Here is a 72,089-nt window from a genome sequence, read left to right on the forward strand (position 1 = left end):
GTGTGCTCTGTATCTGGATTGATATAAAATTGCGGGTAGGATTGGGAGAGGGACCTATTATTCCCTCCCCCACTCTAGTACGAGCCATACCTATAGGTGAAGCTCCTGGGCTCATTACTGAAAAATAAAAGCTCTGCAGAGAGGGTCAGAGCCTGGGAATAGTTTTAAAAGCCTCATCCAAGGAACACTGTACCCATGGTTTATAATAGGTGAGGAAACCTGCTGTTTAGTTAGTACCCAGATAGGCAAGGTGTTTGTTTTGGTTATAGGCTGCAAATCTTGTATGCTGGATAAGCACATTTTTTGACTGCAATAAAGCCAAGCGTGGATTCTGTACTTGAACGGTACTGACATTTTCATTGCCAACTGCAACCCCCCCCTCCGTAGGCACAGATCCCGACAATATATATATAAACCTATTGTAATTTTGCCACTATAATTATTTATTCAGTCATATTGTGTCTTGTTGTACAGTGTATATATACTATATTTTAAAACCAATTTCCCAAAAAAAGTCTAAGAAATAGGTTTCATAAAAAAAAAGTGATACAGTTTTAAGTTTGTAAATGCCAGACTAAGAAAACAGTATACAGTAATAATGCTGTCCATTTACAAAGAAAATAAGTCTATTGTATATTCTCAAATTCAATTACATTTTATTTATTTCTCTAGTGGATGACTCTTTGATGAACAGTCTAATAAAATCATATTGTAGCAATAAAATAAAAAGCTCTAGAATGTATTCACTGCATAACAGCTCTATTGTATTCAAGACAGAAACTAAACTTTCTACAACTAATTAGAAAAATAATAAGAATAGATGACAACTTTTAAGTAAATAAGTTGCATATAAATTTGCAATTTACAGAGATGAGCAAACATTTGAAAATTCAGCTTGTCTATGTTTTATATTCTGTGTCACTATAGAGTGCCTGTATAATGCATCGTATTCTCCCCTAGACACAATATTCTGATGCAGACACCATATTCTAGGGAACAATATCACATGTGATGGAGTTTGCCCTCATTATTTTGATCTAATATTTATACAGAAACCATAAAAAAACAAACAAACACCTCAGAGGTATAGAATAGTCTTAGAAGTCTATGGGCATCATATTACACATGTATACCCCATGGATCCATTTATGCTGCCATGTAGCAATTTAATACAACAAAGCTTTATTAAATCTAAAGCTGGCCATACATTTTAGATAGCTGTCGACCAAACGCTCGTTCGGCTGACAGCTATCCCTCTTGACTCCCCCCATACACATGTATGCTTGACTCGGTTTATCTAATAACAAACAAAAGGATCGAGCATGTTTGAAATTCAACATGCCCGACTCTTCTCTCCCCCGACATCTGACATCGGGGGTGAGTAGGGAAACCACCATACAGATTAGATGGTTGACGGGCCACACCTAAATCGGCGGGTTCTGCTGACATACCTCTAATGTTTTTTGGCCAGCTTTACATAGTGCACAATTTGGATGTTAAAGTGTCACCTACCCAAAACGATGTACCTCCTAGTGGGCACTCAAACAGTATTTTTTTTTTTTGTTAGATCTTCTCATGTGCTTAATGCATTTTCTAGTGCTTTCTTTTCAATATTGATTTATTTTTCATGTTGCTCTAACTAATTTTTCAAAATGGCTTCTCAGTAAAAAACAAAAACGAATTTAGAGCTTAGTGGACTTTTTGGGATCTCTTTCCCTTATGTGATTACTATCTTCTAGCAGCAAAATGCATGGTGGCACATACTACACTCTCCAACTGCCCCTGCTGTGTGGTCAGGGCTAGATTATAAGCAATAAATTAAATATGAATTATCCCAGTAGGCTGTTGAGATTGAAGCTATTTGTGAAAGTGAGTAAAATGTGTTTAAATGATTCCATTTTGCATGAAGAATCAATTTTATATTTTGAAGGATTATCTGTTGCTCTGTAAGATAAAACTTATGCTGGCATTGTCTGAGAACTCAGATGGTTTACCATTCCTAGCTCATGTTTCCCATTCCTTGTTATGAAAAATGGGCTTGGGACGTCATACTGTCTGAGAACTCATATGTTTACCATTCCTTGTTATGAGAAATTGGCCTGATGTCGCATACTGTCTGAAATAATTTGTTTACCATTCTTTGTTCTATGAGAAATAGACTTGGTGACGTTGCAGCTGTAAGATTGTTATTAAAATCTGTGTCTTATTCATGATTTTCCATCTTACTTGTGATTTGCCACGCTCGACCAACTCCCCATTGTACGTGATTGGCTGAGCTCAAGCCAACTCCCCATTTGTGAGATACAATTGTAGCTGCATACTAACAATAAAGCAGAGAATGATTTTTGTGTATACAAAGCATGTCTGTGTGTCTCTTACTTCTCTCCGATATATCGATATAACTAATGGATTTTAATCTGGACAAGTAACTGAATGGTGTCTGTTGACACACCCATCTAAAACCTTCAGTCTAATACATTTTGCACATGATTGCTTCAACAGTTTTTGGTGCCGAAACCCAGGAGATTAATCGCCTGATAGCTGTCACTGGGAGGTCGCTCATTGATGCATTAGTGAAACAATAAAACCGCTGTAAGTAAGAAACTTAGTTTACACAAACCGTTTCACTGACGTATTGTTGAGACCTTGTATAGCTGTTGTGATGAGACAATCTCCCGGACGCAGTCACTTGTTCAGAGGTATGTTGAAAACTACTGTGTGATGAATGATTGCAGATGTGTAAGTCTATCTCGAGTTAATATTGTAAATGTGGTGTAAATGAGTTAACGGTATGAAGGAAGTTAATGGTATGAATAGCATGAGTGGATATTGTCGACAGTGTAAATGTTCTGTTAAAGTTAAAAATAAGGGTGATGAGAAATATAAGATTGTGACAGTGAATGAGGTTTCAGTTCTATTGTACTGAGCGGACGGTTGAGAGGAGTTTTAACATACATATAAAGGTTTTTTAAGTCATCCACGGATTACAGATTGAGCAGTTTTGGAAAAAAAAAAATACTGATAAAGAAATCTAATTTCAGAGGCCCGGTAGTGTGTCCATTGAGTGTGATCCCACATACTGTGCTGGAAGGTGAAGAAGATAAAGGTTTAGTAGAATAAACCTGCAATGAATTGGTGGCTGTTGGATTTGGATATAGGCCTTTTGTTGGTGACTTCATTGATTATTTGACTGTTGTGTAATATTGTTAAGGAACAAAGGAAAGGTTACCCTGTTGCTCGCTTGTTCTGAGGGAGCTGAGTGCCAGGTACATCAAGTCCAGCTCAGCGGCTGAGAGTCACAGACCACTGACTTAGAGTCACAGATCACTGACTTAGAGAGTCACAGACCACTGACTTATGGCGGTATGGAAAGTGTCCGTAGGTGACACTGGTATCCATAGGTGACAGAGCTGAGAGTTACAGACCACTGACCCATCATCTGAGAGTCAGACCACTGACCCAGTAGATGAGAGTCACAGACCACTGACCCAGCAGCTGAGAGTCACAAACCACTGACCCAGCATCGGTACTACAGGTGTCTGTAGGTGAGACAGGTGTCCATAGGTGACACAGGTGTTCGTAGGTGACAGAGAGGTTGGATATTCGTGAGTAATATCCTGTAGGTAGTACCACAAGGACTTCCTGAAAATGGGGAACTCAGAGGGCAGAGTGACAGAGGGAGCCTCCGTGGTATACAGCCAAAGAAATCGTAAGAAACAGGGCTGGCAAGGACGCTACAACAAACCATCATACAGTGGAAAGATGCCTAAAAAAGATGGCATGATGAAAGATGCTTGTTTATACGTTGTTGAATGGTTTGTGGAGGTGAACAAGAGATGGTTGAATGACCATGAGTTAACTGAAAAAAACAGAGATGTGGCTTAAAATGGCAAAGCAAGTGATTACTAGTGGCTACTAGTAAGTTGGTATACATGCATAGAGTTTGACAGGAAGAGTGACTGTGCCAGTGATGATGAAGACTAATACAGCTAGGTACATTGCAGTGAGTAATGTGTATTATGACAAGGGGGTGTGATGTGGACATGTGTGCAGTGTGTGTCAAAAATTAGTCTGAGGAGTAGACTGGTGCAAATGAGAATGGACTGACAAATGTGGGAAATCTCTTCCCAATATTAGAGAAACAAAAAGAAAGAAAACAAAGAAAAAGGATAGAAAGTTTACATATTGAGCAGGTATTGCATGGCTGACGAACTGAGAGACCAGGTGGCCACAGTATAAGATTGACTTTAGATCTATATTGCATGCTCTCTCACCTCTAACAGCTGTACTGAAAATATTTTGTGTATCTACTGAACTAATTGAATTTTTAGTTGTTTTACAGTGTGTTTTAAGCGCTTGAACACTGAATTTAAGTACAAGGTTTTGTAAACAGGCTGGCTTTTTGGTGTGCTTTATGTATGGGGTTTAAATGACTAAGGTTTGCTGTGTGCAGTCAGGTTTTAGAATTGTAAATCCAGCAGAGTCTTAGTTGCTTTCAGTATTTTGTCTTACTGAGACTCATAGTTCTACAAGAATGTGTCTGGGAGAAGTTTGGTTGTGAGAAAGAGGCAGCTGGTTGCAGTGTGTGGTAGTGTCAGAGGGATTGTGAAATGTTTTTCCTCAGTAACATACTATGCAGAAAGGAGCTCTCTCACACTGATAGTGAAATATTACACCAAGCTCAGACCAAGTCTGCATAACAGATAGATTGGGCCTGATGGGAATGTAGCGCCAGGGATGAGGTGTATTCACCAGTGGTGGCGCTATACTAGACTCACTAAGTATGAAGTCTCACTCCTTGATTTTTCACATGTTATTATCTAACTTTCTAGTGTCTTGAACCCAGCTACATTGCGAAAGAGACTGAAAATACAGATATTGAAAATTCTGACCCACCCCATGTTTGCTTATAGATTAATAAAGAGTGAGACATTGGGTCTTTAAAACATAAAAGAATTACAGTTGTTATTTGCTTTTACACATGCAGGTCAGCAATATTGCAGCCAGCAGCGCCGCCCAATTCAGTACGGCCCTTGCTGCATGTTACCTTGAGTCTCCTGTTGTTTGTAGCAGCAAACGGCTGCAAGGCATCTGAAGATAAGATGCCATTTTGTCAGGAGAAAGTCACTTTTCTAGACCATTGCATATCCCAGGGGGCCAAAGATTTGTCCCCAGATTGAGTGGAAGCAATACAGGACACTCCTGTTACAGCCATTCCCAGTCAGCTCCATGCTTTTCTAGGACTGGTGGGATACTGTAGGGAGTGGATACCAGGGGTGTCTAGCTTCCTACAGCCCCTGACACAAGGTCCAGATCAAATACCTGTCTGCAGCCCGCCTCACTAAGTATGAGGTGGTCTTGCTCACCACACCCAACCTCACTATACTGGGATGCTCAGTTTTGAACCCTGCTACATTACTTCAACAGGGTCCAAAAGAGGGGAGTAGTAACGAGACTGATGAGTTACATCTCAGTGACACACTGCACAATTGTGTTGAATTAATGAACTCAGAGTTAGGAGGTCTACAAAATGTGTATGAGACACCCATAATAACCCAGATAGTTCCAGATTCCACCGTGAAGGCACCTACAAGACAGGATATGCGATAGTAACGATGCACGAGGTAATCATCCAGAGACCACTCCCACCTTCTTGTTTTGCTCAAGAAGCGGAGCTGGAAGGACTCACTGAGGCTTGTAACCTGGCAAAAGGTAAGACGGCCAATATTTACACTGACTCTAGGTACGCTTTTGGCATCACCCACGATTAAGGGGCAATCTGGCGTAGTAGGAACTTTGTTGGATCATCGGGTAAGGCCAAAGTATTTACCTCTCCAAGGTATGTACAGCCAGGTATCAGCAAATTGACTTGCCCCTGGATTCAATAATGCCGCCACTAGGTTTATAGAAGCCTGCATGATATGCGCACGGCATGACATACAGTAGATAAAACAGCAAAGGTAAAAGTGGAAAGTGCACCCCGGCCAGATTACCCATTTCAGCAACTGCAGTTTGACTACATTCAGCTTCCAAAGGTAGGCGTATATGAATACGCACTTGTGTGTGTTCATGATAGGGAAAACAGTAATAATCCTATTGTTGGGGATAGTGCACTATTCTGCACTATTAGATAGATGACTCTTTACAGACTCAGATGGGAAGGAGGGGATTATGACTGGAACATTGTTAGTTTTATTCCGGATTTTAGTAAATAAATTATTTTTTTAGTTTTTGGTATTAATCAGGCATTTATAGGACCTAATTAGGGGGGGGGGGAATTCTCAAATGTTCTGGATTATCAGAAGAGTATTTAATATACTGCTCAATGTGATTGTTTAAAGTTGTCATTTTTTTAATGTTTTCCTTCAATTGAACTACCTGATTAAGATCAATTAATGATTATGCGGCAAAAAGATTGTTCTCCACAGGAAGTGTCCTACTGGGAGCAGAATGCGTGAAAACCAGATTTTAATGGAATGTGGACAGATAAGGAAGGTAAACCAGTAGCACCCAAGGCGCTTTTGATGACAGTCCTGGCAGACCGATGCCAACCTTACCAACACACCTATCTGCCACAAAGAGACCTTTCAAGGTAATACAGATTGTTTTAATTAAAAAAAATTGGCTTGGGACACTTTTCAGATAAATAAATATATAATATCTGGGAATATTTCTGTGGGTAGGAGCTGTCACGGGTAACCAGCTGAGATCAAGGTACAAATCCCACTTAAAAGTGTTGCAAAATAAAATGTACCCAGTAGCTGAAGTTTTACTAGATACCCTGACCAGTGAGACAGAGATACGTTTATGATAAACATTTTTATAAAGGTGTTTGGCTTAGTCCAAGGGCTTGCCGCTTTTATCACATGCACTTAGAACCACTCTTAGAGAGCATGTTGATGTCGTTGTTATCACGAGATAAGCATTTATTTTAACAATTGACAAAGGTTGGACCCCCATCAAGTGACAACAATCTTAAACCAATGACAGTGTCACAATTCCAAGAAGCCTGACAGACAAGCAACTTGCCACAAGAAGAGGACTTAGGGTTTGTGGCAGTCATAATAAAACTCCACTAATCCGCCTACGAGGGAACTCAATCCAGGCTCATGGTATAAAGTACAGCCCGGTGACACTAATAAACTCCACTGTCTGACAGATGGAAAGTACCGTACCAAGTCCTGTTGACATCAACCACCGTCAAGGTAAAGAAAAGGCCAAAGACCTGAGTGAACAAGTCAGCAGCATCTAAGTGTTCATAGCGGGAGACAAGTAAGTGACCAGGAGGTGAGCCGTACAGTCTGACTCCACAACTTTGTGGGTTACCCTGAGGGTGACAGTCAGTGAAGTGCAGAAAACAGAAGAGGATGACAATGTACAGGACTTGTCAATGCACTAATGGGACCCAAACCTGGGGGCAAATACTGAGATTATATTGTTTATATTGTTTGAGGTTTATAATCATAACGTATGGAAATATGCCACAGTACTGCAAACTACAAAGTTTTAAAAGTGTTTTGGACAGGGAAGATCGTCCACAGCCACGCTGCAGACATCTCCTAAGCAGCAATTTTATGCTCCCAACACTGAACATGCTTCTGGCAGGGATATTCACCTTCAAAGTCAACAAGGTGAGCTCTGTAAACGTTCTTCCTCTTCTACTGCATCTGATCTCCCTAAGCATGTAAATGAATTCTCTTATGGCCACTCTCCTAGGAGTGATGCATCACTTCAAAGCACTTTCCCTCCTGATCAGCCTATCACTATATCTGACATGAGATCTCTGCTGACTGATCTCAAAGAATCTATACATAGCGAAATTCGCACAGAAATAGCTACACTCAGGTCAGACATTATTTCTATTGGTGAACGCACAGCGCACCTTGAAAATAAAATGGAGGATGTCGCTACAGCACATAACAGCTTGGTAGATGCACACAATGCAGCTGAAGATGATTTATCACTCGTTAAATTAAAACTGGCAGATTTGGAAGACAGGTCAAGGAGAAATAATGTCCGCTTCAGGAATAACCCTGAATCAATTTCAGATACCAATCTGAAAGAATTCCTGACAGATTTATTTGCCGCCATTGTACCTAATACTCCTGAAAGAGACTTCCTGATTGATAGGGCCCATAGGGTTCCTAAACCCAAACACCTCTCTGCCTCAGTTCCAAGAGATGTTCTGGCTCGACTACATTTTTTTCATTTTAAAGATGTCCTCCTTAAAGCTGCAGCTTCCAACAAAGACCTCCCAGAGCGATTTCAACCAATTGCTTTATTTGCAGATCTCTCAATAGCCACACTGGCAAGAAGAAGGGAATTTGCCAAATCCACTCAAATATTGCGGGAGCATAACATCCCCTACAAATGGGGTTTCCCTGTCAAGCTGGCAATTAGGAGAGATGGCAAAACTCATGTCATTTCCTCACCCAAAGAAGTGGAATCTCTTTTGTTATTGTGGAACCTCACCTGCAACCGAGATGGCACAACTTCATCTCCTCCTAGGAAAAAAGGGACAATACCGCCTGAATGGCAACAAATAGATGAAAACAAGTCTCCTTCATCTTCTGCAACTTGAACGCTATGCCGAAGTCCCCACCTTTTTACACTCTTTCTGATGGGGGCGATTGTGTCTTCTAATAATTCTGAAGTTTCTCAATAACCCGCAGGATCACCTTTCACCTTTCACCACTACCTTCCTAGTACTCCTCGACCCTCGAAGTCAACAGGTCATATTAAATGACCAGACAGGTTCACTTGGAATCAGAACTGTTCTATTGTAAAGTTTCAATACTTTGTTTTTGTTTATGTTCTAATTTTCTATTACATTGCAGGTTACTGACTCGTGACTCACCTAAATGCATCAACATGTCCTATATATGGTCAGTAATACTTTATAGATCAACTTGTTTATATCTAATTATCTCATGGCGTCTCATCCTAAGCTCTAATACTTATACCTCATGGTTTTTAAAGTATGTACTTTAAATATCAAGGGCCTTAACAGCCCTTTCAAGAGATCTCTGTTTTGGAAGGAATGTCAGAAACAACAATGTGACATCATATGTGCGCAGGAAACTCATATAAATGATAGTGATTCCTTTTGAATTCAGAATACAAACTTCCCAAACATTTTCTTTTCCTTTGCATTAAACAAAAAGAGAGGAGTTTTGATAGCAATCAAAAACTCCATTGCTTTCCAACTTATATCTACTGTTCAAGATCCAGATGGCAGATATTTAATAGTCAAATGCCTCCTAAATGACACACCATTCACCATAGCAACATTATATGCACCTAATAACCATCAACATAAATTCTTAAAAAAAATAATTTCTTTAGTTCAAACAGTCAAACAAGGATCTCTACTCATGTGCGGAGATTTTAATACAGTAATACACCCTACTTTGGATAGATATCCCTCTAATCCTAAAGACAAAAATTATAGCTTGAGAAACTTAATGCATAAAGAGGAACTGTATGATGTATGTAGAGTCACCCATGCCTCAGAGAAGGATTTTACGTTTTTCTCCCACCCACACAAATAGTATTCAAGAATTGATCTAATTTTAGTAGATAAATGGCTGCTGCAAAAAAATTCCAATACTAATATCGACATAATTACATGGTCAGATCATGCTCCAGTATCTACACTTATTACAGAAGCCTACAATTCACACCAGTCTTCCCCGTGGAGACTCAATAACTCTTTGCTCAACAACTCTTCCCATGCCTCCAAAATAGAATCTCTTATGCTAGATTATTTCTCAATTAATAACACTGAAGATGTCACCAAAACAACATTGTAGTGCGCTCATAAAGCGGTGATCAGGGGTCATTTTATTAAAATGGCTTCTTTAGAAAAAAGAAATAGAATCTCCCAGATAAAAGCACTTACAGATAACATAACAAATTTGGAAGATAGAAACAAAAATAACATATCAAGCCGCATATCGAAGACTATAAAATCTCTCAGATATCAGCTATATTTAATTATGCAAAACAACTATGAATTACATCTTCGCAAATCGAAAGTCACACATTATTGGCAAGGTAACAAAGCCTCAAAACTTTTAGCAAACAAATTGAAAACAAAAGCAGCTAAGACAAGAATCCCATATCTATTAGACAGTAATAACCACAAAATCCTAAACCCTCAGGCAATCGCCAATGAATTTGCCACATATTACACCTCCTTATACAATCTTAAAGAAGACTTTCAAACAACTCAACCATTTCAAGAGTGCATACAGAATTTCTTGAAAAGCATAAACCTGCCAACCCTTTCCTCTGAACAGTTGGAAATCCTCAACAGAGATCTCTCTATAAATGAAATCTTGGAAGTTATAAGCACTTTAAAAATCAACAAGTCTCCGGGTCCAGGTGGTTTCTCAAAAGAATATTTCAAAATATTCTCAAATACATTAAACTCACATCTCCTACAATGTTTTCAGACTATCATTTCAACAGGAAAAATTCCAGAAGAAATGTTACATGCCTTAGTTATTACCCCTCCAAGCAATACTGAACATAATTCAAAACTTTAGTGATGCCTCCTATTATAAAATTAACCTATCCAAAAGTCACATTTTAGACCTAGGCCTTCCAAAATCACATTGTACCACGCTCACCCGCAAATTTCAGTTCAAATGGGTGACTGACGAACTAACATACTTAGGTACCAAGCTGACATACCCCCCTTCTAAACTATTTACATCAAATTACTTACCCCTTCTTAAAAAAATCAAGACAGATCTGGCTAACCTTCGTACTCATGGTATATCGTGGTTAGGAAAGATAGCGGCAGTAAAGATGATCGTCCTACCAAAAAATCCTGTACCTGTTTCGCAACATTCCAATTTTTGTTCCTATTTCATATCTAAAGAGTCTTCAAAAACTAATCCTACAGTTCCTTTGGAACAAAAAGAAAGCACGTATAAAAGCAGATATCCTGTATTTACCTGCTAGGCTAGGGGGACTGAATTGCCCGTCTATCTTACAATACTATAAAGCCACTATATTGGATCAGATTCGTCCTCTATGGTCTAAAGATTTGTCTAAACGCTGGGTACAAATTGAACTTCAGTCTATGAAGATAAACCATTTTAAACACTTTTTCGTGGCTATATCACATATTGGCCACTCACACCATTTACTCTCTACCATACGAGCCATATCAGCTCTGTGGCCGGTCATTTCTGACAAAAAAACAATTGATTCATTTAGATCCTTATGAACATTTAGAACCCCTAGAAATAGCCATTCCTAACTTATCTCTAAATAATTGGAAAAATAATAATCTTACTAAAATACACCAATTGTGGCATATGGTTCCTTTGTCACTTTTGCTCACATAGCTTCTAACTATAACATTCCTAAGCTTGATTTCTTCAAGTTTTTACAAATACGACATATTCTATCGTCCTTCCCTCCTTCCCCATGTCATACAAAGGTACTATTACCTTTAGAAATCTGGTTGAGCTCAGTCCCTCTTTCCAATAAGGGTATCTCCAAATGCTAAAAACTCAATATAAACCCAAGCTCGGACCCACTCCTCACTATCAAGTCTCACTGGGAAACTGAATTATCACGACCAATTTCAAATGACCAATGGGAATAAGCTCAAATTTTTGGTCCCCAAACACTTTAAATGCATTGATCACATTGAAAATGCGAAAAAAATATTCTATAGATGGCATTACAGCATGCTAAGATTATCACAATTCTTTTCTGATGTTTCACCTACATGTTGGACTTGTGGTTCGCAAGAGGGGTCTTTCTTCCACATGTGGTGGAATTGTAAAAAAGCTCAATCATTATGGAATATAGTATTCAAACTTCTCTCTGACCTATTTGGGTTACATATAGACCCAGATCCAGGGCTAGCTCTGATATCGATTGACCTTGCTACTTACCCAAGAGAATTCCAGACAGTCATGGAACATGTTCTCATTGCTGCAAGACAAATTATTTCCTCCACGTGGAAAGAGAACCCCTCCATATCTGTATCTCACCTGATAAAAAGAATCAATGATAACTGTATGTCCGCTTCCGCTTTTCACAAAACAGATGTTTTTCTCAATAATTGGAACATATGGCTCTCAAGTGTTCATAACTGCTCAATGTTACCATATAACATATCTCTATCCCCGTAAACAATCACGCAGTCTGACCTAGTCTCCAAACTTTCATTCAAGTTCAATCTTTTGACCTTATACAATATGACAGCGAGTTGTCACGAGTAACTGTAATTTCTTTTTTTTCTTTTGTACCTGCTTTAGTTTTCTTGTTTATTTTTTTTTTATTTTTTTATATTTCTTTTGTTTTGATTCATGGATACTGTTCTAACTGTACTATGTACCGCAACTGATATCTTAAACTTATCAAATGTACAGTAAGATTCTAATGTGTACAAAAGTGTACAAAAGTGTACAAATGTGTATAAATGCTTGATGTTGAAAACAATAAAAATATAATGTTTAAAAAATAAAAAATAAGAGTGTTTTATTATGTGGAATTATGAAGTGAAGGTCACTAGTTGTTGCCACTCATAAGTAAGACGTACACGGCAGCAATGTGTACCTTGAAGTCATGTTATGTGACATTACTACTGGATATCTTTAGTTTGAAAAAAATGCTGCCCACGACCTGTTATATCCATAATGGTAAAAGTTCTGTTAATAAAATCCCAGAATATTAGTAACTAACCAACATACAATAGTACTAGATTATTTGATAGCCTCCCAAGGGGGCATGCGCCAAGTAGTTGGACCAGTATGTTGCCATTGTATAGACCCTTCTGGCATTATGCAGGTCAAGCATGATATAGATCAAACTAAGAAAATAAAGAAAGAGCTCAGGAAAGCCAATTCCAAAGATGATTTAAACCTGGAGTGGCCAGATTGGTTGTCATGGCTAAACCCCTCTAACTGGTTTAAGGGTATTGGGGGATGGATAATGGGTTTGCTCCAGAGTGTCCTGCAGGTTGTTTTATTATGTATCGCTCTATATTTGCTTCTGTGCCTCATATTCTCGGGCCTGACACAACTTTTTCAATGATTCGCAGCGAAGGCTAAAATGATTACCCACCATCCTAGATCCTTTGATTGGGCATACCCCATGAATTAAATGAGTATGGGAGGAATTTTGTTGACATGCTTCAGGGATGAGGTGAAAAGGTTAGGAAAGTCCTCAAGGGGGGAATAAGCCCTCCTTTAAGTACCTGGCTTGGATACAAATTGTCCTCAAATTAACAAATGGTGGGAAATGTGAAAGTGAGTAAAATGTGTTTATGTGACTCCATTTTGTATGAAGAATTCATTTTACATAATAAAATACGTCTCATAGGTCAAAATCACTGGTTAGGTGCAGCCAAACAAAATGTCGAGGCACCTCCAAGGTATATGCACAACATAGGAAAACTGGGGCGTTATTGCACTTGGTTATACTGGTTATTCACTTGGTCACTTGGTATACTTGGTTATTCACTTCCATGGGTAAGATTGTTTGTATGGAGTTCTTTGACATTCCAGGCAGGCTTTGATTTACATCATAGGGCATGTTAGGATACTTCCCTTTTGACCTATGTACGGTGAACTATGTAGCAATGTTTGGCATGATACTTCCCTGCAGTGTCTTTTATGTCCCAAATTTTTGATATTTGGGCTTTACCCATTACTGAACTTCACTTTTGTTGACCATATTTTTATAGCACAGGCGAGACACTGCGGTGATATATCACTGACCTACGGTTTCCGCTACCGCCTGGCGCCTGGTGCACACACGTTCATAGTGTGTGTTTTATACATCATACCCGTGGTGATATCAATATCTTTTGAGTGGTCCACACATATACTGTATTTTAGATCCTCGCTATTGTTTCTATCGTTCTTTTCTTTGTATGATATTGTAATAAATAAAATTTTGTACTTGTTTCTATTACTTATGGCATTGTGACTCCTTGTTCTCAATTTTTCCATTTTATATATTGAAGGATCATCTGTTTCTCTGTAAAAACGTATGCTGGGATTTCCTGAGAACTCACGTTTACTATTCCTAGCTCCTGTTTACCATTCTTTGTTATGAGAAATGGGCCTGACATCTCATACTGTCTGAGAACTCATTTGTTTACCATTCTTTGTTATGAGAAATAGACCTGGTGAAGTTGCCGCTGTAAGATCGTTATGAGAAGCTGTGTCTTATTCATGATTTCCCATAAGAACCTCATCTTACACGTGATTGACTGTGCTAGAGCCAACTTCCCATTTGTGAGTGATTGGCTGAGCTCAAGCCAACTCGCCATTTGTGAGATTCAATTGTAACTGCATAATAACAATAAAGCAGAAAAGGATTTTTGAGTATAGAAAGCATGTCTGCGTGTTTCTTACGTCTCTCTAAATATCTATATATCCAATGGATTTGGATCTGGATAAGTAACTGAAGGGTGTTTGTTGACACATCCATCTAAAACCTTCAGTCAAATATATTTTGCACAGGATTGCGTCAACACTAATCTAACTATTTACAATTTGTTAACAGGCAACTAATACCCTTTATCCATCCTACAAAGGCAGTTGGACACTACTCCGGTAGTATTTGTGGTAGCATCGTATACTACTCTTTTGGCCAGTCTAGACATGGAGTCTTTATACAGTAATATCTGTCACAATTTATGTTTGGAAGCAGTGCTATATTTTTAACACAATAATATATATATATATATATATATATATATATATATATATATATATATATATATATACTGGCCACATTCTGACTGATATATATCTAAGACTGACAGCAACTGGGGGCTATCCACAAATCACCTTAAAAGTTATATATGTTAGACTCAGGGCAAGTGATTGCAAAGATCTTCTATGCACTGAGTACGCTTATTGACAAACTGAAACAGTTGTTAGGTGATTTGGCACAATTAATGCATATTAATCAGAAATTAATTGTATATTAAGAAGACATTGGCCCATCTTTAGGACAAATCTTGTCTTAACCCCTTCCTGCTTCGGCCACTTTGGGCCTTCCTGACAGAGCCTTATTTTTCAAATCTGACATATCTCACTTTATGTGGTAATAACTTTGGAATGCTTTACCTATCCAAGTAATTCTGAGATTGTTTTCTTGTGACACAATGGACTTTATCTTACTGGTAAAATTTGGTCGATACATTCCATATTTAATTGTGAAAAACACCAAAATGTATCAAAAAATTACAAAAATGTGTATTTTTAGCAATTTAAATGTATCTGCTTGTAAGACAAATAGTTATACCACACAAAATAGTTGTTAATTATCATTTTGCATATGTCTACTTTAGATTGGCATCGTTTTTTGAACAACCTTTTATTTTTCTGGAGGTTACAAGGTTTAGAAATTTCTCATATTTTAAAGAAAATGTCAAAAGCCTGTTTTTTCAGGGACCATAAATCGCCCCATTTTAAAAACTGCACCCCTCAAAGTATTCAAAAGAGCATTTGGAAAGTGTCTTAACCCTTTAAGCGTTTCACAGGAATGAAAGCAAAGCGGAGGTGAAATTTAGAAATGTCATTTTTTTTTTACAGAAATTCATTTTAATCCATTTTTTTCTGTAACACAGAAGGCTTTACCAGAGAAATACAACTAAAAATGTATTAACCAGATTCTGCAGTTTTTATGAATATCCCACATGTGGCCCTAGTGTAGTAATTGGCTAACGCACAGGCCTCAGAAGCAAAGGAGCACCTAGAAGATTTTGGGGCCTTCTTTTTATCGGATTATATTTTAGGCACAATGTCAGGTTTGAGGAGGTCTTGTGGTACCAAAACAAAGGAAACACCTACAAAAATATCCCTTTTTGGAAACTACACCCTGCAAGGAATTTATCTAACTGTGTAGTGAGCATTTTGACCCCACAGGTGTTTCATAGATTTTATTAGAATTGTGCTGTGAAAATAAGATAAAAATGCTTCCAATAAAACGTATAATTTTTTAATTTCCACAAGACCTAAAGAATTAAAAGCACCCCTACATTTGTAAAATAATTTTTCCCAAGTACGGCGATACCCCATATGTGGTCATAAATGGCTTTTTGGACACAAGGCAGGCTCAGAAGCAAAGGAGCACCATTTGGCTTTTGGAGCTCAAAGTTTTGCTGGAATGGTTTATGTTGGCCATGTCACATTTGCAAAGCCCCTGAGGGGCCAAAACACTGGAACCCCCCCCCACACACGTGACCCCATTCCGGAAACTACTCCGCTCAAGGAAATTATCTGGGGGCATAGTGAGCTATTTTACCCCACAGTTTTTTTTTGCAGAAATTATTGGAAGTAGACTGTGAAAATACAAATCTAATTATTTTCCAATAAAATGTAGGTTTAACAATTTTTTTTAATTTCCACAAGAACTGAAGGAGAAAAAGCACCCCAACATTTGTAAAGCAATTTCTCCCCATATGCGGTCATAAACTGCTGTTTGGACACACGGTAGGGCTCAAAAGGGAAGGAGCTTCATTTGGCTTTTGGAATGGTTTCTGGGCACCATGTAGCATATACTGAGCCCCTGTAGTACTAGTACAGTGAAAAGACCACAAAAGTGACTTCATTTTGGAAAACGACACCCCTTGAGAAGTCATCTAGGGGTATAGTGAGAATTTTGACCCCAAAGATTTTTTTTCCTGAATTAAAATTAAGCCGTGAAAATAAAAAAATATATATTTTTTTCCAATAAGATGTAGTTTTAGATCAACATTTTTCATTTCCACAAGGGATAAAGAAGCAAAAGCACCCCTAGATTTGTAAAGCAATTTATCCCGAGTAGGTGGAGTATACCCCATATGTGGTTTAGACATATGGGAGGGTTCTGAAGAAAAGTAGTGGTATTTGACTTCTGGAGCGTAGATTTTGAAGTAATGATATGCGGACACCATTTCGGATTTGCAAAACCCCTGGTGTACCAAAAGAAAAGTGACCCCATTTTAGAAGCTACACCCATTTATCAAGGGGTGTAGTGAGCATTTAGACCCCACAGGTGTTTTTCAGAAATTAATAAGCAGTGGATTATGCAAAGTGAGAATTGCTATTTTTCCACTGATCTGCCATTTCACTGCTCAATATGTTGTGCCCAGTTTGTGCCACTGGAGAATCTCACCCCATAAATTGTTAAGCGGGTTCTCCCGGGTATGGCGATGCCATATATATGTATGAAAACTGCTGTTTGGGCACAATGTAGGGCAGGAGTCTCAAGCACGTGGCCCGCGGGCCGCACGTGGCCCCTGGGGCTGTCATCTGCGGCCCACGGGACACAGAGCTGCTAGTATCGGCACTGCTCCGAGTACTCTGGAATTCCCTGACATCGTTGTCCACATATGAACAGCGATGTCTGGGGCTTCCCCAGAGCCAGAGTCCCGTGCAGAGCGCTAGTACAGGCTATTCTCCTGGACTCTGTGGAATTCCCTGACATCGCTGTTCATATATGGACAGTGTGTCAGGGTCTTCCCCAGAGCGGAGTCCCGGGCAGAGCGCTAGTATCGGTTCTGCTCCAGGACTCTGTCGAATTCCCTGACATCGGTTTCCATGTTTGGACACACGATGTCTGGGGCTTCCCCAGAGCCAGAGTCCCATGCAGAGCGGTAGTATAGGCTCTGCTCCGGGACTCTGTGGAATTCCCTGACATCGCTGTCCATATATGGACAGTGTGTCAGGGTCTTCCCCAGAGTGGCGGAGTCCCGGGCAGAGCACTAGTATAGGCTCTGCTCCGGGTACTCTGTGGAATTCCCTGACATCGCTGTCCATATATGGACAGTGTGTCAGGGTCTTCCCCAGAGCCGGATTCCCATGCAGAGCGCTAGTACAGGCTCTGCTCAGGGACTCTGTGAAATTCCCTGACATCGCTGTCCATATATGGACAGTGTGTCAGGGTCTTCCCCAGAGCGGAGTCCTCGGCAGAGCGCTAGTATCGGCTCTGCTCCGGGACTCTGTCGAATTCCCTGACATCGGTGTCCATATTTGGACACACGATGTCTGGGGCTTCCCCAGAGCCGGAGTCCAGTGCAGAGCAGTAGTATAGGCTCTGTTCCAGGACTCTGTGGAATTCCCTGACATCGCTGTCCATATATGGACAGTGTGGCAGGGTCTTCCCCAGAGCGGAGACCCGGGCAGAGTGCTAGTATCGGCTCTGCTCCAGGACTCTGTGGAATTCCCTGACATCGGTGTCCATACAGCGACAATGATGTCAGGGGCATCCCCAGAGCAGGAGTCCCAGTGATGTCAGGAGCACAGCTGGTGTCCCAGGAAGAACCTACTAGCGCTCTGCCCGGGACTCCAGCTCTGGGGTTGCCCCTGACATATCTATCCATATATAAACAGTGATGTCAGGAGCAGAGCTGAAATCCCAGGCAGAGTGCTAGAAGCGGCTCTGCTCCAGGACTCCAGCTCTGGGCAAGCCCCTGACATCACTGTGGCAGCATCTGCGGAGGGCACTATGGCAGCATCTGTGAACGGCACTGTGGCAGCACCTACAGAGGGCACTGTGACAGCATCTACAGAGGGCACTGTGGCAGCATCTACAGAGGGCACTGTGGCAGTATGTACAGAGGACACTGTGGCATTATATAGAGGTGTGTTGCATTATCTACAGAGTTGTAATGACGGGGTAAGGAGACAGACAGGTGAGCCCTAATCTACCCACCAATCAGTCCCTGCCTACTTGCACGACCCATCCTAGGCGACGGCGTACAATTGGGAGACGGTCCCTACGCTCAATATGTGCACGAGAGACAAGGGAAATGGGGCAGTTGCCCACGGCAACACCGTGAGCAACAAGAGTAGTGAACGAGCCGAGTCAAACCAGAGCAGGAGCGTAGTCAGTAAAGCAGGGTCAAAATGAAGCTGAGGACAAAATTAACAGCTGGAACAGCAGAGCCAGGAAACAGGAGAGAATCACAGGCAAAGACAAGAAGCAAATGAAGGTATACATAGACCGAGGGCAGGAGCTAGAACCGTCTGGCCAGGCTGTGATAGGTTCTCCCACTCCTCAGCCTACCAGCCTGAGTGGTAGCAGATTGAGTCAGTCTATCAGACCTAGGAGCAGATGCAGACTGATTAACCATGGGCGTCGATACAAAAGCTGTATCTGGCAGATTCTTTACAGTACCCCCCTTTTATGAGGGCCCACTGGACCCTTCCTAGGTGGACCTGGCTTATTGGGGAACCGAAGATGGAACCTCCTGAGCAATACCCCAGCGTGAACATCCCGAGTGGGTACCCAAGTCCTCTCCTCAGGCCCGTAGCTGCTCCAATGGACCAGGTACTAGAGGGAACCTTGGACCATCCTGCTGTCCACAATCTTGGCCACCTCGAATTCTACCCCTTCAGGGGTGAGAACAGGGACCGGAGGTTTCCTTGAGGTAACCAAGGATGGGGAGCAGCGTTTCAGGAGGAAGGCATGAAACACGTCGTGTATTTGAAAAGACGGGGGTAACTCCAGCCGGAAGGAGACAGGGTTAAGGACCTCAATGACCTTGCAAGGCCCTATAAACCGGGGAGCAAATTTTTTTGACGGAACCTTAATGCGCAAATTTTTTGAAGACAGCCACACCAGATCCTCGACCACAAACAAGGGGTTAGCAGAACGCCTACTATCTGCTTGAGTCTTTTGTATGCTCTGGGACGGCTCTAAGTTCTTCTGAACCTGGGCCCAGACTGTGCACAGTTCCCGATGAACGACATCTACCTCAGGACTGTTGGAACCACCAGGTGAAACGAAGGAGAACCGTGGATTAAACCCAAAATTACAGAAAAAGGGGGAGACCCCTGACGAGTTACTGACCCGGTTATTAAGGGAAAATTCGGCGAGGGGAATGAAGGAGACTCAATCATATTGACAGTCAGAGATAAAACACCTTAAATATTGTTCTAGAGACTGATTAGTCCTCTCAGTTTGGCCATTAGTTTCAGGATGGAAGGCCGAGGAGAAAAACAGATCAATCTCCAACTTTTTACAGAAAGCTCTCCAAAACAATGAAACAAATTGTACCCCTCTGTCAGAAACAATATTGACAGGAACCCCATGGAGACGCAGGATGTGTTTGACAAACAAGGTAGCTAACGTCTTGGCATTGGGTAGTTTCTTGAGGGGCACAAAGTGGCACATCTTACTAAAGCGGTCTACTACAATCCACACCACCGAGATGGAGGCAGATCGGTGAAAAAATCCATGGAGATATGGGTCCAAGGTCTCTGGGGAATGGGCAAAGACCATAGTAAGCCCGCTGGTCGGGACCTGGGAGTCTTGGACCTAGCACAAATTTCACAAGCGGCGACGTAGGCCTTAACGTCTTTAGGCAACCAACAGTTTCTAGCAATGAGGTGCTTGGTACCCAGGATGCCAGGATGGCCAGATAGTTCAGAGTCATTATTTTCCCTGAGTACCCTTAGCCGGAATTGAAGGGGAACAAACAGCTTGTTCTCAGGAAGGTTCTCGGGAGCTGAACCTTGATCAACCGCAATTTCAGAGACTAAGTCAGAATTAACAGAGGATATTATTATACCTGGGGCAAAAACACAAGCAGGATCTTCCTCCGAAGAAGGGCTGGCAATGAAGCTACGCAACAGTGCATCAGCTTTAATATTTTTAGACCCAGCCCTATAGGTGACCACAAGGTTGAATGTAGTAAAAAACAACGCCCATCGAGCTTGTCTCGGGTTTAGCCTCCGGGAAAATTCTAGGAAGACCAGATTCTTGTGGTCGGTAAGGACCGTTACCTGGTGCCTAGCACCCTCCAAGAAGTGGCGCCACTCTTCAAATGCCCATTTAATGGCTAAGAGTTCGTGGTTGCCCACGTCATAGTTACTCTCAGTGGGCGAGAACTTCCTGGAGAAGTAGGCACAGGGACGGAGATTGGTGAGGGACCTGGTACCCTGGGACAAGACAGCACCCACTCCCACTTCGGAGGCGTCAACCTCCACGATGAATGGCTCCATTTGGTTAAGCTGAATCAGCACTGAGGCAGAGATAAAGCACTTCTTAAGGATCTCAAAAGCCTGGACCGCCTCCGGAGGCCAGTGGAGGAGATCAGCACCTTTGAGAGTAAGATCCGTAAGAGACTTAGCGATGACCGAGAAGTTAGCAATAAATCTCCTGTAATAATTAGCAAACCCCAGGAAGCACTGTAACGCCTTCAGGGAGGCAGGTTGGACCCATTCAGCCACAGCCTGAACCTTGGCAGGATCCATGTGGAATTCATTAGGAGTGAGGATTTGACCCAAAAATTGTATCTCCTGCACCCCAAACACACATTTTTCGGATTTAGCAAAGAGTTTGTTTTCCCAAAGGGCCTGGAGCACCTTCCTGACATGCTCAATGTGGGAGGACCAGTCCTTGGAAAACACAAGTATGTCATCAAGGTACACTACATGAAATACCCCCAGGTAGTCTCTCAAAATCTCATTTATGAAATTCTGGAAGACCGCGGGAGCATTACACAACCCAAAGGGCATGACGAGGTATTCGAAATGACCTTCGGGCATGTTAAATGCAGTCTTGCATTCATCCCCTTCTCTGACTCGGATAAGGTTATAAGCCCCCCGAAGATCAAACTTAGAGAACCATTGGGCCCCTTGAACCTGATTGAAGAGATCAGGAATCAAAGGAAGGGGATACTGGTTCCTTATAGTGACCTTATTCAAGTTTCGGTAATCGATGCACGGCCTAAGACCACCATCCTTCTTCCCTACGAAGAAGAAGCCAGCACCTACCGGAGAAGTAGAGGGGCGAATGTAACCCTTGGCCAGGCTTTCCTGCATATATTCTCTCATGGCCTCACGTTCGGGACAAGAGAGATTAAATATCCTACCCTTAGGGAGCTTAGCTCCTGGTACCAAATCGATTGCGCAATCGTATTCTCTATGAGGAGGTAATGCTTCGGAGGCCTTTTTAGAAAAAACATCAGCGAAGTCCTGAATAAACTCAGGTAGAGTGTTCATCTCCTCAGGGAGAGAAATAACATTAACAGAAAAACAGGACGTTGTGCATTCATTACCCCATTTAGTAAGATCCCCAGAACTCCAGTTAAACGTGGGATTATGCATCTGCAACCAGGGAAGGCCTAAAACCAAATCGAACGATAATCCCTGCATCACCAGTACAGAACACTGCTCCAAATGAATAGAGCCAACAATGAGTTCAAAAACAGGGGTATGCTGTGTAAAATAACCATTAGCAAGTGGAGTGGAGTCGATACCCACTACCGGGACAGGTTTAGGCAAATCAATCAATGGCATAGCTAGAGACATAGCAAAGTCCACAGACATAATATTAGCAGAAGACCCTGAATCCACGAAGGCACTGCCGGTGGCAGACCTACCCTCAAAAGAGAAAGGAAAGCAAGATCTTATTAGGTTTCATATTACGGGAAATACCTGTGCGCCCAAGCGACCTCCCCGATGGTTAGTTAGGCGCAGAAGTTTTCTGGCTGCTTATTCTTACGCCTAGGACAGTTGTTCACCTGATGCTTGTAATTCCCACAGTAGAAGCAGAGACCATTCTTCCTGCGGAACTCTCTACGTTGTTGGGGAGACACGGAGGCCCCGAGTTGCATTGGTTCATCCGAGTTTTCCGTGGAAGAACAAAGCAACGGAACCTCGGGAGCCATCATGGGGGAGCCAGAGGAGAAGGCACAAAAACGTTCAAGTCGTCATTCCCTGAGACGTCGGTCAAGACGTACCGCTAAAGCCATAACCTGATCTAGAGAGTCAGAAGAGGGATAGCTAACTAACAGGTCTTTCAATGCGTGCGACAGACCCAATCTTAACTGGCACCTCAAGGCAGGGTCATTTCAGCGAGAAGCTACACACCACTTCCTAAAGTCAGAACAGTACTCTTCAACGGGTCTCTTACCCTGACGTAAGGTCACCAGCTTACTCTCGGCAAAGGCAGTCTTGTCAGTCTCGTCATAGATGAGCCCGAGAGCGGAAATAAAAAAGGTCAACAGAGGAAAGTTCAGGGGCGTCAGGAGCCAAGGAGAAGGCCAATTCTTGGGGGCCGTCCTGGAGCCGGGAGAAAATTATACCCACTCGCTGGCTCTCAGAACCTGAGGAGTGGGGCCTTAGACGGAAATAGAGTCTACAACTCTCCCGAAAGGAGAAAAGTCTTCCGGTCCCCTGAGAACCGGTCAGGCAACTTGAGATGGGGTTCAAGAGGTGAGGTGGAGGGCACTAGCTGGTTAGCATCATGCTGGTCGCACCTCTGAGCCAGGACTTGGACCTGTAGGGAGAGACCCTGCATTTGCTGAGCCAGGGTCTCAAGTAGTAGGAACCAGGGTAGAAAAGGTATATGGGCCTGTGATTATGTAATGGCGGGGTAAGGAGACAGACAGGTAAGCCCTAATCTACCCGCCACTCAGTCCCTGCCTACTTGCACGACCCGTCCTAGGCGACGGCGTACAACTGGGCGACGGTCCCTACGCTCAATATGTGCACGAGAGACAAACAGACAAGGGTACACAGAAGCTAAGAGAAATGGGGCAGTTGCCCACGGCAACACCGTGAGCAACAAGAGTAGTGAACGAGCCGAGTCAAACCAGGAGTGTACCAAACGCAGAGCAGGAGGGTAGTCAGTAAAGCAAGGGTCAAAATGAAGCGGAGGACAAAAGTAATAGCTGGAACAGCAGAGCCAGGAAACAGGAGAAAATCACAGCCAAAGACAAGAAGCAAATGAAGGTATACATAGACCGAGGGCGGGAGCTAGAACCGTCTGGCCAGGCTGTGATAGGTTCTCCCACTCCTCAGTCTACCAGCCTGAGTGGTAGCAGATCGAGTCAGTCTATCAGACCTAGGAGCAGATGCAGACTGATTAACCACGGTCGTCGATACAGAAGCTGTGTCTGGCAAATCCTTTACAGAGGGCACTGTGGCATTATCTAGTGGTGTGTTGCATTATCTACAGAGGGCACTGTGGCATTATCTACAGAGGGCACTGCGGCAGCATCTATAGAGGACTCTTTTTCAGCATCTCTAGAGGACACTGTGGCAGCCTCCACAGAGGGCACTGCGGCCGCATCCACAGAGGGCACTGCGGCAGCATCCACAGAGGGCACTGCGGCAGCATCCACCTAGGGCACTGCGGCAGAATTCACCGAGGGCACTGCGGCAGCATCCACCGAGGGCACTGCGGCAGCATCAACCGAGGGCACTGTGGCACTATCTAAAAAGGGGCTGCCCAATTTTGACATGTGTGTCTGCCAAACGATGCTAACTGAGCAGCCGGGCTGCATTTAGCGAAACACTTAAACTGGAAAACTGGATTAGTGAAATAAGCACTTGGAGAAATATCTCAAATTTTAAACCTAACGCTATTATTATAGTAATGTAGTATTAGTATTATAGTAATATAGTGTTATAGTAGATCAAATAATTAATTGATTAACAATAATTTTGTATTGTATCAAATTTGAAAGTTAGGGTATGTGCACACACACTAATTACGTCCGTAATTGACGGACGTATTTCGGCCGCAAGTCCCGGACCGAACACAGTGCAGGGAGCCGGGCTCCTAGCATCATACTTATGTACGATGCTAGGAGTCCCTGCCTCGCTGCAGGACCACTGTCACGTACTGAAAACATGATTACAGTACGGGACAGTTGTCCTGCAGTGAGGCAGAGACTCCTAGCATCGTACATAAGTATGATGCTAGGAGCCCGGCTCCCTGCACTGTGTTCGGTCCGGGACTTGCGGCCGAAATACGTCCGTCAATTACGGACGTAATTAGTGTGTGTGCACATACCCTAATGCGGCCAGTGAACTTCCTATTTTTTTCTATATGTGGCCAACTTACCCGGCTGAGTTTGAGACCCCTGAGCAAGAGGATATTGGGGCCTTATTTTTATTAGAATATATTTTAGGTACCATGTCAGGTTTGAAGAGGTCTTGTTGGGCCAAAACAAAGAAAACACCCCAAAAAAGACCAAATTTGGCAAACTACACCCCTCAAGGAATTTATCAAGGGGTATAGTGGGCATTTTGACCCCACAGGCGTTTTGCTGAATTTAGTGTAATTATGCTCTGAAAATGAAAATCTTAGTTTTTTTCTAATAAAATGTCATTTTAGCTCAGATTTTTCCATTTTCACAATAGATAAAGGAGAAAGAACCCCAACATTTGTAAAGCAAACTCTTCTGAGTATAGCAATGCCCCATATGTGGTAATCAACTGCAGTTTGGACCCATGGCAGGGCTCAGAAGCAAGGAGCACCATTTGGGTTTTGGAGCACAAATTTTGCTTGATTGTTTTTTGGGTGCCATGTTTCATTTGCAAAGCCCATGAGAGGCAAAACAGTAGAAACCCCCCAAAATGACCCCATTTTGGAAACTACACCCCTCAAGGAATCTTTCTAGAGTATATAGTAAGCATTTAGACCCCACAGGTATTTTGCAGAATTTATTGGAATTAGGCCATGAAAATGAAAATCTACATTTTGTTCCAATAAATTGTAGAATGTCTTCATTTTCATAAGGGATACTGGAGAAAAAGCAACCCAACAGTTGTAAAGCAATTTCTCCCGGTTACGGCAATACACCACATGTGGTCATAAACTGCTATTTGGACACCCAGCAAAGCTCTAAAGGGAAGGAGCGCTATTTGGCATGCAGATTTTGCTGTATTGGTTTTTGGCCACAATGTCCCCAAGGCAAAACCCCTGAGGTACCAGAGTACAGTGGAAGCCCCAAGAAGTGACCCCATTTTGGAAACTGCACCCCTCAAGGCATTTATCATTTGCCTGTACATATGACAGGGCTTAGAAGTGAAGAGCACCATGCGCATTTGAGGTCTATTTTGGTGATTTTCACAGCATTGGCCCACAATTGCAGGGCACGGAAGTCAAATAGTAAAACAAACCACCAAGTAGTGACCCCCATATTGGAAACCACACCTTAGGGTATTTTAAGGGGTGTAGTGAGCATTTTGACCCCAAAGGTGATTCTACATTAGAAATTAGTGCCCAGCGGATGGTGCAAAGTGAAAATTGCAATTTTCCGCTGATATGCCTATATAGTGCACAATATGTTGTGTCCAGTTTGTGCTACTGAAGACAAATACCTCAAACTGTTAAGCCAGTTCTCCCGGGTATGGCAATGCCATATATGTGGACGTAAACTGCTGTTTGGGCATGCTGCAGGGTTCAAAAGAATTTGGCTTTTGGAGCGGAGATTTTGCTTGGCAGTTGTTCCGTTTCGAGTTTTGCTGGTATTTCAGTTTATAATGTGGGGGCATATGTAATCTGTGCGGGGTACATCAGGGCATAGTAAGAGGGTATAATAATACAGTAAATAAATAATAACCCGCATATGTGTGGCCAGTGTCGCACTGATAAATGGTGCCCAATCTTACACGCTTTTGGAACACTGCATATTTTTCGTCGCCATATTCTGAGAGCCAGAACTTTTTTATTTTTTCTCCACTGGAGCTGTGTGAGGGATTATTTGTTGCGGGACAATCTGTAGTTTTCATTGGTACCGTTTTGGGGTACACGCAATTTTTTGATCACTTTTTATTCAATTTTTTGGGCAAGCAAGGTGACCAAAACCAGCAATTCTGATAATGTTTTTTTACAGTGTTCACCATGCACTATAAATTACATTTTACTTTATTCTGCGTGTCGATCCGATTACGGCGATACTATATGTATATAGTTTTTTTTTATGTTCTACAGCGTTTGTGCAAAAAAAAAATCCCTTTTTTTGAAAAATAATTAATTTTTTGTGTCCCCATATTCTGAGAGCCATAACTTTTTTATTTTTGCGTTAACAAAGCTTTGTAAGGACTTGTTTTTTGCGGGACGGGATGTAGTTTTTATTGGTACTATTTTGGGGTACGTGCAACTATTTGATGACTTTTTATTCTATACTTTAGAAGGGATGGTGACCAAAAAAATTGCGATTCTGGCTTTGTTTTTTATTTTTGTTTTTTGCAGTGTTCACCGTGTGTGAAAATAACATTATAGTTTTATAGTTTGGGTTGTTACGAACGCGGTGATACCAAATAAATGTTTAACTTTGAACTTTTTTATAACTTTTGTAAAACTTTTTTGTCCCACTGGGGGACTTGAAGACCTGCACCTCTCATCTTTATTCTAATACATGTCACTACTCACGTAATGCAATGCACTATTCACTGACAGCAAGCCTCTTAGTATCAGCCTCCGGACGGGGCCTAATAGGCTTCCGTACGTGGCAGACCAGGAAGCCACTGTTGGCTTCCGGTAGGCATAGTAATGATCGGCATCCATGCGACTACATCGCAGCGATGCCGGTCTCCTGGAAACAACTAAGATGCCGCAATTGCTTTTGATCGTGGCATCTAAGGTGTTAATGGCAGGGAGTGAAACTAGCTCCGTTGCCTGCTGTTACATCAGCTGTAACATACAGCTGACATCCTCCGTTTCTGAGCCCGCCGCCATCTTTCATCTTTGTACTTGGCATACAGGGGGCCATTGTTAGGCCTCCTATTACCAACAGCCGATTGGCTAGCATGGCTACCCGGCTCTTTTAGCCGGGTAGCCATGCTGCAATACTGTGATTGGTCAGTCACTACTGACTAACCAATCACAGCGATCGCTGGTGGCGCGGCGCCGCGATTGTTCCCCCGACGAGTCACAGTGACTATCGGCTGTCTATGACAGCCGATGTCACTGTTCTGTCACCATGCGTTTTGACATGTTGACAGAAAAGCACCATAGCGTAACAGTACTTCATGGTGCCTTTTTGCAGGGCAAACCATGACGTACAGTTGCGTCAAGGTGCGTTAAGGGGTTAAAATATCTATGGCGGTGAATGAGCTAACATGTATTGTGTCTTAAAACCCAGTGCTCCAGAGTGTTATATTAATATCTATGTGATTCACTCAATACTTTCCAGTTAGTATTGCATTTACCCAGGGGTGGGCTTCACATTTTTAACAACAGGTTCTCTGTTTTGCCCACGTAGACATCCGGGCAGAGTGGTGTTGCAGTGTTTTATGGTGTTATGCGCCATGGAAAATTATTCTAATAATCAAATAAAACAATTACAATACTCCAAATACTCCCTATATTAACCCCTTCCCGACATCCGGCGTACATGTATGGCGCTGTCGGGAGGTGCTTCCCGCAAAGCGCAGTACAGTTACGCCGATGATGGTGCGGGCACAGAAGCAGAGCCGGCACCATGACCGCGGGGTGACAGCTGTATTATACAGCTGGCACCCTCCTGTAACTGCCAGGACCGGAGCTATTCTCCGATCCGGCTGATTAACCCCTCAGATGCTGCGCTCAATAGAAAATGGCGTCCGAGTCTGCCTTGTACGGGAGCCGATGAGGACCCGCCTGCGGCGCGTCCTCATAGGCTTGCTGTCAGTGAATAACTGACAGCGCTAATACACTGCACTACGTATGTAGTGCAGTGTATTAGAGTAGCGATCGGGGCATCAGGCCCTCGTGTCCCCTAGTGGGACAAGTCAAAAAAGTTAATAAAAATGTGGTAAAACAATAAAAACACACACATTTCAAATAAAAATAAAGCTAAACTGACTTTTTTCCCATAGTAAGTCTTTTATTATGGGAAAAACCGTAAAAACTATACATAATTGGTATCGCCGCGTCCGTAACGACCCAAACTACAAAACAATTATGTAATTTATCCCGCACGGTGAACGCCGTAAAAAAAAACATGAAAAACAACGCCAGAATCTTTTGTTTTTAGGTCACATTTCCTTCCAAAAAACGCTATAAAAAGTGATCAAAAAGTCACATTTATTCCAAAATAGTACTAATAAAAACGACAATCCGTCCCGCAAAAAATAATCCCTGACACCGCTTTGTGCACGCAAAAATAAAAAAGTTATGGGTCTTAGAATATGGCGACACAGAAAACAAATGATTTTATAAAAAAAGTGATTTTATTGTGCAAAAGCCGCAATACATTAAAAAAACTATATAAATTTGGTATCGCCGTAATCGTATCGACCCGCAGAATAAAGCTAACATGTAATTTAGGGCGCACTGTAGATGCCGAAAAAAAAAACAATAAAAAACTATTCCAGAATTGCTTGTTTTTGGTAATTTCCTTTACCAAAAAATGAAATAAAAAGTGATCAAAAAGTCGTATGTGTTCTAAAATGGTACCAATAAAATCTACAGCCCATCTCGCAAAAAACAAGCCCGCACACCGCTCAATCAACTGAAAAATAAAAAAGTTACGCCACTAGTAATGCGGTGATGAAAAAACATCTCAATGCGCAGGCCGGAGGGGAACATTCCTTCAGTTTCAGGGCCCTAGTATTTAGGAACTAGGAAAGGGAAGGCACATAGCACATCCGCTGGAAGCGAGGGCGCCCGTATTATACCAGCGCAAAACTTTCCCAGCAATATTTCCCAAACTACGAAGGAGAAAAAGTCCCCAAAAGGTGCAGAGCGTTACAAAAGGGGGATAAGAAAGAAAACCGTTTATCAGTGTGGCACCGACCTGTGCATAACGGATCGCTTCACATCGTAACACACATGGATAATTGTATTATTTACCCCATTATTATACCCTCTTATTATGCCCTGATGTACTCCGCACAGATTACATATACCCTGATGTACTCCGCACAGATTACATATGCCACCACATTATAAACGGAAATACCAGCAAAACCCCAAACAGAACTACTACCAAGCAAAATCCATGCTCAAAATGGCGGTCTTTTCCTTCTTAGCCCTACAGTGTGCCCAAACAGCAATTTATGTCCACAAGTATGGCATTACCATACCCGGGAGAACCCGCATAACAATTTATGGGGTAAGATTCTCTAGGGGCACAACATCTTGTGCGGTGAATGGGCAGATCAGTGGAAAAATTGCAATTTTCACTTTGCACCATCCACTGCGTATTAATTTCTGAAAAACACCTGTGGAGTCTAAATTCTCACTACACCCCTTGATAAATGCCTTTAGGGGTGTAGTTTCTAAAACGGGGTCACTTTTGTTTGGTACATCAGTGGTTTTGCAAATGCAACATGGCGTCCACAAACCATTCCAGCAAAATCTACGCTCCAAAAGATAAATACCGCTCCTTTTCTTCTGAATGCTCCCATATACGTAAACAGCTGATTATAACCACATATGGGGTGTTACCATACTCGGGAGAAATTACTTTACAAATTTTGGGGTGCTTTTTCTTCTCTATTCCTTGTAAAAATGAAAAATGATGATCTAGAACTACATCTTGTTGGAAAAAAAATTTTTTTTCATTTTCATGGCTTAATTCGAATTAATTCAGCAAAAAAACTTTGGGATCAAAATTTTCATTATAGATAATTCCTCAGGGGGTGCAGTTTCCCAAATGGAGTCACTTTTGGGGTGTTTCCACTGTACTAGTACTACAGGGGCTCAGCAAATGTGACATGGCGCCCAGAAACCATTCCAAAATCCAAATGTTGCTAGTTCCATTCTGAGCCCTACTGTGTGTCCAAACAGATGTTTGTGACCACATGTGGGGTATTGTTTTACCCGGGAGAAGTTGCTTTACAAATTTTATGGTGCTTTTTCTCCTTCAGTCCTTGTGGAAATGAAAATAAAATACCTAAACCTACATTTTCTTTGAAAAAATTTAGATTTTTATTTTTACGGCCTACTTCCAATAAGTTCTGTAAAACACCTGTGGGGTCAAACTGCTCACTATACCCCTAGATAATTTCCTCATGGGGTGTAGTTTCCAAAATGGGGTCACTTGTTGGGGGTTTCCACTGTTTTGTCCCCTCGGGGGCTTTGCAAATGTGACATGGCCTCCGCAAACCATTCCTGCTAAATTTGAGCTCCAAGAGCCAAATGGCGCTCTTTCCATTCTAAGCCCTGCCGTGTGTCCAAACAACCGTTTATTACTACATGTGGGGTATTGTTTTACACGGGAGAAATTGCTCTACAAATGTTGTGGTGCTTTTTCTACTTTAGTTCTTTTGGAAAAGAAAAAAAAATAACTAAACCTACATTTTATTTGAAAAAATGTAGATTTTCATTTTCATGGCCTAGTTCCAAAATTTTTTGCAAAATAACTGGCTGGTAAAAATGCTTGCTACACCCCTAAATAAATTCCTCGAGGGGTGTAGTTTCCCAAATGGGGTCCATTTTGGGGGGTTTCCACTGTTTTAGTTCCACAAGACCTGTTCAAAGCTGACATGGTGCCTAAAATATATTCTAATAAAAAGGAGGCCCAAAATCCACCAGGTGCTCCTTTGCTTCTGAGGCCGGTGCTTCAGTCCATTAGCACACTAGAGCCACATGTGGGATATTTCCTAAAACTGCAGAACTGGGCAATAAATATTGAGTTGCATTTCTTGGGTAAAACCTTCTGTGGTACAAAAAAAATGGATTAAAAATGAATTTCTGGAAAAAAATAATGAACTTTGTAAATTTCACCTCTACTTTGCCTTAATTCCTGCGCAATGTCTAAAGGGTTAAGTAACTTTCTAAATGCTGTTTTGAATACTTTGAGGGGTGCAGTTTTTAAAATAGGGTGACTTATTGGCGGTTTCTAATATCTAAGGACCTCAAAGCCACTTCACAACTGAACTGGCCCCTGTAAAAATAGCATTTTTAAATTTTCTTGAAAATGTGAGAAATTGCTGCTAAAGTTCTAAGCCTTGTAACGTCCTAGAAAAATAAAATGATGTTCAAAAAACGATGCCAATCTAAAGTAGACATATGAGGGATGTTAGTTAGCAACATTTTTGTGTGGTAAAAGTGCCTGTCTTACAAGCAGATACATTTAAATTAAGAAAAATGCTAATTTTTGCAATTTTTCGCTAAACTTTGGTGTTTTTCACAATTAAATACTGAATGTATCGGGCAAATTTTGCCAGTGACATAAAGTCCAATGTGTCACGAGAAAACAATCTCAGAATCGCTTGGATAGGTAAAAGCATTCCGGAGTTATTACCACATAAAGTGAAACATGTCAGATTAGAAAAATGAGGCTCTGTCAGGAAGGTCAAAAGTGGCCAAAGAGGGAAGGGGTTATAGTGGACTCTACGTAAAGAAATTTGCTGTCCAGAATGTTTAACTGGATTTTGACACTATGTATATATCTACATAAGCACACATACCTACCGACACTCATTATATTAAACTCACCCATTACATATAAACCTATTTACATCACATTCAATATCCTAAGCTTGCTCAGCCCATTCACTTAGACTGTACACTGTGAGAAGGATGGAGGACAGTGTGGCGTGTGCAGTAAGCCACGACAAATCTCCCAGCTAATGCACAGATATAGTGCCATAACCAAGCTTAGTACATAAATATAACACCAGAACCAAGTTCAGTACATGAATACAGCACCAGAACCAAGCTCAATACTTAAATACAACACCATTACATAGCTCAATACATAAATACAACACCAGAACTGTCACGTAGGGTGCATGGACCCACTGGGCCGTACCGCCTTAACTGTATTGCAGCTGGCCAACAGGACACAGGTCAAAGTCTATAGTTCGTATAGGTGTACCTGTGGTAGCTTCAGACAGTAACGAGGCAGGCTCAGAAGGGACTTTGGCAGCAGGCGGACCCCAGGCGTGGTGTAACAGGACAGGCGTGGTACACAGCACAGCACGACTCCAACCCAATATGGCACTTGACCAGGATAGCACCGGATACAGGTTAAAGGTAGCAGGAACGGGAAGCACTGGGAACTGGAGACCATTTGCAGAGACAAACTATGGTAACGACAACAACGCTCAGGCAATGTAGGAAGGGGCTGGGCCCTTCTTATAGTCCAGGGTGCTCATGGGCTAATTTGGCACTTTAACTCACGTGCACACGCTGGCCCTCCAAGATTGAGCACGAGCGTACCCTATCAGACCCGGCCGAGTGAAGCGGAAGTAAACACTGGCATCTCCTGAGGAGGAGATGCAGGCCAGCGCTCACTGATCCATGGCTGCGGCCATCAGGAGGTGAGTAAACCTGACGGCCCGCGGCCATTGGCATTACAGGAACAAAGCTCAGTACATATTTACAACACCAGAACAAAGCTCAGTACATATATACAGCACCTGAACCACGCTCACTAAATATATAAGGTACCAGAACCAAGTTCAGTCTTAAATACAGCACCAGAACAAAGCTCAGTACATAAATACAACACCAGAAGCAAGCTTAGTACATATATACAGCACCAGAACAAAGCTCAGTACATAAATACAGCACCAGAACAAGTAGCAAGCTCAGTACATATATACAACACAAGAACAAAGCTCAGTACATAAATACAGCACCGGAACAAAGCTCAATACATATATATAGCACCAGAACAATGCTCAGTACATATATACAGCACCAGAACTAAGCTAAGTACATATATTCAGTACATATATACAACACCAAAACCAAGCTCAGTACATATATACAGCACCAGAACCAAGCTCAGTCCATATATACAGCACCAGACCAAAGCTCAACACATACATATATACAGCACCAAAGAGAGGCTCAGTACATATATACAACTCCAGAACCAAGCTCAGTACATGTATATATGTACTGAGCTTGGTTGTTATGATGTATATATTTTCAAAGCTTTGTCTTGGTGCTGTATATATGTACTGAGCTTTGTTATGTTGCTGTATTTATGTACTGAGCTTCTCATTGGTGCTGTATATATGTATTGAGCTTGGTTGTTATGATGTATATAACTCCAGAACCAAGCTAAGTACTTATATACAGCACCAGATCCAAGATCAGTACATATATATATATATATATATATATATATAGATAGATAGATATATATATATAGCACAAGCGCACATACAGCTCAGTACTGAGATAATTTGCAAATTCAATGTAACCCCTGCCATATAAGTTTGTACGGCATAAAACGACAGCTCACAGTATAGCCTGAACAATGGTAAGGATATACTGGGAGTTGTTGTTTCACAAAAGTGAACGATATACCCATCATCTCGCTGCAGATCATACAGTGACAACAGTACTGATCAGTCAAAGGCAGAATAAACATTTACATTTAGTGACTCACAGGTGATGTCTTCTCAGATTGGAGTTGTTCTTTTTCTCTTTTCTTTTCCATCCGGTACAGACCTCTATTATGATTTCTCCCGGCCACGACCCATTTCTGCAGAGTTTGCCACTTAGATGTTTTCTGAAGATTACTTCTCCAACATTTCCGCACCTATAAATGAAGATAAAATTCTCAGTGTGCAACACGCTACGCCCCTAAATATAATAGTATGCTCTGTGCCCCTGAATATAATAGTGCTACACACTGTGCCCCTGAATATATTAGCACCTTATACTGTGCCCATGAATAAAATTGTGTCAAACAGTGTAAAGTAATGCACCACACACAGTGCCCCCTGTAGATCATGCGCCTCATAGAGCCCCCTGTAGATATTGCCTCTCACAGAACCTTCTTTAGATAGTGCCCCTCATAGAGTCCCCTGTAGACATTGCCCCTCATAGAGCCCTCTGTAGATAGTGCTCCCCTAGAGTTCCCTGTAGATAGTGCCCCCATAGAGTCCCCCCTGCAGATAGTGCACCCTGTAGTCTACAGGCTGTAAATACTGCCCCCTGTAGAAAGTGCTCCCTGTAGATAGGGCCCCCTGTAGATAGTGCCCCCTGTAGATAGGGCCCTTTATAGAGTCCCCTTTAGATGTAGTGCCCCCTGTAGATTGTGCCCCCTGTAGAGTCCCCTTAAGAATGTGCCCCCTGTAGATAGTGCCCCATATAGAGAGGGCCCCCTATAGAGTCCCCTTTAGATGTAGTGCTTCCTTTAGATTGTACCCCTTGTAGAGTCCCCTTAAGAATGTGCCTTCTGTAGATAGGGCCCCCCTATAGAGTCCCCTTTAGATGTAGTGCCCCCTGTAGATGTAGTGCCCCCTGTAGATAGTACCCATGTAGATAGGGCCCCCTATGGAGTCCCTTGTAGATATAGTGCCCCCTGTAGTTAGGGCCCTCCATAGAGTCCCCTATAGATAGTGCCCCCTGTAGACAGTGTCCCCTATAGAGTCCCCTGTCGATTAAGTGCCCCCTGTAGATAGGCGCTCCTAGAGAGTCCCCTGTAGATTTAGTGCCCCTTGTAGGGTCCCCTTTAGATTTAGTGCCCCCTGTAGATAGTACCCTTTGTAGATATGGCCCCCTATAGAGTCCCCTGTAGATTTGTTCCCCCTGTAGATTTAGTGCCCCCAATGCTGCCCAGTGTAAAAGGGGAAAAAATGGGTCTCGCAAGGGCAGCGCTAGGCAAATCAATTGTATCTGCATCCTAAGTACGTGGATACAATTGAGTGCAGGGGACCAGTTCCAGGTTCTGGCTTCATCCCGGTTCTGTGAACTGGCTGTAACTTTAACAACCGGTTCGGGAGAACCGGGGCGAACCGGCCGAATCCCACCCCTGCATTAACCTGATTCTCCGTCTTTAAAAAATCTTGACGGCTGCAGCTAGTCCTGATTATGTATCCACTATCATATAAGATTTTTAGGTAGCCACACTATGTATCAATATTGATCTTAGCAACACTGTTTTTCACCTTTCTAAAATTCATAACATAGCCTCCCCAACATGTTTCACCACACCAGTATCATCATGTGAAACAACGCTGTTTTTTCTTTGTGTGTTACATCTTCATTTATAATATGGATATTATGCTTGCTTCTATTTTGAGAAAATTAGGCATCTTTGACCTGTTGGGACAATGAACATAGTAATCAGCGATGTGCTAGGTATATTCATTTTTTTTGTACGTCTATATGCAAGCTCAGTACGTTGGAGACTTTTCTGGGACACCCCACACGCATATATACTGTAGATATGTGGAAATTGATGGTTGAGTCCACGCCGAGAGCTTTCATACTGTAACGTCTATGGCCAGGGGTCGTCGTTCAGACTTACCCCTTGATTGCTGCGGCCAGTGACATCTCTCTTCACGGTGTCAGCTCCCTCCAGGGAGACGTCGGCACTCACTTCCGGGTCCTCGGACTCATTCCCACAGGGCACGTGTGCACGGCATTAAAGGGCCAGTACGCATCCAGCTGTCACCCATCATTATTAGCCCAAATGGCTTCCCACTGGTTCCTTGCCTGAGCGTTGTTGTATACCTAAGTTTGTCTTGCAAATAGTCTCCCAGTGTTTTCCAGTTCCCAGTATTACCCGTTCCTGCCGCCTGTACCCTGTATCCCGTGCTATCGTATCTACAGTGAAAGTCAAGTCGAGTCTTCCGCTGCATCCACGGTGCTACCTGCTGAGAAAGTCAAGTCGTGCCTTCCGCTGCATCCACGGTGCTACCTGCTGTGAAAGTCAAGTCCTGCTTCCGCTACTGTCTATATTGCCTCAGGTATCCGTTCCAAACTATAGACATTGTTTTGTACCTTGTTGGCCAGCTGCTACCCCGCTACGCGGTACGGCCCACTTGGTCCACACTCCGCGTCGTGACAGTACGCTCAGGCCATGGACCCCACTGGCCAAATCAAGAGCCTGTCATCCTCCCAAGCCATGCAGGCGGGTCTGCAGGATCTGCAAGTACAACAGGATCAACTCTTTTTGGCAGTAGACTCCATGGCACAGCATCTAGGTGTGCTAGTTACTTCCGTCACCACTCCTATTCAAGCTCTTCCGATCGACCCTCCTGCTACACCTCCTGGCAGCCCCAGTTCGGACCCTCGGTTCTCACTGACATTGCCAACTCGGTTCCATGGAGACGCAAGTTCGTGCAGGAGGGTCCGGAATCTATGCCAAAACCACTTCACTTTCTTTCGGACGGAGCCAGGATCGCCTTCATTATATCTCTACTCGCCGGCAAGGCCCTAGAATGGGCAAATCCAATCTGGGAACGAAAGGGACCCGAGACCTGAGACTTCCAGGGGTTTGTGCGGTTGTTCCGTTCCGTATTTGAGGAGCCTGGACGAGCCTTGTCGGCAGCCACTGCTATCTTGAACCTGCGTCAGGAGGACGCCTCCGTGGGTGAATACACCATCCACCATCCAGTTCTGGACTCTGGCAGGAGAATTGTCCTGGAACAATGAGTCCTTGGTAGCATCCTTCTGGCACAGATCAAGGACAAACTGGCTGCTCGAGATCTCCCAGCTGCCCTGGATGACCTGATTCTACTGGCTACCCGTGTGGACATAAGGCTCAGAGAGAGATCTCAAGAGATTCTGCAGGAGAAACGGCTTCCGAGACTGGCGCACAACTTCCAGCAACCCCTCTTGCCTTGTTCTTCTGCTGCGCCCGAGGTTCCGATGCAGATGGATCGGCTTAAACTGTCCGTTCAAGAAAAATAGCACAGGCGCACCTCTGGACTCTGTCTATATTGCGGCCTCGCTGGCCATGTCGTGCGTCTGTGTCCCCAGAGGCCTAAGAAACCCCAATGCCTGGGATTAGTTGGAGAGACAACCCTGCGCGCTACTGCAATTAAAAGAGAACTCTCGTCCAAACTGTTTATTCCTGTGACCATCATCGCTGGCGAGAGACCCCATTCAGTCTCTGCTTACCTGGACTCTGGCTCCGCAGCCAATTTCATCTGCCAAGACCTTGTGGATCTTCTTCAATTGCCTACTGTTTTGCTGGAGAGACCGTTGATCGTTGCCTCGGTAGATGGACTGCCTTTGCCTGACCCAGTATTGTCTGTGACCAAGCCATTAAGGCTTCAAGTGGGAGCTCTTCATTCTGAGTTCATCTCCCTGTATGTCCTGTCCAAGGCCGTCAACCCCATGCTGCTGGGTTTGCCTTGGCTCCGTCTTCACGCCCCAGTCCTGGATTGGAACTCCGGAGAGTTTCTCCAGTGGGGTCCCAAATATCTTGACCGCTGTCTGGGGCATGTCCATCCATCCAGCCTTCTTTACATCAGTCATTGGCAGGGCTGCCTCCTTGTTACTCTCAGTACGCTGATGTCTTCAACAAAAAGGAGGCTGAGACATTGCCACCACATCGAGAATACGATTGTCCTATCGACTTGGTTCCTGACTCGTCCCCGCCTCGCGGTAGAGTATACCCTCTCTCCTTGCCAGAGACCCAGTCTATGTCGGCCTACATTAAAAATAATCTGGAGAGGGGCTTCATACAAAAGTCTTCATCCCCGGCCGGAGCCGGGTTTTTCTTTGTCAAAAAGAAGGATGGATCCCTCCGACCCTGCATTGACTACCGAGGCCTCAACCAGATCACGGTGAAGAACAGGTACCCTTTGCCGTTGATTTCGGAACTCTTTGACCGTATACAGGGGGGCGAAAAAAAATTCCAAGCTCGACCTGCGGGGGGCTTACAATCTAATCCGGAACCGTCAGGGTGAAGAGTGGAAGACTGCATTTAACACACGGGATGGACACTACGAATATTTGGTCATGCCCTTCGGCCTGTGTACTGCTCCCGCAGTATTTCAAGACATTTTTGAATGACAATTTTCGTGATCTCCTCTATGTCTGTGTTGAGGTGTATCTCGATGATATCTTGATTTTTTCCCCAGATCTTGTGATTCATCAGGGCCATGTCTGCTAGGTGTTGCTTCGATTAAGGGAGAATCATCTTTACACCAAGTTGGAGAAGTGCGTGTTCCAAGAGAAGTATCTACCCTTCCTGGGCTATATCATCTCTGATCATGGTCTCAAGATGGACCCTGAAAAGGTCAAGGCTGTCCCGGAGTGGCCACGTCCCCAAGGCTTAAGGGCCATACAACGCTTCCTGGGATTCGCCAACTTCTACAGACTGTTCATTCCCAACTTCTCTTCTTCTTTGACAGCCCCCATCTCCACCCTCACTAAAAAGGGTATGAATGCCAAGGTATGGACTCCAGAGGCGGAAGTCGCATTTAAAACCTTAACCCCTTAACGACCGCCCACCGTCTTTTGACGTCAGGCGGTGTAGGTACTCAGTCTACAGCGACGCCTTTTGGCGTCGCTGTAGTAGAGGGGGTTTAACGGCACCCTGGTGACATCTGCACTAAAAACCGGCTGTAAGTAACAGGTCCGGTTCTTAGTGCAGCCATCAGGACCTGCCGATTTCGTCGTAACAGCATGTGACCGCAAATCACAGCGGTCACATGCTGTTACTGCGTACAGAGCCGCCGGGAGTGTCTAAATGACAGCTCCTGCTCTAAGAACGAGCTGTTGCTAGCAGCTCTGTTCTTAGAGCAGTGATCAGGAGCCAATAGTATTGGTTCCTGATCTTTTGTGATCACTATGAGATCCAATCATAGTGATCACTACTGTAAAATAAAAGTAAAAACATGTATCTGTTTCTCCTCACTGTTCTAGCTGTGGAGAGAAACAGATACAAGTGTGTCAGTGTCCCCACACAAAATCACTTGTCCCTTACACAGTTTATTAAAAAAAAACATTTTTTTCAGTATTTTATACTATATAGTATATACATATATATATATATATATAAATATATTTACTGTATATACTAAGAATCGTACTATAAACTACTTTCTTTTTAGGGTACGCTGTTAGACGGCGTGTACGCTGTTAGGCCTCATGCACACGACCGTAGCCGTGTGCACGGCCGTGATTTTCGGGTCGGCCGGCTGCGGACTGTTAGCCACAGGCCGCCCGCAAATCGCGGGACATGCACATGGCCGCCACCATTGTTTTCAATGAGCCCGGACCACAGAACAGGGCCGTAATAGGACATGCCCGTTCTTTCTGTGGTCCGAGCTCCCGGGCCGTGCAAGGACCGCAAAAACTACGGTCGTGTGCATGGCCCAATAGAAAAGAATGGGGCCGCAATTCTCCCGTGGATTTTTGGGGGAATTGCGGCCGCAAAAACACGTTTGTGTGCATGGGGCCTTAGACGGCGTAGGGTGCTGTTCTGGGCTTGGGTTTACGGTTTGTGTTAGGCGTAGGGTTTAGGTTTAGGTTTGAAAAAAAAAAAACTTAAAAAAAAACAATAAAAAAAAAAAAAAAGAAAAAAAGTTTAATTCTTTTAGTGTTCTTAGTTGATTAGGCTTCATGCACACGACCGTGCTCATAATTACAACTCATAATTATGAGCACGGCCGGGCACGGCCGGCCGCGGGCAGCCGGCCGCTTTTGCGAGCCGTGCTGTCATTATAAAGTATAGCAGCACGGCCCGTAAAATAGAAAAATAGAACATGTTCTATTTTTTTAACGGCACGGGCACCTTCCCGTGAGAAAACGGGAAGGTACCGGTGGGTAACAGAAGTCTATGAGCCCGTTATAACGGGTGTTTTTACGGTCGTGTGCATGAGGCCTTAGTTGATAAAAAAAAAATTGAAACCGCTAGTTCCATTTATTATTTGCGGTTTAGACTGTATTATCATTATGGCTGCCAGAAGATACAGCGTTGAGGAAGCCTATCAGATGCTATGCTCAGATACGGATTCTGCATCTGAAGTTGAGCTTTTAGGGTATGTGCACACGTAGTGACCAAAAACGTCTGAAAATACGGAGCTGTTTTCAAGGGAAAACAATCCCTGATTTTCAGACGTTTTTTGAGCAACTCACGGTTTTCGCTGCATTTTCGCTGCGTTTTTTACGTCCGTTTTTATAGCTGTTTTCATTGGAGTCTATGAGAAAACGGCTCCAAAAACGTCCAAAGAAGTGTCCTGCACTTCTTTTGACGAGGCTGTATTTTTACGCGTCGTCGTTTGACAGCTGTCAAACGACGACGCGTAAATGACAGGTTGTCTGCACAGTATGTCGGCAAACCCATTCAAATGAATGGGCAGATGTTTGCCGACGTATTGTAGCCCTATTTTCAGACGTAAAACGAGGCATAATACGCCTCGTTTACGTCTGAAAATAGGTCGTGTGAACCCAGCCTTACTTGAAAGCGACAGCGAAAGTGTCGCTTCAAGGGATTCTATGGATATGAGACCCAGCACCAGTGATATGGGAGACGGCGCAGTTGCCACAACGTCCGTTCAAAGTGCAGCCCCTGAAATTGCACAACCCCACCAAACCGATTTAGTGTGGGAACCCAAGAGTTTATTTTCTCCCACCATAAATGACTTTATTGCTACTCCTGGCATAAGTCCCAATGTCAGTAATTTTTCATCACTAAATTATTTTAATATTTTTATTACGGACCAAGTTTTGGAACATTTTGTGCAGGAAACAAATTTGTATGCCAGGCAGTACATTGCCAATAAGCCTTCGTCACCTAATGCCAGGTTGTGGAATCCCACAAATTTCAAAGGGCGTCTCTCATTCCGTCAATTCATACCCTCAAACAGTGCAAAATACGGGGTAAAGATCTACAAGTTATGTGAAAGCACTACTGGCTACACATGTGCATTTAAGATCTACGAGGGTAAAGACAGTGAATTTAATCCCCCAAGGTGCCCTCAAATATTGGTACCACTGGTAAGATTGTGTGGGATTTAATTGGACCTTTCCTACACAAGGGGTATCATGTATACACGGACAGTTTTTATACCAGTGTGCCATTGTTTAGCGCCCTTCATTGTGCCAACACCGGAGCCTGTGGCACAATACGCAGGAATCGCAAAGGTTTCCCACGTCAACTTGTGGATAAAAAACTACGAAAGGGGGAGTCATGCACTTTTCAAATTGAGAAGATGCTGGCTTTAAAATTTCGTGACCGCAAGGACGTCTACATGATCAGCACTGTCCATTCAAGTGCAACAGCAACTATTAGAGAACGTGGGGCCTCTGCAGATAGACAAAAGCCTGTGTGTGTCATCGGCTATAAAAAATTCAGGTTGCGATGCAGAACGCATTTGTCCTGTACAAAAAATCAGCGGGCAGGGCGACATTCTTTGAATTTCAGGAGAAAGTGATTGAAGATCTCCTATTTCAATCTGCAGACCAGAGAGTAGTCCATGAGTCAGAGGATGTACACCGACTTGTTGAAAAACATTTTTTACACCCCATCCCTTCAACATCTAACCAAAAATACCCCAAAAAACGGTGTCGGGTCTGCAGCAAACGAGGACAGCGAAGTGAGTCACGATATTATTGTTCCGCTTGTCCTTCCAACCCTGGTCTATGCATAAGTCCCTGTTTTGTCCTTATCAATACACTATGGGCTTTATTACAGTTTTGTTCGGGTTTTTGGTGGACCTCTTACACCCGACAATACTTCTATAAATAGCGACATTAATTTGGGGAGTAGTGGTCCTTTACTGTATCTATACATACGGTGTGGGACACTGCCCCTTTATATATTCTAAAGGTGATTGGTTGTTTTGTGCACATGGCGGTTCCTACCTTGCCGGGCAGGAGCTTGTTATGGTGTACCGCGTCACTTGGCACATTCGTCCCTTATATAGGGATTGATGGAGCTAAAGAGACGTTGTATGACCAGTCACTTTGAATAATAAAGTCATTACAGCCCTACAAGTTTTCTTTCATCCTGTGAACATGCTCTAGTTTTCCACATAGCTGGATACATTCTTCCTCCTTTTTTTTTGGATATATTGCCTTTTTCCGCCAACAGTTTAATACATTTTCCCACTCTAACTTACTATATATCAGAGCGGGTTGATATACATAATGTCTATGGACTGACATGATTTCAGGACAGCTGCTTTCTTAGCACGACATAGTCATAGGGTGTAGAAACTGTTAGGGACATCTATTTCTCAATCTAGAAAAGTAGAATCCTCCCATTTTCAAAGCAAAATGTGTGTCCTGAAAGCCTCCGGGTGCTCCCTTCCTTTTGGGTCCTGCCGTGTGTCCAGGAAACACATTAGGGCTACAATGGGGATATTTTTGAACACAGGAGAAACAGGGTGATACATTTTCTGGTGCATTTCCTTATTCTCATGTCCTCTGTACAAGAAATCTGACCTTAAAATGACACATTTGTGAAAAAAAGTGAAATAAAATTGTCTTTCCACCTGCTTTGCATTTATTCCTGCGAAAACTGTGGGGTCAAAATAGTTAGTACACACCTAGATGAATACCTTAAGCGGTCTAGTTTTCAAAATGGGGTCATTTATGGGGAGTTTCTATCTTTTTGGCAGCTCAGTGCCTCTATAAATGTGTAATGGGACCTGAAACATTTTCAAGCAAAATGTGTGTCCTGAAAGTCTTCGGGTGCTACCTCCCTTTCGGGCCCTGCCGTGTGTCCAGGCAACGCATTAGGGTCACAATGTGGGCATTTTTGAAAACAGGAGAAACAGGGTGATAGATTTTGGGGTGTTTTTCTTCATTCTGATGGTCGCTTTACAAAGAAATCGGTCTTCAAAGTGATACTTTTATAGAAAAAGTGTGGTTTTTTTTTATTTCACCTGCAATGCATTAAATTTAGCAAAAAACTGTGGGGTCAAAATACTCACTACACCCCTAGACAAATACCTTAAGGTGTCTAGTTTTCTAAATGGGGTCGTTTATGTGGAGTTTCTATCGTTCTGGCAGTTCAAAACCTCTCCAAATGTACAGTGGGGCCTAAAACATTTTCAAGCAAAAATGAGACCTGAATGCCTCCGGTTGCTCCCTTCCTTTCGGGCCCTGCCGTGTGTCCAGGCAACGCATTAGGGTCACAATGTGGGCATTTTTGAAAACAGGAGAAACAGGGTGATAGATTTTGGGGTGCATTTCTTCATTCTCATGGTCGCTTTACAAAGAAATCGGTCTTCAAAGTGATACTTTTATGAAAAAAGTGAAATTATATTTTTTTACGCCTGCTTTGCATGAATTCTTACAAAAAAACTGTGGGGTCAAAATACTTACAGCACACCTTAATAAATACCTTAAGGGGTGTAGTTTTCAAAATGGTGTAACTTGTGAGGGTTTCCACCATTCTGACGCCTATGAGCATTTGAAAACTTGGCTTGGGGCAGGAAAACAAAATGTACTTCAAAATTTATAAAATCATTACTAAACTTGTAAGTCTTCTAAATTGCGCAAAAAAAATTTTTTTTTTTCAAAAGTGCTGCCAAGATAGAGTAAAGCGATGGAAATATATATTTAATAAAAAAAAATTGTACAGTATGTATGTACATATGTGACATATTGCAGTTAAAAATAGGGAAAAATGATAATTTTTACAAAATTTCTTCAATTTTTCTATTTTTTCATTAATTTCCGCAAATCGTATCAGTCTACTTTTACCACTAAAATAAAGTACAACATGTGACGAAAAAACAATGTCAGAATTACTTGGATATTCAAAACTTTCGCAGTGTTATTCTCTGATAAAGTCAGACATACCAGATTTAACAAATCTGGCTTGGTCATTAAGGTCTTTACAGCTCCGGTCATTAAGGGGTTAAAAAAGGCCTTCACGTCAGCCTCTATTCGTCATCACCCTGATGTGTCTCTACAGTTTTCATTGGAGGTGGGCTCCTCCTCTGTTGGTGCTGGTGCACTATTGTTCCAGAGAGGTTCGAAAGGCAAGACAGTGGTATGTGGTTACTACTCCAAGCTGTTTTCTTCCGCAGAGCGCAACTACTCGATTGGAGATCGGGAGTTACTGGCCATCAAGCTGGCCCTGCAGGAGTGGAGACACCTACTGGAAGGCGCAGCCGATCCTATCCTGGTCTTCACGGACAACAAGAACTTGACCTACCTACGGCTCAACGTCTGAATCCTCATCAAGCCAGGTAGTCATTGTTTTTTGCACGGTTCCGATTCGAACTCCACTACCCACCTGCCGACAAGAATGTGAGGGCCGATGCCTTGTCTAGGTCATTTGAGACAGAGGACACTGTGGAGTCCCCACAGAATATTATAGATCCTACCTGCACCTACTCTGTTAACCCTCTGCAGGTTAGAGACATGCCTCTGGTCAAAACTTTTGTACGTCTGGCAGACAACGGAAGAATCGTTCGCTGGGGTCACAGTTCTAAGCTGGCAGGTCACGCGGGTGCCCATAAGACCCGAGACCTAATTGCCCGTCAGTTCTGGTGGCCCACGCTGCCCGAAGACGTCATGGACTTTGTTTCCTCCTGTACGGTGTGTGCAGCAAACAAAGTTGCCCACTCCAGACCAGCCGGTCTGCTCCAACCACTGCCTGTGCCCGATGAGCCCTGGCGGCATATTGCTATGGACTTTGTCAGAGATCTGCCTCTCCCTGCGGGATGCAGTGTGATCGTTTTTCTAAAATGGTTCATTTTGTTCCTCTGACTGGCCTGCCTTCTACTGCTCGACTGGCTGATCTCTTCATGCAACACATCTTCCGTCTGCACGGATTACCCCTGCATATTGTCTCGGATCGAGGGGTCCAGTTCACCTCAAAGTTCTGGAGAGCACTCTGCGGCCTACTCGGTGTAAAGTTGGACTTCTCCTCAGCTTACCATCCTCAGTCCAATGGACAAGTTGAAAGGGTTAACCAAATTATGGAAAACTATCTGTGGCACTTTGTCTCCAGACAACATGATGACTGGGTGCAGCTGCACCCGTGGGCGGAGTTCTCTTATAATAACCATACCAGTGAGTGCACCACCTCCAGCCCGTTCTTCATAGTCTACGGCCAACATCCTCGAATACCCCTGCCTGGCTCTACTATGTCCCAGGTGCCTGCAACCGACTCTACCTTCAGGAACTTTCTGCAGATATGGCAGCAGACACGATCTTCTATTCTGCTGGCGGTGGACCGCATGAAGAGAAAGGCAGACACTAGAAGACGAGAACCTCCCCAGTTTTTTCCAGGTACAAAGGTTTGGCTGTTTTCCAGGAATATCCGGCTGAGGGTGCCATCTTGCAAGTTCGAGATTCTACTACAGATCAATCCTGTGTCGTACAAGCTACGACTGCCTCCTACCCTCAAAATCCCTAACTCCTTCCACGTCTCCTTGCTAAAACCTGTGGTCCTGAACCACTACTCCAGGACTCCTAGTTCCGTAGTGGCTCCTGGCGGTTCATCCGGAACTTTCGAAGTGAGGGAGATCCTGGCCACCAAGAGAGTAGGAGGAAGGATGTTTTATTTGATGGATTGTAGGGGATTTGGTCCAGAGGAGAGGCCTTGGGAGCCAGAGGAGAACATCAATGCTCCTGTCCTCGTGAAGAAATTTCTTTCCCGCTCTGGTCCCAAGAAGAGGGGGCATAAGAGGGGGGATACTGTAACGTCTATGGCCGGGGGTTGTCGTTCAGACCTACACCTTGACGGCTCCGGCCATGGACATCTCTCTTCACGGCGTCAGCTCCCTCCAGGGAAATGCCGGCACTCACTTCCGGGTCTTCAGACTGATTCCCGCAGTGCACGGCGTTGAAGGGCCAGTACGCGTCCAGCTATCGCCCATCAATTATTAGCCCAAATTGCTGCTGGAGTATAAAAAGTGGCTCTGCCTACTGGTTCCTTGCCTGAGCATTGTTGTATACCTAAGTTTGTCTTGCAAATGGTCTCCCAGTGTTTTCCAGTTCCCAGTGTTACCCGTTCCTGCCGCCTGTACCCTGTATCCCGTGCTATCGTATCTACAGTGAAAGTCAAGTCGAGTCTTCCCGCTTCATCCACGGTGCTACCTGCTGAGAAAGTCAAGTCCTGCTTCCGCTACTGTCTACATTGCCTCAGGTAACCGTTCCGAACTATAGACATTGTTTTGTACCTTGTTGGACAGCTGCTACCCCGCTACGCGGTACAGCCCAGTGGGTCCACACCCCGCATCGTGACACATACATATCACCAACTTTGGCAATGGCAGATACATTACCTAAAAAAGTGTGTGTAATTGAGTGTTTGGGACTGTAGAGAATCATGGGGAGGAATTTGAGTATGTGTTGTTTAATACAGCAGGTAACCTTTCAACAATTGACTATTCTGTTTCATGCTTTTGATATTCTTTTAAATGTGTAACTATTTATACAGACATATAGTGGGAAGGAACTCACCCCTTATGAAGCACCGCAATATGCATAGGGTTCCTTTATCCACATGGAGTCATAGGGTACTAAACATGCCTGTTTTATTGTTTTTCTAAGCATTATTTTGCCATATCTGTATCTCTGATACTGAATGTGTAGGCATTGATGTAGCGTCTACGGCCGTGGACCATCGGGATTACTCACCCCCCCGATGGCCATAGCGATGGATCTGTGAACGCTGGCCCGCATCTCCCCCTCCCTCTAGGAGACGGCAGCTCTCACTTCCTCTCCATTCTGCTGTGTCCCGTGGGGTGCGCGCATGCGCTCGTGCCAGACCTTAAAACAGCCAGGTCCCGCACATGAAAATAATCAATTAACCCATCATCACCCTGAACTATAAAAAGGGCTCTGCCCTTTCACTCATTGCCTGAGCGTTGTTGTGTTTACCCTTGTTAGTCTTGCAAATGGTCCCTTAGGCCTTATTCACACAAACGTATATTACGTCCGTGCTACGCGCGTGAAAATCACGCACGTCGCACGGACCTATGTTAGTGAATGGGGCCGTTCAGACAGTCCTGATTTTGTTTGTAAACAAAAACAGAGTGTCATCATGCTGCCATATGCACGCACCACATACTGATGCCACATGGAACATTTGCGCGCTGAGAATGCAGCATTTTTTGCGCGTGCAAAACAGACACGTTCGTGTGAATAAGGCCTCAGTGTTATCCTGTTCCCTGTGTTCTCGTACCTGCTACCTGTATCCTGTATCCCGTGCTACCGTTGTTCCTGTGCCTTAGAAAGTTGGAGTCGTGTTGTGCCATCAGTCATGCCTGTTGTATTACACCACGCCCGGTGTCTGCTGCCAAGGTCCCATCTGAGCCTAGCCATTACTACTGTCTGAACTGCTACAGGTACCATGTGCTTAGACTATATAGACATTGACTTGGTACACTGTTTGGCCAGTTGTTATCCCGCTGCGGCGGTAAGGCGCAGTGGGTCCACATACCCACAGATCATGACAGTACGCTCCGGCCATGGACCCCGCTGGTCAACCCAAGACCGTGACAACATCACAAGCCATGCAGGCGGATATGCTAGTCTGCCAATTACGACAGGACCAACTCCTCCAGGCGGTGAATGCCATTATACAGCGGCTGGATTCACAAACTGCAGTAATCTCCGCATCCATTTGTGTTGCTACGGCTGTTCCTCCTGTTACACCTCCGGTCAGTACCAATGCTGACTCCCGATTCTCGCTGCCACTACCTCTTCGCTACGACAGAGACGCGAGGACCTGCAGGAGATTTCTGAACCAGTGCCAGATCTACTTCAGAGCATTTCCTACTGATGGCGCAAGGATTGCATTTATAGTCTCACTCCTTACTGGCAAGGCCCTAGCATGGGCAAACCCTATATGGGAATGTCAGGAACCAGAGACCCGTGACTTCCAGTGTTTCCTACAGACTTTTCGCACAGTATTTGAGGAACCTGGACGAGTCTCCTCAGCAGCTGCATCTCTTCTGACCCTTCGCCAGGGGAACACATTTGTCGGCGAGTACGCCATTTAGTTCCGCACCCTGGCAGCAGAGCTGTCCTGGAAGAACGAGGACTTGGTGGCTACATTCTGGCAGGGACTGTCTCCTAAAATTAAAGACGAGCTTCCCACTCGTGATCTGCCACCTACCCTAGATGACCTCATACTTCTATCCATCCGGATTGACATGAGGATCCGGGAGCGATCCAAGAGGTTCGTCAGGAGAGAAGATTCCCTAAGCTGGCTCCTATCTTCCAGCAATCCCTGTTGCCCTCACCAGTTGGGCCACCAGAGGAGCCTATGCAGGTGGACCGGCTCAAACTGTCTGCCCAGGAGAAATACCGCAGACGCACTTCAGTACTTTGTCTGTATTGCGGCCTCGGAGGCCATGATGTGCGCTTGTGCCCTGAGAAGCAAAATAAACTCCAATGCCTAGGATTGTTTGGAGAGACAACCCTAGGTGGAACGGCGCTAGATAGAAAGTTCTCCTCGAAACTGTCCATTCCCGTGACCAGGGGCGTAACTAGGAAAGACTGGGCCCCATAGAAAATTTTTGACTGGGGCCCCCCCTCCCCTGGGTGTCACACAACCCCACCCCCCCCTTGTAGATAGTGCCTTTTTTACAGCCCCCCCCTGTAGATAACGCCATACAGCCCCCCCTGTAGATAACGCCCAACAGCCCCCTTTGTAGATATCTACAGAGGGGGACTGTATGGCGTTATCTACAGAGGGGGACTGTATGGCGTTATCTACAGAGGGGGACTGTATGGCGTTATCTACAAAGGGGAACTGTATGGCATTATCTACAGAGGGGGACTGTATGGCGTTATCTACAGAGGGGGACTGTATGGCGTTATCTACAGAGGGGGACTGTATGGCGTTATCTACAGAGGGGAACTGTATGGCGTTATCTACAGAGGGGGACTGTATGGCGTTATCTACAGAGGGGGACTGTATGGCGTTACCTACAGAGGGGGACTGTATGGCGTTACCTACAGGGGGGACTGTATGGCATTACCTACAGGGAGGACTGTATGGCGTTACCTACAGGGGGGACTGTATGGCGTTACCTACAGGGGGGACTGTATGGCGTTACCTACAGGGGGGACTGTATGGCGTTACCTACAGGGGGACTGTATGGCGTTACCTACAGGGGGGACTGTATGGCATTACCTACAGGGGGGACTGTATGGCGTTACCTACAGGGGGGACTGTATGGTGTTACCTACAGGGGGGACTGTATGGCGTTACCTACAGGGGGGACTGTATGGCGTTACCTACAAGGGGGGCTGTATGGCGTTATCTACAGAGGGGGCTGTATGGCGTTATCTACAGAGGGGGCTGTATGGCGCTAACGTCATACAGCCCCCACTGTAGAGAACACCATACAGCCCCCACTATAGAGAACGCCATACAGCCCCCACTGTAGAGAACGCCATACAGCCCCCACTATAGAGAACGCCATACAGCCCCCACTGTAGAGAACGCCATACAGCCCCCCCCTGTAGGGAATGCCATACAGCCCCCTCTGTAGGGAACGCCATACAGCCCCCCCTGTAGGGAACGCCATACAGCCCCCCCTGTAGGGAACGCCATACAGCCCCCTGTAGGGAACACCATACAGCCCCCCCTGTAGGGAACGCCATACAGCCCCCCCTGTAGGGAACGCCATATAGCCCCCCCTGTAGGGAATGCCATACAGCTCCCCCCTGTAGATAACGCCATGCAGCGCCCCCCCTGCAGGGAACACCATACAGCCCCCCTTTAGGGAACGCCATATAGCCCCCCCTGTAGGGAATGCCATACAGCTCCCCCCTGTAGATAACGCCATGCAGCGCCCCCCCTGTAGGGAACGCCATACAGCGCTCCCCCTGTAGGGAATGCCATACAGCTCCCCCCCAGCAGGGAACGCCATACAGCCCCCCCCAGCAGGGAACGCCATACAGCGCCCCCCCTTGCAGGGAACGCCATACAGCCCCCCCTGTAGGGAACGCCATACAGCGCACCCCCTGTAGGGAATGCCATAGAGCACCCCCCCCTGTAGGGAACGCCATAAAGCGTCCCCAACCCCCAAAAAAAATGCGACCTACAGTGTGTCCTACAAATAACATGCATCCCCTATCCACAGGATAGGGGATACATGTGCAATCGCTGGCATTGATAGGGAGAACGGGGGACTGAAAGTCCCCTGAAGTTCTCCATGACTAACCTCTGACTTCCGGCGTCTGTGTCGGCAGCTCAATAAAAATGAAAGGGGCGCTGGTCACGCATGCGCACAAGCGCGACCGGCGCTCCATTCATTTCTACGGAGCTGCCGACACAGACCCCGGAAGTCCGAGGTTTGTGATGGAAAACTTCAGGGGACTTTCAGTCCCCCGTTCTCCCTATCAATGCCAGCGATCACACATGTATCCCCTGTCCTGTGGATATCCTGTGGATAGGGGATACATGTCTTTTGTTTAATGGCAGAGTGGGGAGATACCTCCCTGCTCTGCCGTAGTGATCAGTGGCATCCCGCTGTAGCAGCCATAGCGGCTGCTAGCGGAGCCTCCGGCCATGGTGGGGGCCCGTGCCGGCGGGTGACACGGGCCCCCTCATGCCGCGGGCCCTGTAGCAGCTGCTACGGCTGCTACGACGGTAGTTACGCCACTTCCCGTGACCATAGTATCTGTTGTAAAAACGCACCGTGTCTCTGCATATCTGGTTTTCCGGGTCCGCAGCAAACTTCATCCAAAAAGAACTAGTGGATCTTCTCTAGTTCCCACAGTCCCTCTGGAGACGTCTTTGGCTGTTGCCTCAGTAAAAGGACTGCCTCTGCCCGACCCGATCATATCTGAAACCAAGCCGCTGAAGCTCCAAGTTGGAGCCCTTCATTTGGAACTAATTTTGTTTCTTGTTTTGCCTAAAGCTGCCAATCCTGTCCTACTGGGCCTGCCTTGGCTCCGACTACATGTCCCAGTCCTGGACTGGAATTACGGAGAAGTTCTCCAATGGGGCTCCAAATGTCGCAGCCGCTGTTTGTTACAGATACATCCTGTCCAGCCTCCTCTGCCTCAGTCATTGGCAGGATTACCACCTCATTTCTCTCAGTTTGCGGATGTCTACAGCAAGAAGGAGGCTGAGATACTTCTTCCACACAGGGTTTATGACTGCCCTATTGAACTAGTTCCAAATGCGTCCCCTCCCGTGGTCGGGTATACCCTCACTCCTTGTCAGAGACTCAGTCTATGTCGGCCTATATTAATTAGAATCTTGTCTAAAGAAGATCTTCTCTAAACTAGACTTGCATGGGGCTTAGAATTTGATCCGAATCCATCAAGCTGATGAGTGGAAGATGGCGTTTAACATTCAAGATGGGCACTACGAATACCTGGTGATATCCTTCGGTCTGTGTAAATCTCCCGCGGTCTTCCAGGAATTTGTCAATGATATCTTCCGAGATCGTCTCTATGTCTGTGTTGTGGTCTGTCTCAATGATATTCAAATTTTCTCTCCAGATCCAACGACTCATCGGAGGCATGTTCGTCAAGTTCTACTGCGATTAAGGGAGAATCATCTGTATGCCAAGCTGGAGAAGTGCGTCTTTGAAATTAACTCTCTGCCCTTCCTGGGTTAAATAATCTCGGATCAATGTCTCAAGATGGATCCTGAGAAAGTAAAGTCTGTCCTGGAATGGCCAAGTCTTCTGGGCCTATGGTCCATACAGTGTTTTTTTGGGATTCACCAAGATTTACCGGCAGTTCATCCCAAACTTCTCATCATTGACAGCTCGCATCTCTACCCTTATCAAGAAGGGTGTGAACGCCAATTTGTGGACTCCAGAGGCAGAATCTGGATTTAATAGCCTCAAGAATGCCTTTACCTCAGCCTCAATCCTCTATCATCCTGACATCTCTTGACAGTTCTCGTTGGAGGTGGACGCTTCCTCTGTTAGTGCAGGTGCACTTTTGTTGCAGAGAGGCCTCAAAGGAAAGGCAGTGATATGTGGCTATTACTCGAGACTTTTTTCAGCCGCAGAGCGTAATTATACTCTATTGGGGATCGGGAGTTACTGGCCATAAAATTGGCTCTGGAGGAGGGGAGATATCAGCTAGAGGGCGCAGCCCACCCCATCCTGATATACACCGACCATAAGAACCTTACATATCTCCTCTTGGCACAACGGCTGAACCCCTGTCAAGCCAGGTGGTCACTGTTCTTCGCCAGGTTGCAGTTTGTGCTCCACTACCGGCCCGCGGACAAAAATGTGAGGGCCGATGCCCTGTCCAGGTAATTTGAAACAGAGGACACAGTGGAGTCTCTGCAAAGTGTCATTTACCCATCCTGTATTATTTCTGCTAATCCTCTGCAAGTTAGAGACGTCCCTCCGGGGAGGACTTTTGTGCGGTTGGCAATCAGGAGGAGAATCCTTTGCTGAGGGCACAGCTCCAAACTGCCTGGGCACGCGGGTGCTCATAAGAACTGAGACCTGATTGCCCGTCATTTCTGGTGGCCCACGCTGCCCAAAGATATTGTGGACTTTGTCTCGTCCTGCACTGTGTGTGCTTCCAACAAAGTTGCTCACTCCAAGCCTGCCGGTCTGCTCCAACCTCTGCCTGTGCCCAATGCTCCTTGGCAACATATAGCAATGGACTTTGTCACTGACCTTCTTTCCTCTGCAGGATGAAATACGGTCTGGGTGGTGGTGGACCGGATCTCGAAGATGACTCATTTGATCCCACTGACCGGCCTACCATCTGCTCCTTCGCTGGTGAATCTCTTCATCCAGCACATCTTCCGTTTGCATGGTTTGCCTCTTCATATCGTGTCTGATTGGGGGGTTCAGTTCACCTCAAATTTCTGGAGAGCCCTATGTAAACTCCTAGACATGAAGTTGGACTTTTCTTCAGCCTATCATCCATAGTCTAATGGCCAAGTCGAGAGGATTAACCAAATCTTGGAGAATTATCTTTGCCACTTCATCTCTGTAAAAGGGCTAGTATAATGGTGGATTTCACATGCTTGTGTCCCCCACCATTGCTAACGCCTTTATAATCAGGCTCACTAGGGTTATGCCTAGTTCCCCTACCTTTTCCTTATACTAACGTCGATCTAATTGCTTTTGCTGCTACTTAAGGGAATAAGACCGTACAGTAAATAAAGGTAATATTTATTAGCATACAATAATCACTCTCATATATAAAATACAGTAACTAATCACAGTACAGTATAAACACGGTATTACAATCCTAATCTATACCGCCACCCACTTACCTAAACATACATAGAAGTTATGTTACAATACACATAAGTTGCTTGTAATTCTCACAAGCTCACTATCTCTGTCCCACTACCTCCTAATATAACTGTCCCTGTACATTAAGGGTTAATCAGGTAAATTAACAATGGGAAGGGTTAACCGAGGATACAACAGGGGATGCGCAGGTCAGCAAAGGGTTAACTCAGGGACTTCAAGGGTCAACTTCAGGGAAAGCAAGGGTCAACTTCAGGGACAGCAAGGGTTAACTTCAGGGACAGCAAGGGTTAACTTCAGGGACAGCAAGGATTAACTCAGGGACAGCAAGGGTTACTCAGGGACAGCAAGGGTTAACACAAGGCAGCAAGGGTAAACAGGAACTCAGGGGCACCAAGGCTTACTCAGGGCAGCAAGGGTTAACTTCAGGGACTCAGGGGCACCAAGAGTTACTCTGGGACAGCAAGGGTTAACTCAGGGCAGCAAGGGTAAACAGGGACTCAGGGGCACCAAGGGTTACTCACGGCAGCAAGGGTAAACAGGGACTGACAGAGAGAGAGGGAGAGTTTAAAGTGTAGCCGTGGCTACACTATGATACTTAGCGTTTGGTTGTACAGGGGAGCAGAGGTAGGAGCCGGAGCAGGTCCGCAGGACAGGAGACTGCAGGACAGGTGAGCTGACATTGGTGGTGTGGGAGGCCGGCAGGTCCCAGCTGCTCCTCCTTGGTGGAGTGGTGAGGTGGTCTTCAGCTGCTGAGTGTACCGACGCAGGGCTATATAACCCTGCCGGTACGCTCACAGCGGGGGACGAGTGGCGCTCGCCTCCGGCTAGCATCTAGCATGGGTCGGCATGGTGATAATGTATCACCAGCCGACTCATGAGCGCCCGCACGCAACACCGCGGGCGCGCGTAATACCGTGAGATCACGCGCGAGACCGTCTGTGCGTGCGGGAGATTTGAAATGGAGACAGGAGATCAAACTATCTCCTGTCTCCATGGTTTCCAAACAAAGCAGGGCAATGCTAATTGTCCTGTTTTGTTTACAACCGTATTCATGACCAGGGCTGTGTTTCTACAGCCCTGGCTCATGAGACAATATATGTAATATATATATATATATATATATATATATATATATATATATATATATATATATATATTGTGAGACAGTGACAGGTAAAGTCATTGAGGGAAGGTATATTTCCCCTAGAATCCTGTCATATGTATCCTAGGCTCCAGGGAATGAGTAGTTCTTGCAATAGAAAGCTCCAGTTTTCCAATCTCGGCTTAAGGAAAAGCCGGAAAAACGGGCCTGGAGTTGGATTGGAGAAGAGCAGGGCGGGTTCCCCAATCCCTAGTCCATCTCTGTTTGTAGGACAAGGTTGCTGCTCAATTAGCTGCACCTGTAGCCTGTGTATAAAAAGGTGCAGACACAGTGTGTGGGAGTCTCACCCCTGACTCAGACTGCAGACTACTAAGGCTGGAGTAGCCTGTATGCTATGTGAGTAAAGACCTGTGTTACTTTGTGTCCAGTGCCTGGTAGGAAGGCACTTGGTATAGTTAGATAATATCTTGTTTAGTTAGTGCTCAGACAAGCAGGATTTATTTTGTATTTTGCCTTGTTGTACAAGAGGCTGTTTCTTTAAAAAGAATAAAACACAGGCAAAGCCCTGTTATGACTTTTAATGCACAGTGTCCCTGTCTCTGGCTACAAATAAACCGCTGTACCAGCCTCTCCTGATGCTAAACCCTCACATATGGTGGCCGATGTGGGCGCGGTCTTAAAGAGACATACACCTATTTAAAAGGACTTTTGCTGCTCCAAGTGGAAAATCGTTGCTAGGGGCAACAACACAATTTTTTCTCCCCGAGAGTGCTTGGAAGTGTATGACTTGGGTGAAGGCGGCAACAGGGCTAAAAGAGACTGTTAAAATGGATGAAATACTTAAACAGCTGATTCAGGCTAATATAAACCAGGGGAAGATAAGCACAGCTCTGCAAGAAGCCAGCGCGACTCAGCGAATGGTGCATGAGGAAGCCATGCGTGCACAGGCTGAAACCAATATTCTGCTGGGTGAAGCCCACAGACTGGCTTTAAAAGAACAGCAGCAAATTAATCGCTATTTGCAAGACCAAACTCAGGCCTCCGTGGAGAGGTCAGCGGGGCCTCATGGTTTGCGCCAAACCACTCGTGCAGCGGTACAGACATCTCTGCAGAAGATGACATCCACCGACGACGTTGAGGCCTATCTCATGGTGTTTGAGCGAGTGGCAGAATGAGAGAAGTTACCTTCAGATCAGTGGGCAGCAGTGGTGGCACCTTTCCTAACCGGAGAGACGCAAAAGGCGTACTTTGATCTCAATGAGCAGAATGCAAAGGATTACTCCAAGCTGAAGGGTGAGATCCTTGCCCGTCTGGGTGTCAATATGAATGTGCGTGCTCGACGGGTGCACAACTGGACTTTCGTGGAACACCTACCTGCGCGATCACAAATGTATGATCTTGTCCATCTTGCAAGGAAATGGCTACAGCCAGAGGAATCAACCCCTGCGCAGATCGTGGAGAGAGTGGTGCTTGACAAATACATCCGCTCCTTACCACCGAAGGTTCAGAGTTGGGTCGGTCAAGGAGATCCTACAGATGCGGAACAGCTGGTGAACCTGATTGAAAGGTACAGAGCTACTCAGGATCTACTCCAGGAAGTACCGCCTGGATGTTCTAACCCCAGGAACAGCAAATCGTGCGGAGCACCCGGTAAGACTGTTCCATTTACTAGAGGGGTGAGAAATGTCTTGAAGGGAGGTGGCTCAGAAGGGGAGCAGACGGAGGGAAGAAATCCCAGAGAGACACTGAAGGCCAGACCAGGGTCTCAAGTTGGGGACCGGGGCCACATACAGTGCTGGCGGTGTTATGGACCTGGGCATATTGCTGCCAATTGTCCCCTGACTACTGCGCCAATGGAGTGTGATGCAGCAAGGCAAATATCCTTGTTTGCACGTCCTGTTTGTTCTGCTGAGACTGTTTACGAGACTGAGCAACAAATGTGTGTCGTAAAAGTGGAAGGGTGTACTGTGAGTGCCTTGCTGGATTCTGGGAGTCTGGTTACCCTGGTGCATGCCAGCCTGATAGACCCTGGAACATTCAGCGGACATAGTATAGGGGTCCTGTGCATACATGGGGACACTAAAGAATACCCCACCGCTTTGGTCACTCTAGAGACTTCCTGTGGAACCGCTTGCCATGAAGTGGGTGTGGTCAAGTCCCTGATGCACAGTGTGATCCTGGGGATAGACTTCCCAGTATTCTGGGACTTGTGGAGGAAGAAAGATGTAACCTCCACTGTAAATGTTAATGATGGTATTAATGTGTGCGCTGTGATTAGCCCAGAACCCTTTAACGAAGATGCTGAGGTGCCAGCAGTAGGGGTGACCACTGAGCCTGATAAATTTCTTCTGGCTGTTTTTGCTGGTGAAACAGATGAGCAGGAGGAAATTTCTGAGATACCAGAGTTAAATGTATCACGTAACAATTTTGGGACCGCTCAACTTAGCGATCCCACATTGGTAAAAGCCAGGGAAAATACTAAGGTATTAAATGGAGTGCCTCAACATCCAGGGGCTGATAAGGTGTTTCCACACATGTCGGTTAACCAGGATTTGCTGTATCGGATAGATAACGTATGTGGGGAGGTTGTTGAACAGCTGGTGATACCCCAACAGTATCGTAGAACGGTGTTGGACCTGGCTCATAAACACGTGCTGGGTGGACATCTAGGTTGCGAAAAGACCAGAGAGCGTATCTTACAATGATTCTTCTGGCCGGGGGTATATACGGAAGTTCAGAGGTATTGCGAGTCCTGCCCGGAGTGTCAGATAACGGCTCCTATGCCACATTTTAGGAGTCCGCTGGTGCCTTTGCCTATCATTGGGATTTCTTTTGAAAGAATTGCCATGGATCTGGTCGGCCCTTTAGTCAAATCCTCTAGAGGACATCAATATATCCTAGTGGTGTTGGACTATGCCACACGCTACCCTGAGGCAGTCCCTTTGCGAAATTCCTCTTCAAAAGCCATTGCAAGAGAGTTGTTTTACATGTTTTCCCGTACTGGTTTACCTAAGGAAATCCTTACCGATCAGGGAACTCCCTTTATGTCCAAAATCACCAAGGAATTATGTAAACTGCTGAAAATTAAACACCTGCGTACCTCTATATATCACCCTCAAACTGATGGTCTTGTCGAAAGATTCAATAAGACATTAAAAGGCATGTTGAGGAGGGTGGTTAGTAAGGATGGGAAGGATTGGGACTGTCTTCTGCCCTATTTGATGTTCGCTGTACGTGAAGTTCCTCAATCATCCACAGGGTTTTCTCCTTTCGAACTTGTATACAGCAGACAACCCCGTGGTCTCCTGGACATAGCCAAGGAAACCTGGGAGCAAGAGTCCACACCTTATAGGAGTGTAATTGAGCATGTCACGTTGATGCAAGACCGAATCGCTGCGGTCATGCCGATAGTTAAGGAACACTTGGAGCAAGCTCAGGATGCTCAGAGCAGGGTGTATAACCGAACTGCTAAAGTTAGAAATTTTAACTCTGGTGATCGAGTGTTGGTCTTAGTGCCAACCGTAGAAAGCAAATTTCCTGCTAGATGGCAAGGGCCGTATAAGATAATTGAAAAGGTGGGGGATGTAAATTATAAAGTTTACCAACCAGGTAAAAGGAAGACAGTGCAGTTATACCATGTAAACTTAATTAAGCCATGGAAAGAAAGAGAGACCCTCGTGGCAGTAAGTACCCCCTATAGTCCTAACCCAGATGTGTATGTGTCAGAATCCCTCGCAAAGCCACAGAAACAGGAGACAAAAGAGTTTGTGCAGAGAAACACAGACATGTTTTCAGAACTGCCAGGACAGACCAGTATAATAAAACATGACATTGTGACCGAGCCTCATGTTCGGGTCCACTTGAAACCCTACAGAGTCCCTGAAGCTCGTAGACAAGCCATATCTGAGGAGGTCAAGAAAATGCTAGACCTTGGGATTATTGAAGAGTCAAAAAGTGAATGGTCAAGTCCCATTGTATTGATTCCGAAACCAGATGGGTCATTGCGTTTCTGTAACGACTTCCGCAAGTTAAATGAGATGTCAAAGTTTGACGCATACCCAATGCCAAGAGTTGACGAGTTAATAGAGAGACTGGGCCATTCAAGGTATTTTTCAACACTTGATTTAACCAAAGGCTATTGGCAAGTACCCCTCACGGAGGGCGCCAAAGAGAAAACTGCGTTCATCACCTCGGATGGTCTGTTTCAATATATTTGTTTACCATTTGGGCTACATGGGGCTCCAGCGACCTTTCAAAGGTTAATGGACATAGTCCTCAAACCCCATCGTCGGTATGCTTCGGCATATTTGGACGACATTATAATCTTTAGTGATGACTGGGAAAGCCACTTACCAAAAGTACAAGCAGTACTAAACTCCCTCAGAGCCGCGGGGTTAACAGCAAACCCAAAGAAATATTCCTTAGGCTTGGAGGAAGCACGGTATCTGGGTACATAATTGGGAGAGGGGTGATAAAGCCACACGTCAACAAAGTTGAGGCTATCCAAAACTGGCCCCAGCCCTCAACCAAAAAGCAGGTCAGAGCTTTTCTAGGAATTGTAGGTTATTACCGCAGGTTCATTCCAAACTTTGCCAGCACAGCAGCGCCCCTGACAGATCTTACCAAGGGAAGTAAGTCTGTCATGGTCAAGTGGGACACGAAGGCTGAAAGCGCCTTTCAAGAGTTGAAACTGGCCCTGTGTAACCAACCAGTCTTAGTCACTCCTGACTTCAAAAAGGAGTTTGTTGTTCAAACTGATGCTTCTAATGTGGGGCTCGGAGCAGTTCTGTCACAAGAGGTGGGTGGTGAGGAACATCCTGTGACCTATTTGAGCAGAAAACTTACCCCGGCTGAGAAAAACTATAGCATAGTTGAACGGGAGTGCTTGGCAATTAAGTGGGCACTTGAGTCCCTGAGATATTATTTATTGGGTCGTCGGTTTAGGTTGGTTACAGACCACTCTCCTCTTACGTGGATGTGTCAAGCTAAAAAGAGAAATGCAAGAGTTACACGGTGGTTTCTTACTTTGCAGAACTTCAAATATACTGTGGAACACAGAGCAGGAAAACTGCAGGGCAATGCTGACGCTTTGTCTAGGACACACTGCCTTGTAGCTAAATGTGTCCGATCCCACGGGCTCGAACAGAGGAAGAGGGTATGTGAGACAGTGACAGGTAAAGTCATTGAGAGAAGGTATATTTCCCCTAGAATCCTGTCATATGTATCCTAGGCTCCAGGGAATGAGTAGTTCTTGCAATAGAAAGCTCTAGTTTTCCAATCTCGGCTTAAGGAAAAGCCGGAAAAAAGGGCCTGGAGTTGGATTGGAGAAGAGCAGGGCGTGTTCCCCAATCCCTAGTCTATCTCTGTTTGTAGGACAAGGTTGCTGCTCAATTAGCTGCACCTGTAGCCTGTGTATAAAAAGGTGCAGACACAGTGTGAGGGAGTCTCACCCCTGACTCAGACTGGAGACTACTAAGGCTGGAGTAGCCTGTATGCTATGTGAGTAAAGACCTGTGTTACTTTGTGTCCAGTGCCTGGTAGGAAGGCACTTGGTATAGTTAGATAATATCTTGTTTAGTTAGTGCTCAGACGAGCAGGATTTATTTTGTATTTTGCCTTGTTGTACAAGAGGCTGTTTCTTTGACAAGAATAAAAACACAGGCAAAGCCCTTTTATGACTTTTAATGCACCGTGTCCCTGTCTCTGGCTACAAAGAAACCGCTGTACCAACCTCTCCTGATGCTAAACCCTCACAATATATATATTGTGACAGGACCAGGGGAAAAGTAGTGGACGGAGTATACATCTCACCCAGGTTCCTGTCCTATACATTTTAAAACAGCCACGGAGTTGAGCTAGAAGGAAATTGTGTTTTCCTTGCTCAAGGGTTTTCTGGAAAACCTGTGTAAAAGGGCCTGGTTGTTGGAATAGAGAGAGTTGGGAGGGTTCCTATTCCACTAGCCACTTCAGGTATTGCATTGTGGCTAATTACCTACACAGCTGAGGTGTGCTTTAAACAGAGGCAGAGTTCACAGTCTCTCTCTCTGTTCCTGGGAAAGCTGGATGTGAGTAAAGCAACTGTGGTGTTGTGTTTGGGAGTTGGAGCTCTAGGCTCAGCTCTTTGTAGTTAGGAACTGCATATTAGTTAGTTAGTTGTTTTCTGCTACGGCTTTTCTACCTAATAAAACTGGCTGAGACCAGTAGTACCACACTGTGACTGGACTGTAGTCTGTTCTTACTGTGCCAAAAGTGCCTGGCTACCCCAGGAGACAGCGATCCGGTGGGCTGCCCCCTTACAATACATATATAAATAAATAGGGACACTTCCCTTTACAATCTCCATGCAGTATGATGATTGGGTACAGCTTCTTCCATGGGCCGAGTTCTCGTACAACAACCACACAAGTGAGTCCACCACCTCCACACCATTCTACATTGTCTACGGTCAACATCCACGAATCCCTCTTCCTGTTCTGGCTACATCTCTGCTACCCGCAGCTGGCTCTGCATTTGGAGATTTTCTACAGGTCTGGCAGCAAACCTGGTCCTCTACTCTGCAGGCAGTCGATCACATGAAGCGAAAAGCAGATGCTAAGAAAGAGAGACACCTCTGTATCTTCCAGGTACCAGTCTGGCTATCCTCAAGAAATATCTGGCTGAGGGTGCCGTCAAACAAGTTTGCTCCCAGGTTCCTCTGACCCTTTGAGATCCTACAGCAAATCCACCCTGTCTCTTACAAGCTTCGGCTGCCTCCTTCCCTCAGGATCCCCAACTCCTTTTATGTGTCCCTCCTGAACCCTGTGGTCCTGAACCGCTACACAAAAACGCCTAACCCTGCAGTTTTTCCCAGCGGTTTTTCCGATGGTTTTCATGGTTAAGGAGATCCTGGACTTCAAAAAAGTAGGAGGAAGAACATTTTATTTTGTGGATTGGAAGGGGTTTGGTCCAGAGGAGAAGTCCTGGGAGCCAGAAGAGAACCTCAATGCTCCTGCCCTCATTAAAAAGTTCTCTGGTCCCAAGAAGAGGGGGTAAGAGGGGGGATACTGTAGCATCCACGGCTGCGGACTGTCTGGATTACTCAGCCTCCGATGGCCGCAGCCATGGATTTGTGAGCACTGGCTCACATCTCCTCCCCAGAAGACGCCACTTTCGCTCCGTTCTGCTGTGTCCCGTAGGGTGTGCGCGCACGCTCGTGCCCGGCCTTAAAGGACCAGCGCGCGCACATGAAAATAATCATCAATTGACCATGATCACCCTGGACTATAAAAAGGGTTTTGCCCTTTCACTCATTGCCTGAGCGTTTTTGTGTTTACCCGTGTTAGTCTTGTAAATGGTCTCTTAGGGTATGTTCACACGGCTTATTTTAAGACGTAATACGGGCGTTTTAAGCCTCTAATTACGCCTTAAAAAACGCCCCTAATATGCCTACAAACATCTGCCCATTGCTTTCAATTACGATGTTCTGTTCCCACAAGTCTTTACTTTACGCGTCGCTGTCAAAATACGGCGCGTAAAATGACGGCTCGTCAAAAGAAGTGCAGGACACTTCTTGGGACGTTTTTGGAGGCGTTTTTTATTGACTCCATTGAAAAACCGCTCCAAAAACGGCCGTAAAAAACGCCTTAAAACAGCTCCGTATTTTCAAATGTTTTTGCTCACTATGTGTGAACATACCCATAGTCTTATCCTGTTCTCAGTGTTCCCGTACCTGCTACCTGTATCCTGTATCCCGTGCTACCATTGTTCCTGTGCCTTAGAAAGTTGGAGTCGTGTTGTGCCATCGGTCACGCCTGCTGTGTTACACCACGCCTGGTGTCTGCTGCCAAGGTCCCATCTGAGCCTAGCCGTTACTACTGTCTGAACTGCTACAGGTACACTTGTGCTTGGATTATATAGACTTGGTACACTGTTTGGCCAGCTGCTATCCCGCTAAGGCGGTATGGCCCAGTGGGTCCACATACCCACAGCTCGTGACAATTGGTTATCTGGATGTTCTATCTATAGTTCTATTATGATCACTTATCTTTTCTTTTGTCATTTTTTTTATTTGATTACAGTTTCTTAGCTAGTCAACTTACTACTTTTTATCATTATTGTGCATGTTAGAAATATAATGTACTCTATGGTTGGCTATTTGCCTTTCTCCACGTGTGATATATTCCCTACCCCTGTTTGTGCGCCTTTTAATTGTTTTGACACAATTGGCTGTTATTTTATTTGTTTTTTTGCCTATTGTAATGTAATAAAAACTTTTCTGTAATTTAAGTTGTCATATCTAATAAGCCTTTTTCTCTTTTGGACCTGGGTTCTATTGTGATAATCTCACAATGGTGATGGTCTGGTTTCAACTGTAGTAATGTCACAATGGTGGTTGTCTGGATTTTATTATGATGGTGTTACAATGTTGCCGGTCTGTCTTTTAGTATGATGATGTCACACTGGAGCTAGTTTTGGTTCTACTGTGATAATGTCACAATAGTGCTTGTCTGGGTTCTACAGTGATGATTTCACAATGGTGCTGGCTTGAATTCCATTGTGATGGGTTGACAATATTTTTGGTGTGGGTTATTATTTGATTTTGTTACAATGATGCTTGTCTGATTTCTACTGTGATGATCTCATAATTATGCTGCCCTGGGTTTCACTGTGATGGTGTCCTAATGGTGCCTGCTGGTGTTATACTGTAAATATGTCCTTGGTTCTTGTCTGGGATTTACACTCACGAGGTAGTGGCCTGGGTTCTACTGTGATGGCGTCCTAATTGTGCTGGCCTGGGTTCCACTGTGAAGATGTAAGATGTTGCTGGTCTGGTTTCAACTGTAGTGATGTCACAATGGTGCTGGTCTGAATTCTACTGATGACCTCCCAATGGTGCTACCCTGAGTTCTTCTATTATGATTTCACATTGTTGTTGATGAGACATCATCATAATAAAACCCTTAATATTGCTGACATAGATTCAAGTGTGATTTTGTCACGATGGTGTTAACTTGGGTTCTAATATGATGATGTCACAGTGGTGCCAGCCTTGGGTGTACTGTGATGTGACAATGGTGCTTGTCTTGGTTCTATTGTGTTGGTGTCACAATGATGCTGGCCTGGTTTGAACTGTGATGACAAAGTATTTTTAACCTAAGACTTTTGCTTTATTACTGCTCAGGAATATTTTAGACAAATAATATGGAGCAAATTGTTATTACTGCAGTAAATAATAAAATGTGTATAATAGCTAAGGCCTCACTACCATTTTTTTTTTTATATTTGAGCAGCAACTTTTGTCTTTGTACAGCAGCAGCTTGTGCCAACTCATAAGTTTGAAATCTACTTGCTGATTGAGAAGTACACAAGCCATAGTCTATATTTATGTTAATAACACAGTAATCTCACTATATTTTATAGGTTTCTAAATAAAACGTACTTCTTAACAACTTAGTATGAGGGTTTTACTACCTCAAGAAAATTGCAGTATGCAAATAACGCTTCAGTCAAACATAGGCTTCACAAGTAAATTAGATATCTATGCACCTTCAGCAAACGCACACCATTAATAACTTATTGTTAATAAACGGAACGTGCTAAGAAGATTACAAAAACATCTATAGCCTCTTACTTTTAAAATATACATAAAAAATGAATACTATTGAAACTTCTAAGAACATGCTTTTGAGACTTTCAAAAAAGTTACAGCAATGTTTAATTCACTCCATGTTTTTTTTTATACAGCTTGCAGGATATGCTTGGCACAAAAAAAAAATAGACTTCTATAGGGCAGGCATATGTCAAAAGGGTCTCCTTTTGGCATTCATCTGGCAGGTTTCCATTTGAATTTTCTTTATGACTGTAATAAAAAAATGTGAGCTGCAAAACTTTTCAAAACAGGAGACTGCAAAAAAAGCAAACGTATACTTTACATAATTTTTTTTATTATTGATATATAATGGCAGATACATCCAAATGCAAGTGTATATGCCTGCTTATGTATGCACAGTATACATTTAAATCTATCTAAAATTTGAAAAAAATGTTTTCCTCACCTCTTAATGAAATAAACAGATCCATTTGACAGATACTGTACATTACCTAGTCAACAATAAACTAAGCTACGATCCTCAAGTTTTTATATACATACTGTATATCCACAGCTTTGAGGATCTAGTTGTGACCACTGTAAACAGTCAGTAGGAAGACTGGTAGAGGGTAGGTATGTGCCACTGAGATTTCTTATCTCAGTGGTGTAAATCTCTGAGAAGTTTGTTGCTCAGCAAAGTTAGTTGGTGAGCAGGGGTTTTTAAGCTGGATTTCAGGGTCCGGGATTTAGGAATGGCTGTAGAGATTCTGGGTGGGATAGCCATTCCCATACCTCCACATCAGGTTTTGGTTCTAGAGGTTCTGAGTCTCAGCTGGCCCTGATTAAAAGGGAAGCTGACAGTGTGATGTCAGAGAGAACACACTGAGAGAAATGTGTGGCAGAGAGAAAGGAGGAAGGAGAGTGGTTTTCCTCCAGGGAGACTCTGCTATCAACAAACACCTAACAAAGGGCACTTGCACGGTCAGGTGGTGGCTGCTACAGGGTGAGGACTTTACACATTGTTTTTCCATAAGTTATAAGTTTCGTTTGTTGCTTTACTCGGTGGAGACAAGCCCTGTGCAGAAGGATATGTTTTTTTAGTGAAAATAAAAAGTAACCGCTGCTTATGTTTACCCCGTTTCCGTGTGCGTGACTGCCCAATACAGCAGCCCAAGTGGTACGCCAGCTCACACCACCCTCTGATTTTACATGTGATTCCACTCTATTATATTTTTCATACACCACTGCATAGTGACAACCTTTTTATCCAGTGAATTACATATTTGTAACGGCTGCCGCGCCGTTCCCCGCCATTCCCACGGCCAGTGCTCCGGTGCCCTCCCTCATCAGCTGCTCATCCCGAGCTCCACTTACCCGGTCCGGACGCTCTGCTGGCCCTGGACGGCGTCAGGTGAGTGCATCCATTACCTCCTTCCGCGTTCGGCATCCTCGATGTGTGGCTGCAGTCACTAGAGGGATTAAGGCGCGTGCTGGCCCTTTAAGGCAGGACGAGTCGGCGTGCGCCTTAATTCCTAGAACTTCCTATTTAAGGTTCCTCCTCCCATCCATCCCTGCTTGTTCAACCAAGTTCCCTGTGAGTTCCATGTGCCCTAGTTCCCTGTTTCCATTCCTTCTGCCTTTTGTCTGGATTTCCCGTTACTGACCTCTGCTTGAACTTGACTATCCTTGTCTGCCACCTGCCTTGACCTATTGCTGCCATACCCGTTACGACGTCTGCCGCCTGCCTTGACCTATTGCTGCCATACCCGTTACGACGTCTCCTGCATGTCCTGACTTCTGCTTATCCATCCGACCGCCTCTACCCGCTGTGCCAAGCGTTGCCTGGGTTCCACGCACCATCTCCCAGACGACACCGAGGATCCACGAATAAAGCGGTGAGAACCGTTATAATATTCTTTAGGGCTGAGGTCTTATTTACATTCTAGAATAAAATGGAGAGTAATAAAAAAAGAGTTCAAGGGAGTCTGTCACCAGAAATTGGCCTATAAAAGCAGCAGCACAGTAATATAGTGTAGCTTCACCTGAATATAACGCTGTTTTCATTTTTCAGATGAGTGGCTCCGTTGCAGCGATAATAACTTTATTCTTCATACGCAAATGAGCTTTTTGGAGAATCGATGGTGTCACCATTTCTCCAAACGGCTCTGTCTTCTATCCCCAGTCCCTTCCTTCTTTTTACCGGGCCAGGCAGTGTAGAAGATGTGATCACGCCTATTCTTCTGAGCGTGCCCGCCCCTCGGCTACGGAATCGGCGCATGCGCAGTACAGCACCCGGGTGTAGTGTGACGTAATCGGCACAGTACAGAAGTGAAGTTTCACCGGTCGAATCGGCTCTATTGCGCATTCGCCGATTATGTCACACTATACCGGGTGCTGTACTGCATACGCCGACTCCGAGGCGCAGAAGGAAAGGTTATAAGAAAAACAAACTGACCTTGTTACACCCTACCCTGCCGATCATCAGCACATCCATTACCAACCACAGTGAGGGATCTCCATTCTAATTCTCTCTAGATTGCCTCCACTGGACATGATCAGACCTACCAGCAGTCTGTGGCAGACTTGACATGGTGACAGGGGTCGTGAGAAGCAACATACAAATGACCCAGACAACACTGTGACTATAGAAGTGTTTGCTTATTTTTTCTCTGTTGACCTTCCAAATATATTGGGCAGCTTATACTTTTGTAACCGCTCCTTGATCCAGCTTTTCTGTCAGTTTGCACCAGTTATACTGATGACAATCTTTTTTTGATTGTGTAGTTCCCTAATGAACCTGCCATTTTACCAGGAACAACACGTTGGGACTCTATTTATTATCTTTATTTATACAATACTTCTATTAGAGAAACATAAGGCCAGTGAGATCTGGAAAGTAGTACATGTGTATATTATTATTTTTTACAATATATCTTTTTTATCGTTGAGTAAAATAGGCCAATTTTTTATCTATCTGAATTCTGCACTGTTGTTTTGTTTGTTGTTTTTTTGTATTGGTATCACCAAATGCCAAACCCCACTGTGTGTTTGGCACTTCACCCATTCTCTAATCTATTATTTGGATAGGCCATTAACAGGGGGCCTAGGGTATAGGTTGGAGGTCAGGGCATCTCCTTTGTTTAACAGGGTCAGTTTTTCTCTTGGCATTTTTTAACCCATCCTCTTTTTTTTAAACCTATTTTTTGATCAATATAAAGTAAAAATTAAATTTTATTAGGTCATTTTTTAAATTTTGTGACTGACTAAACATTTTTTTATGTAACCGCTGGCGATTATCTGGCCTACCAAAGCCATTACATTTGTTTTGGCTCTGTGAAAACTGCATTTTTATTGGCTAAAACTCTGCGGCCAAAGTCTATAGTGAAATATAAAACACACTAAAAAAAAATGCTTTTTTGTTTACGGTGTTTATCTGAACTTTAGGGGCATTTTTTAGGGTCATTGATGGTTTGTTTTTGATTTTTCTACAAATGCAGTGTGTTTTCCTGGCATGTTTCACATAGGTTCTCTAAATGACAGCACAAAAAAGCATGATATGAATGTAAAGAATCAGAAAAAACGGCACAATAAAAACACATTTAAAAAAAAGCTAGCGCTTTTTAGATGCAATTTTTTTTTAAGCATAGAAAGAGCCACAGAAAACATGGTTTAGCAATGGCAGTGTGAGGCAACTTTTTCACAGTGCTCTGGAGCACACTAGCTTCTTTTTGGTCTAACCCTTTCTATCCTATCTATCTGCTCTACCCAACATTAAAAAGCCACTCACCATCGCTATCACACCGGCCTGGTTTCTCTGCTTCTCCTGTATCTCGACGTTGCGTCCTTCTCGCCTGGGATGGCAATGTCAGCAGCTCTTGCCACATTGCTGACAACTTCCTGCAGACACTGGTCAACCTGTGCTGCCTTTTGGGGGCAACTCTGGAGGTAAAGAATACCTCCCTAATGCCGCTACATCAACCAGGGACCTTCTTAGCCAGTATCTTCTCCGCTCTGTGGTACCCGATGTGGTAACTCTCCCCTTCAAGATGGTGACCATAGCCACTCCTGTCGCTCCCTCCACTGGATATTTTACTGAAACCTGCCCTCATCCACTGCATCATTGGGGCCGCTCTGGGGGCAAAGCACCATCTTCACATTGCTCCACTCCTGTCTCATCTTGTCAGCTCTCCAGATCCCCCCGTGGGTTTGAGGCTACTGTACCTCATTTCTATATGGTGGTCGGTGATACACATTCTGGGCTCTCTTAGGACCACCAACTCAACACTCACTAACCCCCCTTGCATTTTGCAAGCCTCCCTTAATCTTCCCTGAATAATGAAAACACCCCAAGTGTACTCCATGCATCTCTACAACCTATCAGAATCTCTCATGTGAAGTTATGTAGTCTACTAAGAGCCCTGCCTACAAAATTGGACCTGAACTCCCATGTAGCCCGTCTTGAAGAACAGCATGCAAGAGATATCACTGACATAAAATCCATGTTGGGTGAGTATTCTGATCATCTTTCTCAAGGCGGATTCAGGCAGATTTTTGAGGACCCACATTACTATAATTCCAAACGTAGGGAAAGACCCCTTACTATGCCAGAGTTTACGCCCTATTTCCCTCTTCAATACTGGTTTGAAACTGTTTTCTAAAGATCTTGCCTTCTGACTTCCCCCTCACCTCCAGTCCATTATCCACGATAATCAAGTTCAGTTTATGCCCTTGTTTTAAGGAGGTAGATAATACCACCAAAGCATTGAGCCTAATCTACCTTGCCAACTTTAGGACATGCCATTGATGTTACTTTTGACTGATGCCAAAAAAGCATTTGACAGGGTGGATTGGGATTTTATATCCCTCATGCTCTCCCACATTGTCCCAGGCCCAACAATGCACCACTAGATATGATGGAGCCTTTATTCCACACCCAAAGCGGCAGTCAAAATTAATAGCACTCTCTCAGCCCCTTTCCTTATCTTGAACGGCACAAAGCAGGGTTACCCTTTCTCCATCCTAACTTTTATTATTACCCTAGAACCTTTACTTCAACAAATCCAGGTGAATCCCAAAATGTTTTGGCTTCAGCTACCAAACAGACATTACAAAATTGTGGCATATGCAGACGATCTACTTTGCTGAGAGAAATCTTTGGGAATAAGTGTGCAAAGGTACTTTAATGAATTAGAGGACCACTTGATAGGAAGGAAGTTAGCCTACTGGGATGCTAAGTCTGTCTGAAGTAAAACATTCATAGTGAGAGTCCTTACCACCTGAGTGCTGATGCGCGCTATTCGAAAAACAACCATCACTCCCAGACCTTATCCCTCACTTTAGCCACGCATTAAACTATTCATGCAGGAATCGCATCTATAATACCGGGACTCGTGAGAAGCGATTTTGCGCTACTATTTTGCTTACTTCAACCATTACTGGAACTACAAATATCACTCCTCTCAAACTCATGCATTTGTGCACATAATTAGTCCATATCGCAAGAGTCCTGCGGCAGACATGCATAGCGCACTTCATCTATAGTGCACCTCAAGTGGGAAATCCTAACGCTAAACAATTCTAATAGAGAGCTCTATAGCTCTTCGGTTCATACAACTATGTCACAAACCGTTGCGATCTGAAATTCTATTTTTATTGTGATATGTTTGATGCATATTCTTATATATTGTTTTTATTGATAAATATTGTGGTATATATTTGATGCAGTATATTTTGTCTGTTTGCTTTTTTTGTATACATATTTTATATAAATATATTTTCAAATACCATTTTTGTGTGGTGCTTGAGGGCCGGTAATTGATTTTTTGATCTCTTGTGTGTATTTTAGATCTTTTTGGGACAGTGTCACTCGCGCACACAGCCATCATAAGACTAATAGTGAGTTACCCTCCATTTGGCAATTTGTTGTGTGTCTATCCCTCCTACTCATTATTTCTTCCAAATTCCCTCCACTGTGTGTACTTAAAGGGCATAGACAGATTTATGAATCAAGAAAAACTATTTGTTGCCATTACAAACAATCACAGAGTAGTTTTAATTTCTTTAGGTTAAGTCCACATATACCAGAATTGCTGCGGATTTTACCTGTGGATTACATCTTACATAAAAAGTTATGAAAAGGGTTAAAAAAATAAAATAATACACTCTCAATATATGGTATTGCCGCAATAATTATAACCTGTATATTAACCCCTTCCCGCACCTTGACGTAACTGCACGTCAAGATGAGCAGTAACTTTGCGCACCTCGACATGCAGTTACGTCTGTAATTTGACAGTTAACCGCCGTGCGGCGCTATCCTGCTGCGGTGGGTCACTGTGCAGGGTGTCTGCCCTGCATTCCCTGTTAACGATCAGCGGCCTATCACCGCTGATTTCGTCAGTTAACCCCTTCGATGCGGTGATCGATTGCTATAGCTGCATTTAAGGAGTTTAGCAGAGATCAGCAGCCCCCACGTGAAATCACAGGGGCTGGCGATTGTACCCATGGCAACCGGATGCCAGACAACGGGTTCCAGGCTGCCATGTACAGAAGCCTATGAGGACCAGCCAGAGGCTGGTGCCCATAGGCTTCCTGTCAGAGGGACTGTCACATCACAATGACAGTTGGAATGCATTACACTACGTAGGTAGTGTAATGTATTCCAGCAGCGATCAGAGCTGCAAGTCTAAATGTCCCCTAGTGGGACAAGTAAAAAAAAGTAAAAAAAAAAAGATTATAAAAATGTTTTATAAAAGTTTAAAAATAAAAGTGATAAGTTACATCAACAAAAATTTTTTTTTTTCCCCTATAATAAGTCTTTTATCATAGGATAAAAATGAACATGTTAAAAGTACACATATTTGGTATCACCGCGTTCATAACAACCCAAACTATAATATGTTATTTTTCCCGCACGGTGAACACTGCAAAAAAATAAGTAAAAAACAATGCCAGAATCAATATTTTTTTTGGTCACCACCCCTCCCAAAATATACAATAAAAAGTGATCAAAAATTTGAATGCATGCAAAAATAGTACCAATAAAATCTACAACCCGTCCCGCAAAAACAAGCCCTTACACAGCTTTTTTCGACTAAATAAAAAAGTTATGGCTCTCAGAATATGGTGACACAAAAAAAAAAGTGATTTTATCGCGCAGACGCTGCAAAACGTAAAAAAAACTATATACATTTGGTATCGCCGTAATCGTATCGACCTGCAGTATAAAGTAAAATTGTCATTTATAGCGCAGGGTGAACGCCACAAAAAAAAGAATAAAAACCATTGTCAGAATTGCTAGTTTTTGGTCACCATGCTTGCCAAAAAATGTAATTAAAAGTGATAAAAAAAAACGCATGTACCCCAAAATGGTACCAATGAAAACTAAAGATTGTCTCGCAACAAATAAGCCCTCACACAGCTCCGGTGAAGAAGATATAAAGAAGTTCTGGCTCTCAGAATATGGCGATGCAAAATGTGCAGAGTGTTCCAAAAGCGGATAAGATCGGGCACCATTTATCATTGCGACACTGGCCACATATCTGCGGATTATTATTTATTTACCCCATGTACTCTGCCCAGCTTACGTATGCCCCCACATTATAAAGTGAAGTACCAGTAAAACGCCAAACAGAACTACTTCCAAGCTAAATCTGCGCTCCAAAAGCCAAATGCCGCCCCCTCACTTCTGAGCTCTGCAGCGTGCCCAAACAGCAGTTTACGCCCATAGATCTGGCATCGCCATACCTGGGAGAACCCGATTCATATTTTATGAGGTATTTGTCTTCAGTGACACAAACTGGGCACAACATATTGTGCACTAAAATGGCATATCAGTGGAAAATTTTAATTTTCACTCCGCACCACACATTGCGCAGTAACGCCTTCATGCACCATG

Source organism: Rhinoderma darwinii, chromosome 1, assembly GCF_050947455.1.
Source record: "Rhinoderma darwinii isolate aRhiDar2 chromosome 1, aRhiDar2.hap1, whole genome shotgun sequence".
In the NCBI taxonomy this organism is placed as follows: Eukaryota; Metazoa; Chordata; class Amphibia; order Anura; family Rhinodermatidae; genus Rhinoderma; species Rhinoderma darwinii.